This window comes from Electrona antarctica (assembly GCF_951216825.1).
Source record: "Electrona antarctica genome assembly, chromosome: 2".
Classification (NCBI taxonomy): domain Eukaryota; kingdom Metazoa; phylum Chordata; class Actinopteri; order Myctophiformes; family Myctophidae; genus Electrona; species Electrona antarctica.
In genome coordinates, this window is record NC_136807.1 from 14,405,806 (window position 1) to 14,477,894 (window position 72,089).

The 72,089-nt window shown below is 40.9% G+C and overlaps 2 protein-coding genes across 5 annotated transcripts in view; one reads left to right on the forward strand and one right to left on the reverse strand.

Moving 5' to 3' along the window:
- Positions 1 to 9,796: 9,796 nt before the first annotated feature.
- ppp1r12b (protein phosphatase 1, regulatory subunit 12B) lies at positions 9,797 to 33,005 on the forward strand. Of its 4 annotated transcripts, none has more exons than XM_079524230.1 (8): positions 9,797 to 10,756; positions 16,404 to 16,420; positions 21,872 to 22,001; positions 22,492 to 22,596; positions 23,315 to 23,365; positions 23,562 to 23,612; positions 28,409 to 28,498; positions 31,305 to 31,412. In XM_079524230.1, the coding sequence occupies exons 1-7, from the start codon at positions 10,646 to 10,648 to the stop codon at positions 28,451 to 28,453; spliced, it is 510 nt and encodes a 169-aa protein (XP_079380356.1). In that variant the 5' UTR covers positions 9,797 to 10,645; the 3' UTR covers positions 28,454 to 28,498; positions 31,305 to 31,412. The 4 variants fall into 4 exon arrangements, with proteins under 4 accessions (XP_079380356.1, XP_079380355.1, XP_079380354.1 ...); XM_079524229.1 differs by lacking the exon at positions 31,305 to 31,412 and adding an exon at positions 29,418 to 29,543; XM_079524228.1 differs by lacking the exon at positions 28,409 to 28,498 and having other exon boundaries at positions 31,305 to 33,005.
- A 15,079-nt stretch (positions 33,006 to 48,084) lies between these two features.
- LOC306941921 (synaptotagmin-1-like) overlaps positions 48,085 to 72,089 on the reverse strand; it is a gene marked incomplete at its 3' end in the record, with an annotated part of 103,443 nt that continues 79,438 nt past the window's right edge. The window contains exons 4-11 of the mRNA XM_079527559.1: positions 67,736 to 67,966; positions 65,697 to 65,857; positions 57,193 to 57,330; positions 56,202 to 56,369; positions 53,985 to 54,152; positions 51,933 to 52,050; positions 48,884 to 49,017; positions 48,085 to 48,300 (exon numbers count right to left, since the gene is read on the reverse strand). Coding sequence (XP_079383685.1) covers positions 48,085 to 48,300; positions 48,884 to 49,017; positions 51,933 to 52,050; positions 53,985 to 54,152; positions 56,202 to 56,369; positions 57,193 to 57,330; positions 65,697 to 65,857; positions 67,736 to 67,943 — 1,311 coding nt within the window. The 5' untranslated portion in view covers positions 67,944 to 67,966. The remainder of the gene's footprint in view (positions 48,301 to 48,883; positions 49,018 to 51,932; positions 52,051 to 53,984; positions 54,153 to 56,201; positions 56,370 to 57,192; positions 57,331 to 65,696; positions 65,858 to 67,735; positions 67,967 to 72,089) is intronic.

Sequence of the window (72,089 nt, forward strand, 5' to 3'; positions counted from 1 at the left end):
TTAGCCTACCGAACCCCTTTTGTGACACATGCGGAAGTATGAAGCTAGATGGCTCGCCCGCACTGCTGGCCAATGGGGACGTCGCTACGTGGCAGCCATCTTGCTTCAGGTCGCTCGTCCGCTCATAACATTGTGTCTATGGGGCATGCATAACTTGCTCAATTTCCTCAAACTGTTTGGTTTGTTATAAACACCAGAGACGTCCGCATAATTATATGCTTTTATATGATATATATAAAAAGATCACACCCATGTCAATGGCGTTTTTAAAACAAACATTAAACCTGCATATAAAAAAAATCATAGCCACGTTGATAACGTGTAATAAATCAAACCGTTTGTAAATACGTCAAGATTTGAGCGAGTATTTTTGTTTGAGCTGCCATAGAACATATATATACATATTTCTTTATAATTATGAATGTTTTGAGCCATAACCGTACATTTACGGTCTATATAACACAGCACTTTAATGACAATCCTGTGTATTTACAGTTTACGGTCTTTATAGTAGTATAGGCTATAACTCATGTTATATTTACCACATAGTATCGTGCCTCATCGCTATGTGCAATGGTCCACTCGTTTATTGTTTTGCTCCCATAGACTCCTGTAATGGCGGTGATTGTTCGCAGTGTTTATCTCCGAATTAAGGCTAAGATGAGGTGATATGAGGTGAGGCACGATGTTAGGAGCTCAATTAAAAATTAATGCGAGGAGGCCCAGGCGGCTGGCGTAGCCGTCTGGGCACCTTGGCTGGTTATCCAGTCCGGCAGTGTGCCGCGGGCTCGACTCCCGATCCCGACGGCCCTTAATGTCACCCCCCATCTCTCCCCATTTCCATGTCAGCCTACTGTATACCTATCCCTCCATAAAAAAATAAAAAATAAAGGCAAAAGCCACAAAAAAATATCTTAAAAAATAATACTTCTGGTTCACGAGCCGTTTCACAGGGTCCTCTCTGGGTCCTTTTTTGTAGATTTTGCCTGGCATGGGTTAAAGGGTGCCCGAAGAAATGCCTGGCATTCCATGCCACAGATCGCCTTTTGACGCCTTTCCCATAAAATGTTAATACAATCTCTTCGGACGGCCACTTGCAATACCCTCGCGGCCCACCAGTGGGCCCCCGGCCCACATGTTGAGAACTATAATGTTTTGCATCACACACTGTTGTGAGATGGGATTATAAATGGAGCTCAACATTCAACAGATCTGTTGTTTTAAAATACATTTACATAAAATGTCAACATAATTAACTGTCCAGTCATTCATTTGCTTCATTAACATAATTCATAGTCCAGTCGCTCGATGAATGGAGAGATGAAAACCACAATCCTATTGGTGGAGCCACTGCTCAGATGACCTTTGACACCGAGCTACAACATCAGAGCTACAAGACCACACAGGTATGTAGTCTATAGTTTGATCTATCAGACTGTCTATAATGTGCACATGACATGATTAAAATAGCGTTCCGCCAGTAAATAAATCACACAGTTGTGTGAAGTGAGGGGCGCTCGTATCATCATGCATCATCATAGATCAGCCAATCAAATCACCACATTCCGTGCTCATACACACAAACACACAAAGCTGTGCATAGAAAAGATCACCATTACACCCCTAGGTCAAGTCCTACTGACTATTACTGACCACACAGATATATCTAGACTATAATTAGAGCTAATGGACATAATACTAGCAGTAAGCTGGAACTCGCTACCCCTGAACATAAAGAGCATCAGCAGCCATCATCTTTTTAAGACAATTAAGGGTCAATGCATGGCTTTTAGGAAATGTTGCCGAATCGTATATGTTGAAATATATTAGTAATGTGTTTATGTATTGATGCTGTAGGTAGTGTAGATCTTGATTGTTTTATTTAATTTCTGTACATGTCTGCCTGTATGTAGTTTCTGTTGTTTGTCTTGGACTTTGTCTTGGACTGCAATGAAAATAAGTCGAAAGACTTTCTTGTGTTTGTATCCTTGACGCTTCTTCAATGAACATGACATTAATTGTTTTTCCTGCATGACGTCAAATCTATCTAATTTAATCTAGACCACACAGATATGTAAATATAATTAGAGTTACAAGACCATACAGGCATGTAGATATAATTAGAGTTACAAGACCACACAGATATGATCATCAAGCTATAGTCTCGCATGGCCAGACTGTAGCCTCTCACAAATTTCAAATGTTTCCGGTCCATTTAGTCTTTAGAGTCGCGCAAATATATCTTAATATCAATCAAAATAACTGAAGCATATAGCTTGCTTACAGAATGGAAAGGAAAAATCACACCCGTGTGAAGTGAGGGGCGCTCTTATCATCTTACAACATCGAGGAGGGAATTCTATGATTAGGTGATGTAATGATGATGTAAAACAAACTGTGTCAAAACAATTAAACATTACATTCTCTGTATTGTTAATGGCATTTAATGTTTGTGTTAGGGACAAGATAACGTACATTTTCCCTCATTGTCAATGGCATTTTTAAAACAAACATTGAACTAAAACAAACATTAATTTCTCTTCATTGTCAGTGGTGTTTTTAAAACAAACATTGAACTAAAAACAAACATTAAACCTGTATATAGGAGAGGCTAGCGCCCCTCAAAAATAAGGTCTAATTTTTAAATATATTTTCGTGAAAGGAAATGACAAACAGATTACTCAGGTTTCGGGAGGTGTAGTTCCAGACTCTACAAACATTTGGAGATCTGGCTACGCAAGACGACATGATCAAGCAGAACTATTATAGTACAGCGGATTACCAAAAAATTGTGCACTTTTTCAAAAAAGCATGAAACTTTTACCATAGTTAGATGATACCATGAGGTGTATTTTCAGATGTGGAGTCAAGTCTGATTTGACCTCTGAGGCCCGGGAGAGGTCAAATTCTAAATGGCTGCTTAGCTCCAATATATAAAGGAATCGTTGAGTTTGTGATAAAAGCATGAAATCTGGTACACATATAGCCAAGGGCATCCCAAACATAATTGGATGTGGAGGCATCCTGAATTTTCAACATGGCACCCATGGCAGCCATTTTTCATAATGCCACCATTGACATCCTATTATAAGGCAATATTTTCTAAATTTCCTTATGCTTTAAGTAGCATGTGACATATCAAACTAGGGGGTTTTCATGATGCTAAATCCATTCCAAGCATTAGTTCGGGCTAATTGGCCAAATTGGGCTAAATTTGGCCATAGCAACTTGCCCAAATGTGCTGACATCAGCACAGTTGGGCAAGTTGCTATCGCCAAATTTAGCCCAATGAGTGTTTTTATGCAAAACTAATGCTTGGAATAGATTCAGCATCATGAAAACCCCCTAGTTTGATATGTCACATGCTACTTAAAGCATAAGGAAATTTAGAAAATATTGCCTTATAATAGGATGTCAATGGTGGCATTATGAAAAATGGCTGCCATGGGTGCCATGTTGAAAATTCAGGATGCCTCCACATCCAATTATGTTTGGGATGCCCTTGGCTATATGTGTACCAGATTTCATGCTTTTATCACAAACTGAACGATTCCTTTATATATTGGAGCTAAGCAGCTGGACTATTAGGCCTATTCATCATGAAAGCCATTCTGGTGTTTCTCTTTAATTACCACTAGATGGTGCTAAAGGATTGTAGAATGTGCTTTCCTTGTTGTGGGAAAGAAAACTACAAGATATGAAATAGTTGATGTTTACTTGATGCAGTTCACCCTTAATAATAACAATAGTGATAGTAATAGTAATGAAAATAAAGTAAAAGTACTATAGCAATGACACAGTATAAGAAAAACAAAGATATTTTATTAGAAGTTCAAGGTATACAAAATAAAGAAAGAATCTAAATACTAATGTAAAGTAAATGTACCCCCAAATTGTGTAGTACGTACTACAGTAAATTCTCCCCCCATAAGGCCATCGCATGACTCAGAGGTATATAGGCTACATTCCATACCATATTGGGATAAAGTGTGTGAGTGTGATCTGCTTCACTATAGCCTCTAAGACATTAGGCGGCATGCAGTGGATCAGGGGTAGAGTGGCCGGTAGAGCAGCCAGATGGCACACCGTGAGGTTCCCAGTTCGATCCCGGGCTCCCCTAGAGAAAGTGTCCTTGAGCAAGACGCTGAACCCCTACTTGCTCCCGATGAGCAGGGTGCTGCCTTGCATGGTTTCCTCCGCCATCGGTGTGTGAATGTGTGAATGTAATGCACAATCTAATAAAGCGCTTCCGATAAAGTCACTAGATCTATATAAATGCCCCATTTACCTTTACAGTGGTTTTCAAAAAGTCAAAAGTCAATGACAGTGTTTTACCCCTTCAGGCCGGGAACCAATTTTTTGGGTTCTGTACAGTAGGCCTATATGTACAGCACTCATTCTTGAGATGAGGGACAAAAGTGGAAAAAACATGTCCCACACATAAGAGCCTTATTTATGTTAAAAATAAATTAATTCATAAAAATAAAAGCACTTGCAAAGTTAAATGTAATACAGTTGTGTATTATTATGCCATTAATTTCATTATATATTTTTTCATATGCCATCTAAATTAGTTAAAAGCAGGCACTGTACCCAAAAAGGGCTGTATTTAGCCTGTCCCCAGCAAGTTGTCACAATTTCAAACTGCCAAAAAAGTGTCTAATACTGTCACAATCACATAAATATACATACTAAATGAAAGTAGATTGTCAACAACATAGCAAACAATATACACAGTTAATTTTAATTTATATTTTAAATTAAATATCTCATATCAAATGTGTGTCCCACGTCTCCGTCAACTCCGTCAGGTTTTTTTAAAGTCTTAAATTAATCAGAAAATATTGTCGACAGATTTAGCCTGAAGACTCCTTTTCCAAGTCCTGTTTATATTTGTTGCAACAGTGGAGCACCTGGTCTGACAAGCATTCAATTGTTTGATATTTTAAACAAACAATGTTGATATCAATGTGGTCACAGCTTTTACATGTCAACTCCGTCAGGACATTATTATGATCTTTGTTAAGAATTCCAAAATAATGTTTAGTATTTTAGTTTAGGGTTAGGTTTAGCTAACAACTGAAGAAAAACGAAATGTATAAATTGTACTACAGAGGGTTAAGATGAAAACAAAGAGTTGACAAAAGTGTTCCCAAAACAATAAAATTATAGTTTTTGAATAATGGGAAGTATTCTAATTTGGCAGACAGTTAGAGCATGCCTTAAGGAACATTTTTGGCTATAGGGCCATCACAGATTTGTCTCGTGGTGACCATGGCAGCCATTTTTCAAAATGGCCGCCACCTGCTGTTATTTTACAATAACTCAAGTTTTAGACCACCTACGATCTTGATTCTGGTGACTAATCATACATTTTAAAAGATGAGGAATACAGTGGTACTATTTAGATTGGTCCTGTGACCATGCCAGCCATTGTTTTTCAAAATGGCCACCAACCTGCTGTTATTTTACCAATAATTCAAGTTATAGACCACGTAGGATCTTGATTCTGGTGACTAATCAATGTAATCATACATTTTAAAAGATGAGGAATACAGTGGTACTATTTAGATTTGTCCTGTGACCATGGCAGCCATTGTTTTTCAAAATGGCCACCAACCTGTTGTTATTTTACCAATAACTCAAGTTTTAGACCACCAAGGATCTTGGATCTGGCGACTAATCATTACATTTTCAAGGATGAACTTTCTCTGGGAGGGGTCAGGGCTTATTTCAGGTGCAGGTTGAGTTGCTACTGACAGGACATTACAGTAGGTGGGCTTTATGGCCTTTGACTTGTCCATGCTTGGAATGGATTCAGAATCATGAAAACCCCCTCGTTTGACATGCCACATGCTACTTAAAGCATAATGAAAATTAGAACATTTAGCCTTATATTGGTTGTTGATGGTACCCAACTTTCAGCAGCTGTAAAAAATTCCCCTAGGGTGGTTCAATTGAAACCAATGTGGGATATGTTAGTAGACACCTTTACAAACAAGAAAAGTCTTGGTAAGAAATGTATTCCCAGATTTGACATTCTGATAATATTCCCTGACTAATTGGTAAAATAATAGCAGGTCCGCCATTTTTGAAAATGGCTGCCATTGTCACAGGATAAATCTAAATAGTAGGCCTACTACTGTATTCCTCATCCTTGACAATGTAGTATTAGTCACCAGAATCAAGATCCTAGGTGGTGTAGAACTTGAGTTATTGGGAAATAACAGAAAGTTGGCGGCCATTTTGAAAAATGTCTACCATGGTCACAGGACAAATCTAAATAGTACCAATGTATCCCACATCCTTGAAAATGTATGATTAGTCACCAGAATCAAGATCCTAGGTGGTGTAGAACTTGAGTTATTGTAAAGTAACAGCAGGTGGCGGCCATTTTGAAAAATGGCTGCCATGGTCACAGGGCAAATCTAAATAGTACCACTGTATTCCTCATCCTTGAAAATGTGGGATTAGTTACCAGAATCAAGATCCTAGGTGGTCTAGAACCTAAATCAGTTCAACTTGTCAACTCCGTCAGATGTCCGTCAACTCCGTCAGACGTTGGTCACATGATGTTTTTGTTAATTTCCAAAGAAATAGATGATTCAATGTCAAATATTTTGTGCTTATGTATTGAAACACCAACTGAAATACTACTTAATGATGCTTTTTATTTTTTTTAACATGGTTTTTATGTTATAATATTGAAAGTAAAGGTTGAAAATGAAGGATTTGAGAAATGGGATATTTCATAATAGTGTGATATTGGAATAAAACAATATTAAATTAATTGTATTACTTAACTTGACTACTAAAAGCCATTATAAGATAACTGAGGACTTTATAGTATTGTTGAAATTATCAAATTAAAATAAAAGGGATTTTAGTGTGTCTGACGGAGTTGACATAAATCAGTTATAAAGTGCATAAATGTCCCATTTTAGAAATAAATGTTGTGCGAAAAACCTGTTCCTTCTCAAGATTGGTAGTTGAGACCTGTGTCTACAAATACATCCATTTCATTTGAATGGTTCTTAAAATAAAATAAAATCTGATTTGAAAAAGGTTTTGTCCCTTATCTCAAGAATGAGTGACAGTATTCAAAAATAAAAAAAAATATGATGCTGCTATATAAATATTAGAAGTTTTTCAGAAGAGTTAGGTCAGGATTTAGAGAAGGCGTTTTTAGAAGCGGCCTCAGGCCTATTTGTGCCAGTCAGGGACCCCCAGAGGCAAAGAAAGCTAGAGGAGAGCCCTCCTCCTCCCAGATTTACAGAGACCAACTCATACTGTTGCATTCCTTTCATTGTGTGTGTGTGTGTGTGTGTGTGTGTGTGTGTGTGTGTGTGTGTGTGTGTGTGTGTGTGTGTGTGTGTGTGTGTGTGTGTGTGTGTGTGTGTGTGTGTGTGTGTGTGTGTGTGTGTGTGTGTGTGTGTGTGTGTGTGTGTGTGTGTGTGTGTGTGTGTGTGTGTGTGTGTGTGTGTGTGTGTGTGTGTGTGAGAGAGAGACACATTCCCCTGCTAGCTTCCTTTTATAGTTATAGGTTCACAGCACTGAGCTGAGCTGTGTGATCAAACACAGTCACATAGAAACTGACCACACACACACACACACACACACACACACACTTCTCGGCCTAAAGACCATGACCCACCTGATTCTAACACACTTTGAAAGTCTGGTATGGCTCAGGGTAGAAGACAGGGTTTAGTTTAGTTTAGTTTAGTTTAGTTTAGTTTAGTTTAGTTTAGTTTAGTTTAGTTTAGTTTAGTTTAGTTTAGTTTAGTTTAGTTTAGTTTAGTTTAGTTTAGTTTAGTTTAGTTTAGTTTAGGATGGCTCAGGTTAGAAGACAGGGTTTAGTTTAGTTTAGTTTAGTTTAGTTTAGTTTAGTTTAGTTTAGTTTAGTTTAGTTTAGTTTAGTTTAGTTTAGGATGGCTCAGGTTAGAAGACAGGGTTTAGTTTAGTTTAGTTTAGTTTAGTTTAGTTTAGTTTAGTTTAGTTTAGTTTAGTTTAGTTTAGTTTAGTTTAGTTTAGTTTAGTTTAGGATGGCTCAGGTTAGAAGACAGTGTTTAGTTTAGTTTAGTTTAGTTTAGTTTAGTTTAGTTTAGTTTAGTTTAGTTTAGTTTAGTTTAGGATGGCTCAGGTTAGAAGACAGGGTTTAGTTTAGTTTAGTTTAGTTTAGTTTAGTTTAGTTTAGTTTAGTTTAGTTTAGTTTAGTTTAGGATGGCTCAGAGTAGAAGACAGGGTTTAGTTTAGTTTAGTTTAGTTTAGTTTAGTTTAGTTTAGTTTAGTTTAGTTTAGTTTAGTTTAGTTTAGGATGGCTCAGAGTAGAAGACAGGGTTTAGTTTAGTTTAGGATGGCTCAGGGTAGAAGACAGGGTTTAGTTGAGTTTAGTTTAGTTTAGTTTAGTTTAGTTTAGGATGGCTCAGGGTAGAAGACAGGGTTTAGTTTAGTTTAGTTTAGTTTAGGATGGCTCAGGGTAGAAGACAGGGTTTAGTTTAGTTTAGTTTAGTTTAGGATGGCTCAGGGTAGAAGACAGGGTTTAGTTTAGTTTAGTTTAGGATGGCTCAGAGTAGACGACAGGGTTTAGTTTAGTTTAGGATGGCTCAGATATTTGAACATAGCAGATCTACAAGCTCACAATGCATCACGACGCAACACGTTGTGAGCTTGTATATCTGCTATTTTCAGATGATTTCTCTACATTTTATACATTTGAAAACTTGTGAAATGGGACCCTCTGAATAATGAGTAGGCTACTTTCTACTTTTGGCAGTTTAAGTACATTTTGATGCCAATACTTTTGCACTTTTACTCAAGTAAAAATGTAATTACAGACTTTAAATTAACGATTGATACTTTTATACTTGAGTAAAATAAAAAAGTGAATACTTTTCCCCACCACTGTAAGATTGGAACTGATTGTTTTCCATATAAAGTCAAAACGGATCAAAGCATAAAGTTCACAGTATTTTCTCGCCATCAATCACACTGACATATTATTGAAGATAAGCTCCAGAAAAGCTCCAGTTCTCATTGGCTCAAGTATGAGATTAAACTGTTGGCCTGCGCGTGTGTGTGCGCGTGTTTGCGTGTTTGCGTGTGTGTGTGCGCGTGCGTGCACTGTGGAAAGACAGACAGGGGGATACATACACACCCACAGGCCAGACTACAGGGGCTGTGACACTAATAACACAGTCATCTCACAAAGACTGAAATCCAGTTTCCCTAATAGGGGAGTCTGTGACAGCTGCTGAAAGTTGGGGTACCATTAATCTATATGCAGGCAAGATTTACTAAATGTCAGGTCAAACTATAGGGGCTTTTCATGATTCTACATCCATTGCAAGCATTTGTTTTGCATGAAAAACGGGCTAAAACGGCAATTTAACCTCTCTCTCTCTCTCTCTCTTTATCTCTTTCTCTCTCTCTCTCTCTCTCTCTCTCTCTCTCTCTCTCTCTCTCTGAATGCATGTCATTTAGTTTGTAAACTTCATGGTTCTAGTGCATACTTTAAGTTCCATTCGTTCAGATGATGGAACCCCCCCCCCCCCACACACACACACACACACACACACACACACAGAGCCCACCCTCTCTCTTATCATCACCGGACCAGTTTAGAACTCCGTGCTGTTGAGTCTGTCTGCCAGAGAGAGAGAGAGAGAGAAAGAGAGAGAGAAAGAGAGAGAGAGCGAGAGCGAGCAGGAGGGAGGAGATGTAAAAAGCGCGTGTATCTCTGGGTGAAAACAGAACTCTCGTTTGGGAGAGCGTCATAAACTTCTCTCCCTCTGGACTGTAAGCAGCTCAGTTGCTCTCTGGAGAAAAAAAAGTTACAAACTCTTTTCACGTCATGTTAAAAAACCTCAGCACCGACAGGCTGGGAAGTGGAAAGGATAAAACCTTGATATCCAAAGAGCTTTTTTAAGTCTCTGTTCTTCTCGTTTTGACCCGCTCATCATTCCCGTACGATTCTGGAGAGGAGGAGAGTCTGGAACTCCTCTGCACCTTTTCCTCTGGACTTTACACCTGCTGTTGGTGAGGAGATCCAACATCGTCTGCATGCTCTCCGTCTGATCTACGTAATTTCTCGTCTGGTGGAATTTTAGATCTATATGTGTATAGATCTGGTGTGGAGGAGGCAAAGCCCAGGAGGACCTTCTTGAGATGATGAAGCATTCAATCTGATGTAGAGCCACGAGGCTTTGAGCTTTGGATCGCATCTGATCTTCACTCTGGTGGATCCCTGGAGCTCAGCGGCTCTTGTCTGACGCTGCATGGACCTGTTCTGATCTGTTATCGGGTGTATGCTGGAGATGAACCATCTAAAAGAGGCTCTTGAGGAATGTTCTGCACCTCAGCTGGTCTGCTCTGATGAGACTCTCTGAAGGTCCTGTCGGATGCTCTGAACCTTCTAGCACATATTCCTCTGCTCTCCCAGCATTCTGGACCTGATCTGGTGGACGTATATGAGCCTCTGTGAACGTTCTAGTGGAACGTTCTTCTGCTGTCAAATCTGATCCACTCTGGTGGTGGAGGATCTGTCAGCGTACGTACGCAGTGTTGGATTCCCAGGTGATCTGCTGACCAAGTGGTTGGAGGTATAAGGATCTCTGAGCTGTTGTATAGGCAGACAGACGGAGTCATGTCCACCTACTACGGACGGAGCTCCAAGGATCTGCAGCCTCGAAGCAGCAGGAAAACTCTGTCTGAGTCGCCTCCGTCTTCACCCTCCCCTACCGCCAAGACCTTCAGAGTAAGAGTATAAAGTCCATATTATAACCCTAGCCCTATACCGCCAAGAACTTCAGAGTAAGAGTATTATAAAGTCCCTATTATAAACCTAGCCCTACCGCCAAGACCTTCAGAGTAAGAGTATTATAAAGTCCCTATTATAACCCTAGCCCTACCGCCAAGAACTTCAGAGTATATAAAGTCCATATTGTAAACAAGAACTTCAGAATAAGAGTATAAAGTACATAGTATAACCAAGAACTTCAGAATAAGAGTATATAAAGTACATATAGTATAACCAAGAACTTCACAATAAGGCCAGTTGCTAAGGTCTAGGTTGCTAGGGCCTAACCTGTGGTTGCTGGGGTGGTTGCTAGGGTCTAACAGGTGGTTGCTATAGGGCCTGGGTGTAGTATGTGGTTGCTGAGGTAAAACGATGCCACATCTTGGTCGTATGTTCAGGAGATTGTTTGAGCGGTGCTAAGCGCTCACAATAAAGGGCTTTGTGTGTAGGTTTGTCTGAGCATGGAATGGTTTGTATCACCTATTGACCCCTGCAGATCATTGGGGCCATTCACATTGAGCAGTCAGCTAATTGGGGTCGCATTGGACACGCACACACGCACGCACGCACGCACGCACGCACGCACGCACAGCACCGCTCAGTTCACACAAGTTTGTCTCAATATTTGCCATTGACAATGAAAAGAAAGAAATTAAGTCAAATGTCCACCAAATATGACGTAAATTTAACCAACCAATCACATACATTCAGTTGTTCATGAGATGATGTCTGATGATGCATCATGACAAGAGCGCCCCTCACTTCACACGGTGGTGATTTTTTGAGGGGCGCCTGCCCCTCCTATATACAGCTTTTCTCCTCACACGTCTCAAGATTTGCCATTGACAATGAGAAATTAGGTAAAATTCCGGAAAAATGTACGTCATATGTAGACGAGCAAATCAGCCAACCAATCACAGGCAACAGGCATTCTGATTGGCCAGTATGATATGATGCATGATGATGTACGATGATAAGAGCGCCCCTCACTTCACACAGGTGTGATTTTTTTAATAAAAGCAGGACGGGAAGAAGGGGGACAGCCTGGGACAGTCTGCATGGGAATGCAGAGATATTTTAAAGATAAGTACTTTTTATTGATAGGTACGGTAGACTGACAGGAAATAGGGAGAGAGAGAGAGAGTGAGAGATGGGGGAGTGACGCGCAGCAAAGGTCGTCGGGATCGGGAGTCAAACCCGCAACACGCTGTCAGGCGGGTGGCATCAGCAGCCGAGATGCCCGGACGGCTATGCCAGCCGTCCGGGCATCTCGGCTGCTGATGCCAGATGCAGAGCACGATGAGCACTAAAGTCCTCCAGCGCTATGGCGCTTGAGTGCCAGCGGATGCAGGGAGCTTTTACTCCGAAGCACTTTTACTTTTCCGTTTCCCAAAAAGCAGGAAGCACAATTCCAATTTCTAAATCCCGCTAATATACTTTATTTATCTTAAGTTCAGAGGCGTTAATATTGTAACCGCAATGCAGCGAAAAAACTGAAATGAGCCCAGAACGTCCCCATTCTGTTCAATCACCCCGGATGCAGCCTAGATTCAGAGAAAAAAGGGTTTAGAGATTGCTTTTAAACAGGAAGTGGACCGCGCGGACATCTGGAAAAGGCATTTTATTTTGATATGAACGTCTTAAAATGTGTATACAAGTCTTAGGCACCCCGCGGTTTAATTTGCTTTATACACGTTTTAGGCATCCAATGTGTTGAGCACCGGTCCGGGGCATGGGAGGGTTGCCATGGCTATACCGAGCCTACAAGCAGGCCCGCCTGGAGTGAAGTGGTTGCTATAGGGCAGGGGTTCCCATAGTGCGTGCACCCCTTGTGGTGCGGATGCCCTCTAGGGGGTGCGTGACATGAAAAGGGTAATGGCGGTTTTATGGTGTTAAACACAAACGGCAACATTTGGTAAAACACTGTTGTAAGGAGATGCATAGAGATGCAATTTTTACCGTTTTTCGGCCAAATACAACGAGTGTTGGGGGGTGCGTCAGCTAGGTCAGGAGGTAACAGGGGGTGCACGGCCAAAAACGTTTGAGTGCCAGCGGATGCAGGGAGATTGTACTCTGAAGCACTTTCACTTTTTCTGAAGATAAACTGCAGAAGCGTTAATATTGTAACCGCAAAGCAGCGAAAAAACTATTGCTACTGCTATAGGGTATACCAGGAGGTTTCCATGGTAACATACATAGGTGGTTGCTAGGGTAAAACATGGTGGTTGTAAAGCATGTAGATGGGTTGTTTGCACTACACCAAGTAAGAGGTTAAGTGTCATTTTCCTTCTGACGACACATTTCTGCTAGAATCAGGCAGTAACTTTCCATGATGTCAGAGAAGCTGGAAACACTTCCCTGGCAGATATGCTTGGAAGAGAGAGAAAGTCACTGTTTAGCAATATGTAAGACTAGTCTCAAGTCTTTGCTTGCGAGTGGAGAGTTCCCAAGTCCAAGTCATAAACTTTTTTGTTTGTTTGTTTGTCCCAAACCAGTCCTGGGCTTGTTGGAAGGTATCACGTGACTTAAAATAGACTTAGGGCCCTATTTTTGCCGGTGTCTTACCTCTTATCCCAAAACTTCTTTGCCTTTTTTTACTATTTTGAAAGAAAAAAAAAACATTTTAAGATACTTCAAATAGCCAATTAAATAACCAATCGACACGTTGTGAGCTTGCAGATCGGCTTTTTGAACTATTTAAGAAAGTTAATAGTCTAGGGCTCTGAATCTCAAGTCAAGAGAGGGGGCTCAAGTCAAGTCACAAGTCATTGGCGTTGAAGTCCAAATGTGTGACTCAAGTCCAAGTCGAGTCTCAAGTGTAAGTGTTGAGACACAGCTTTATTGTAATGATAGAGCATGAATCAGTAAAGTGTTGCGATTTAGAGGTTAAGCGTTTGTTGGTGTGATATTATTAGCTTCTCTGTGATGAATGACAACCTGAGAGTTATTTAAATAACCATAAGGTGTTCGACAGCTGTAGAAGAGCTCTAGGCTAACACATTGAGACTATAACCACACGCACTTTTAATCCCTACAATGAAGTGGTTTAATCCTCGTTAAACCACACATAATGTGGACTTATTTATCCTTGTTAACGAGATGCTGAAGAGTTTGAATCATTCTAGTGGGTTTAATGTTTGCTCTTACAAATCACAACAGATTGCTCTCTTGAGATATGGTGGCTGACATATGAGAGAGAGAGAGAGGGGGAGAGAGAGAGAGGGAGAGAGAGAGAGAGAGAGAGAGAGAGAGAGAGAGAGAGAGAGATTGATAGTTCTATCACTCTTTCTACATTGGATCGATGCCATCAAGATAATTACATTTTAGTTGTGCACTTGTGTTCAATGACAGAATAAGACAATCCATCAAACATGGAGTAACTTTTTGTTAACCTAGCATTCCTTTTCTGAGCGGAACATTATCCGAAAACAGATCTACAAGCTCACAATACCTCACGCTGCTAGGCGAGAGAGAGAGAGAGAGAGAGAGAGAGAGAGAGAGAGAGAGAGAGAGAGAGAGAGAGAGAGAGAGAGAGAGAGAGAGAGAGAGAGAGAGAGAGAGCGAGCTTTGGCAATGTAAACGTATGTTTTCTCATGCCTAGAGCTCCTTTGAATTTAATTGAGAGAGAGAGAGAGAGAGAGAGAGAGAGAGACTGCCTGGATGCTTTCTGTTAATCGTTCCAAATCCAAACACAGTGGTGCATCCTCGCTCTTCAGCACTGCTGTTCTCGTCTGTTCTGTTGACTTCATAGTACAAGTATTTGGACCGGTCCATGTAGCACCTGTGTTGTTTCCACGGCAACACGTCAACAAAGCCACAATGAACATCAACAACACAACACAAGCAGAGCCCATATGTTCATATGTCAGATAGACACCGACCTTGAAAGTACAAAACTCCTAGTTCAGATTTTTTGGACTTAAAGTTGCATGTAGGAAATACTTGCCATTAATATAGTGGTTGCAAAGGTATTCATTCATTGAATGAATACCTTTGGTGGGAGTTCTGCTCTGGTTTTGGTGAAAGTAGTTCCGGTCATTGATGGGGGTCTGGGGGGCACATTGAAAATAATGTAATCCACAAAACTAGCATATTTTGTATTGTTGATTTATTTCTACATATTCATTCAACTTTGACCCCTCTTTCACATGGAACTATTTTTTGTGTCCAGTATCACTATACGCCAGCAGCAGCACAAAACCATAGTTCCATGTGACAGAGGGGTCAAAGTTGAATGAAAGCTGCTCTATATGGTAGAAATAAATCAACAATACAAAATATGCTAGTTTTGTGGATTACATTATTTTCAATGTGTGGAAAATCGAAACTAAATAAGCAATAATCTGTGTTCCAGCGGCCATATATCATATACAGGTCTTAATGGGTTAAGTGATGCGTTGTTGCATTCAGACAGTTTGGGAACCTCCTGCAATGTTGTTTATGTGAGCTCATCTGTCTTCTGTTTGAGAGACACTGTGTGTGTGTGTGTGTGTGTGTGTGTGTGTGTGTGTGTGTGTGTGTGTGTGTGTGTGTGTGTGTGTGTGTGTGTGTGTGTGTGTGTGTGTGTGTGTGTGTGTGTGTGTGTGTGTGTGTGTGTGTGTGTGTGTGTGTCTTTTAAGCACATGCTTGCCCACATAAGGACACACAGCTCTGTCTCAGTTATATAAACATTCACTGAGGAATGACTCTGTGTGCGTGCGTGCGTGCGTGCGTGCGTGCGTGCGTGCGTGCGTGCGTGCGTGCGTGCGGTGCAGATAATATCTCCTTACCAAATATGAATGTAGACTTAATGGTGGATTCCTCTCATTTTTAGCATAATGCGTTTAATCCTGTCAGATCAAATCCACTTTATTTATAGAGCACACTCGTACACACAGTACGATACTGTATTAATAATACCATTTATTCCTGGGTATTTCGTACACTAATATATCACTGGGTAGATATCAGTCTGGAATCTCTGTGTGGAACCTACGTACATTACCGAAGGGCCTCTGGTGATGAATGGTTCCTCGTGACTTTGGAGGGAGTGAAAAACAATAACCACTGAGCGGTGGTTAATACATTATAAATATTAAATGAATGTATGTATGTATGTATGTATGTATGTATGTATGTATGTATGTATGTATGTATGTATGTATGTATGTATGTATGTATGTATGTATGTATTTTTTTTTTATTGCAATGGTTAAGACATGGTTAAGACAGACGTGGCTCTGACATGCGCTGCTGGTTAAGACACATGCGTGGCCGGTTAAGACTCACTGTGGCCTCCGCGTGCAGTTATAGGATTAGGTTAGGTTAGGGTTTGGGATAATGCGTGTAGGACTGTGTTATTACGTCGGACCAAAGATATGCAACCCCCCTCCCCTCCCCCAGGCTCATTTGACATCAGAACATCATGTATTAACTCACTGAAAACATTTAGTTTTGTTGTGTTTGTTGTCTCCCTCATGGAAACTATTTCAGCCTCAAACCCTTTGATCCTCTCAGTAAAAATACAATACTAAAAATGTCTGGCAGAACAGAATGCTTTCATACAACAATGTGTTTATGATTTGTGTGTTGTCTCTTGCTAACTGGATTTATTTCTGTGTTTCAGCATGACAGAGTTACACGGTACGTACTGTATCCTGATGATGTCCTTATGTCTATGGAACGTTTGTGCATGTTGCTGTCTGTCTGTTGGGAAGCAAACTTGTATCTCCAGGGGCCCGTTCCACGAAACTTGGATTAGAGATTAAACCGGGATTTAACAGATATCCTGGCTTAATATATCCTGGATCAGCGATTAACCGGTTTCATGAAAACTGGTTAATCTTGCCAGATTAATTTAACCAGTTAACCTGGATATGTTGAGGCTTGATTCGGTTTCATGAAAGTGATGCTACATTAGTTACCATGGAAACTAATGCTTTGGATTTAGCCTGCTCCGGACCAGGCTAACAGCCAGGTTTAACCTAATCCTGATGTCTTTACTGTTCATTAAGCAGTCAAACTGATCACAAACCACACTTATTCAATTATTATAGGTTTATGTTGCCTTATTTTTATCGGTCTGCATTAAAGGACTAATTTAAGCACTATATAAAATCAAAAAAACAAAATATATAGGCTGCACAACATCATGACAGCTTGTGAGCTTGTAGATCAGCTGCTTTTGGTGAATGTTCCCCAGAATAGGTTTGCTGTCGTGCAAGTGCACGGTTAAGAAGAATTATTATATTATATTATATTATATTATTATATTATATTATATTATATTATATTATATTATATTATATTATATTATATTATATTATATTATATTATATTATATTATATTATATTATATTATATTATATTATATTATATTATATTATATATCTTTTTTTTTGTAAAAGTGAAAACCACTAAATATTACCATTACTCATTGTTTTACAACATATTACCATTGTAACGTTTCACCCACTATTGAACCCATGACCCACAGTTCACCAGTCTGGCCCCTGTCTGGACAACAACCCCCTTCCCCAAAGGTATAGCTCCCTCAGAGGAGGGAGTTATGGCCAAATATCACAATGCGACAATATCATTATGCTTACAATATTAAGAATTCTGTTTTAAGTTAATAGTAGTGGTAAAATGTAAACTATATTTTTGGGGTAGTTAATCATTCAGTCTATCCACTGTTGAGAGTATGTTCTCTTAATTACAGCAGCAGTATTTATTTTAGAAGCTTAAGTCCTTGTATCAGTCTTGAATAGATTAGTAATGATACTGAGATATACAGAAGGGGGCAGTAATGCAACTATTAATGATGCAAACTGCCATAATACCCCATGAAGAAGAAGGATCAGTAAATCTGTGTTCCACCGAATGGGTCTAGAAACAAAAAGCCAGGCTCTGCATTCAGCCAGGCTTTATGATCCTGGCTCGATAAATCCGCCCATTCTAAGCCTCGCTTGGCTTTAGTGGAACAGAATAAACTAGAAAAAGTGCCCTTCTGGGCACAGGTCTCCACCAGGAGGATAGGATTGTGTGTGATGTTTGGCAAAATGTTTAGGAGTAATATAAACATGTTTATTTGTTTGTGTGTGTGTGTGTGTGTGTGTGTGTGTGTGTGTGTGTGTGTGTGTGTGTGTGTGTGTGTGTGTGTGTGTGTGTGTGTGTGTGTGTGTGTGTGTGTGTGTGTGTGTGTGTGTGTGTGTGTGTGACGCGACTTGGCCTGTTGTAGCGCCACCATGAGGCTGATTTGAAAACTGTCAAGTGGCATTTCTTCCTCAGCCTAGTAGTGGGAATAGGCATGCACAGTTTCACCGCAATCGGACGCTGCGTTGCGGAGTTGTGGCAATTTGTACAAAACGGGTACAAAACGGGCTACTCCTGAAAACTTTAGAAGCCAATCGTAGCCAATCAGGATGGATAATTATGAGAAATCAAACAAATCACATGATCACATGACTATGGAGAGCATGTGTACCGATTTGCGTGTAATTTGGATAAAATCTGAAGGAGTAATATTAGAAAATGTGTTTTACATATGTCGGCCTCCTGGTGGCGCTATAAAGAGCAGTGAAAAATTCCAGGCAAAGGTTTTTCCTTGGCCTCTAGGGAGTGTGCATACATGGTTTTACACAGATCGGTGCAGTTATAGGTAAAAACACAAATCAGCCAGTTATAGCGCCACCATGAGGCTGAGTTGAAAATATTCAAGTGGCATTTCTTCCTCAACCTAATGGGAATGTGCGTGCAAAATTTCACGGAAATCACACCATGTGTTCATGATTTGCAGCATTTTGTTTGAAACGGAGCACTCCTGCGAACTTTGGAAGCCAATCTTAGCCAATCAGGATGGAGTCTGATTGACCTGAAAGACCCATTTTGTTGAATGGCTCTAGAGAGACTGTGTACCAATTTGCGTAATGTTTGGACAAAATCTGTAGGTGTACTGTCAAAACATTTGTTTTGCACAAAGCGGCCTCCTGGTGGCGCTATAACAGGCCAATGTGAAAACTTTGGGGCAGAGGTTCAGCTCTGGCATTCAGGGAGTGTGTGTGCAGTGCAGAGTATGGCTGCGATCAAGCCAACGGTGCCAGAGATTAGCTGTTCACAGACGGACGGACGGACGGACACACGGACGGACACACGGACGGACGGACACACGGACGGACGGACGGAGTGCAAAACATACTCTCTCCCATGCCTTCGGCCTGGTGGAGACAACCAGGCTGTAAAGACCAGGATTTAAAAAGCCTGGTTTTGGCCTAAATCCTGGATTAGTTAATCCAAGTTTCGTGGAACAGGCCCCAGGTTTCTACTTTTAGTTTATTATTGTCTCCACCAGGCCGAAGGCATGGGGAGAGAGTATGTTTTGCACTCCGTCCGTGTGTGTGTGTGTTTGTGTGTCCGTCCGTCCGTCCGGCCGTCCTTCCTTCCGTCCGTCCGTTACCAGCTAATCTCCGGCACCGTTAACCCGGTCGATGCCAAACTTTGCACACACACTCCCTGGATGCCAACGATGAACCTCTGCCCCGCATTTTCCAAAACGGCCTGTTATAGCGCCACCATGAGGCAGCTTTTTACATTGTTTACCTAAAACTGCACCGATCTGCGTGAAACGTTGCATGCACACTCTCTAGAGGCCAAGGACAAACCTTTGACCTGCATTTTCCGCATCTGCCTTTTATAGCGCCACCAGGAGGCCGACTTTTGTAAAACACATTTTTTGATATTACTCCTCCAGATTCTGTCCAAAAATCTCAAAAGTCGTTACACAGTATCTCTATGGTCATGTGCTCAACTTGGATCTGTCCGATATTTCATATTCCATCCTAATTGGCTATAATTGGCTTTCACAGTTTGCAACATTGCCCCCTTTTGAACAAATCATGAACGCAGCATGCAATTTACGTGAAATTTTTCACACATTTTCTTACTAGGCTGAGGAATATATCCCACCCTTTTCACATTGGCCTGTTATAGCGCCACCAACAGGTTGATTTTTGCAAAACACATTTTTGGAACAAAATGCCTCAAATCATCCAATTGCCATCAAAGGCAAACATATTACTTATTTATATTACTCCTAAACATTTTGCCAAACATCTCACACAGTCCTATCCTCCTGGTGGAGACCTGTGCCCAGAAGGGCACTTTTTCTAGTTATTATTATTATTGTCTCCACCAGGCCGAAGGCATGGGGAGAGAGTATGTTTTGCACTCCGTCCGTGTGTGTGTGTGTGTGTCCGTCCTTCCGTCCGTCCGTTACCAGCTAATCTCCGGCACCGATAACCCGGTCGATGCCAAACTTTGCACACACACTCCCTGGATGCCAACGATGAACCTCTGCCCCACATTTTCCAGAACGGCCTGTTATAGCGCCACCATGAGGCAGCTTTTCACATTTCTTTACCTAAAACTGCACCGATCTGCGTGAAACGTTGCATGCACACTCCCTAGAGGCCAAGGACAAACCTTTGACCTGCATTTTCCGCATCTGCCTTTTATAGCGCCACCAGGAGGCCGACTTTTGTAAAACACATTTTTTGATATTACTCCTCCAGATTCTGTCCAAAAATCTCACAAATCGTTACACAGTATCTCTATGGCCATGTGCTCAACTTGGATCTGTCCGATATTTCATATTCCATCCTAATTGGCTATAATTGGCTTTCACAGTTTGCAACATTGCCCCCTTTTGAACAAATCATGAACGCAGCATGCAATTTACGTGAAATTTTTCACACATTTTCTTACTAGGCTGAGGAATATATCCCACCCTTTTCACATTGGCCTGTTATAGCGCCACCAACAGGTTGATTTTTGCAAAACACATTTTTGGAACAAAATGCCTCAAATCATCCAATTGCCATCAAAGGCAAACATATTACTTATTTATATTACTCCTAAACATTTTGCCAAACATCTCACACAGTCCTATCCTCCTGGTGGAGACCTGTGCCCAGAAGGGCACTTTTTCTAGTTATTATTATTATTGTCTCCACCAGGCCGAAGGCATGGGGAGAGAGTATGTTTTGCACTCCGTCCGTGTGTGTGTGTGTGTGTGTCCGTCCTTCCGTCCGTCCGTTACCAGCTAATCTCCGGCACCGATAACCCGGTCGATGCCAAACTTTGCACACACACTCCCTGGATGCCAACGATGAACCTCTGCCCCACATTTTCCAGAACGGCCTGTTATAGCGCCACCATGAGGCAGCTTTTCACATTTCTTTACCTAAAACTGCACCGATCTGCGTGAAACGTTGCATGCACACTCCCTAGAGGCCAAGGACAAACCTTTGACCTGCATTTTCCGCATCTGCCTTTTATAGCGCCACCAGGAGGCCGACTTTTGTAAAACACATTTTTTGATATTACTCCTCCAGATTCTGTCCAAAAATCTCACAAATCGTTACACAGTATCTCTATGGCCATGTGCTCGAGTCGGATCTGTCCGATATTTCATATTCCATCCTAATTGGCTATAATTGGCTTTCACAGTTTGCAAGATTGCCCCGTTTTCAACAAAAGCCTCAAATCATGAACGCAGCATGCAATTTACGTGAAATCTTTCACACATTTTCTTACTAGGCTGAGGAATATATCCCACCCTTTTCACATTGGCCTGTGCGCCACCAACAGGTTGTTTTTTGCAAAACACATTTTTTGGAACAAAATGCCTCAAATCATCCAATTGCCATCAAAGGCATATGAAGAAATGGCACCCTTTTCACATTGGCCTATTATAGCACCACCAGGAGGCCACAACCTGACCTGCCCTGGTGGAGACCTTATTATTATTATTATTATTATTATTATTCGTCTTGTAAACGAGGCAGCCATCTTGATTTTTCAGTGGCTATTGTGTTTTATCTCAAGAACAACCCCTAAGGAGTATACTTTCTATGTTTGTTTCCGCTTGGAAGTATTTTACTATAAAAAAGCATTTAGACTGCCCACTATATCTTGGACATTATGGATGGAGATCTCTCTCTCTCTCTCTCTCTCTCTCTCTCTCTCTCTCTCTCTCTCTCTCTCTCTCTCTCTCTCTCTCTCTCTCTCTCTCTCTCTCTCTCTCTCTCTCTATAGCACCTTGGACAGCAGCTCAGATAAAGTGTTGGGAAGGAGCAGCTCTTACACTCGTAGAGAAACCAGACTGACTGCTAGGAACAGGCAGGAGAATGAAGACCACGACCTTGGAGGCAAGGACTACAGGAAGGTATGAATATGATATATAGGCTATCTATATATATCTATGTATATATCTATATCTAACCAGAACGACTGCTAGTAGGAATAGACAGGAGAACCAAGACCAGGGAGCCAAGGACTACAGGAAGGTACCGGTATATGACATATATAATTTTTCATAAAAATCCACTGTAGACATGTTATGAGCTATACTTTCCATGCAGGTGATTCGAGTTTGGAGTTTGTGTTGGAGTGTGGAAGTGCTTGTTGGATATCACTCAACAGCCCTGTTTTGAATTTGCACATAATGCAGCCAGGTGGCAGCAGGACGTTGCTGTGCTGAAAGCGAGCGCTTCCATACTCTGATCTCAAGATGGCCACAGTCTGCATAAAGTCAATAGCCACACAAGGGACCGGTGTGGCACCCAGGGGCCCCGCTATAGTTTATCAGATGATTGATTGATTGATTGATTGATTGATTGACTGACTGACTGACAGACTGATCGACTGATTGACAGATGTATGAGGAGGCGCTCCAGGAGAACGGTCAGCTGAAGGTCAGACTTCAGGACAGCAAACATGAGCTGGTGAAGATACGCAGCCAGCTGGACAAGGTCACACAGGTCAGTGTGAGGTCATACTGTGACATCATCACATCATATTGCATCATCAGGCTCAGGGTTAGAGGACAAAGTACAGCAACTTGCAACATGCCTATAGTCTTAAAGATACTCAAGGGACCAGGGTCCATGAATCTGCATGTCTGACTACCTCATGATGAAAGAGCACCTTTTTACAACAGGACCTAAAGTCTTCTTGCCACCTTCTTGCTATTACTCCTGTGTCCAAAACATATTCACACATCGGTACACATTATCTCTGGATCATGTGATCAGGATGTACAAGTCAGATTCTTCAGATCCAGATTTAATTGCATGACTGCTAGAGGTGTGCATTGGCACTGCCCTCAATTCAATTCCATTACAATTCACCAGGTAACGATTCAATTCTACGATGCATTGACATGCATCACACTTTTCTATATTACTGCACAACTTGGCAATTTTTGTATCAGTCTATACAAGTAGTCAGACATGAACTGAACAGGCTTCGATTATCGATTATTGATTATGTCACATTGCTGCATGGCCCAATCACTACTACTGCCTTTGCGGGCCCTGTGTAGGCAACCCGGCCTGGTGGAGACCTGTGCTCAAATGAATGAACTGGGGCGAATTAATGGATGAAAAGAACAATGATAAAAAAAATAGCCTAAAACTAATTATTGCTTCACGTATTCTTTTGTAGTAATTTAGTAACGGCACCATTTTTAACTTGCAGAGACAAGACAGGATGTCAGAGAGATCCAGCAGCCACGAGGCAGAGAAGAGGGTAAGTTTTTTTTTTATGTCACGGAAATAATTCATATTTCACTTAATCTTCTCTTCATGCTCCAGCAGCCGAGTGACGCAGAGGAGAACAATTGCATGAATATGAAATATGAAATATGGAAAATGAATATGACAAATGCAGAATTGGACATTTTAATTGCTTTAGCGTTTTTTTTCTTTCTTTTTTTTCTTCTTAGGAAAAACTGTCTCTTGAAAAGAAAGTGTCGGACATGGAAGAGGATCTGAAGGTCAGTGAATGTCACACGGTGGATGTAGTGACAGTAATGACACTATAGTGACAGGCGTGACAGTAATGACACAATAGTGGCAGCAGTGACATTATTAATATTATACTATTATACTACTATTATACTATACTATACTATTAGTATTATACTACTATACTATACTATTGTATTAGTAGTAGTTTCCATAAGGACAGTATTAGTATTAGTAGTAGTTTCCATAAGGACAGTATTAGTATTAGTAGTAGTTTCCATGTAGTAGTTTCCATAAGGACAGTATTAGTAGTAGTAGTAGTTTCCATAAGGACAGTATTAGTATTAGTAGTAGTTTCCATAAGGACAGTATTAGTAGTAGTTTCCATAAGGACAGTATTAGTAGTAGTAGTAGTTTCCATAAGGACAGTATTAGTATTAGTAGTAGTTTCCATAAGGACAGTATTAGTAGTAGTTTCCATAAGGACAGTATTAGTAGTAGTAGTAGTTTCCATAAGGACAGTATTAGTATTAGTAGTAGTTTCCATGTAGTAGTTTCCAAAAGGACAGTATTAGTATTAGTAGTAGTTTTCATAAGGACAGTATTAGTATTAGTAGTAGTTTCCATGTAGTAGTTTCCATAAGGACAGTATTAGTATTAGTAGTAGTTTCCATGTAGTAGTTTCCATAAGGACAGTATTAGTAGTAGTAGTAGTTTCCATAAGGACAGTATTAGTATTAGTAGTAGTTTCCATAAGGACAGTATTAGTAGTAGTTTCCATAAGGACAGTATTAGTAGTAGTAGTAGTTTCCATAAGGACAGTATTAGTATTAGTAGTAGTTTCCATAAGGACAGTATTAGTAGTAGTTTCCATAAGGACAGTATTAGTAGTAGTAGTAGTTTCCATAAGGACAGTATTAGTATTAGTAGTAGTTTCCATGTAGTAGTTTCCAAAAGGACAGTATTAGTATTAGTAGTAGTTTTCATAAGGACAGTATTAGTATTAGTAGTAGTTTCCATAAGGACAGTATTAGTAGTAGTTTCCATAAGGACAGTATTAGTATTAGTAGTAGTTTCCATAAGGACAGTATTAGTATTAGTAGTAGTTTCCATGTAGTAGTTTCCATAAGGACAGTATTAGTATTAGTAGTAGTTTCCATAAGGACAGTATTAGTATTAGTAGTAGTTTCCATGTAGTAGTTTCCAAAAGGACAGTATTAGTATTAGTAGTAGTTTTCATAAGGACAGTATTAGTATTAGTAGTAGTTTCCATAAGGACAGTATTAGTATTAGTAGTAGTTTCCATAAGGACAGTATTAGTAGTAGTTTCCATAAGGACAGTATTAGTATTAGTAGTAGTTTCCATAAGGACAGTATTAGTATTAGTAGTAGTTTCCATAAGGACAGTATTAGTAGTAGTTTCCATAAGGACAGTATTAGTATTAGTAGTAGTTTCCATAAGGACAGTATTAGTATTAGTAGTAGTTTCCATGTAGTAGTTTCCATAAGGACAGTATTAGTATTAGTAGTAGTTTCCATAAGGACAGTATTAGTATTAGTAGTAGTTTCCATAAGGACAGTATTAGTAGTAGTTTCCATAAGGACAGTATTAGTATTAGTAGTAGTTTCCATAAGGACAGTATTAGTATTAGTAGTAGGCTAGTTTCCATAAGGACAGTATTAGTAGTAGTAGTAGTTTCCATAAGGACAGTATTAGTATTAGTAGTAGTTTCCATAAGGACAGTATTAGTAGTAGTTTCCATAAGGACAGTATTAGTATTAGTAGTAGTTTCCATAAGGACAGTATTAGTATTAGTAGTAGTTTCCACAAGGACAGTATTAGTATTAGTAGTAGTTTCCATAAGGACAGTATTAGTATTAGTAGTAGTTTCCATAAGGAAAGTATTAGTATTAGTAGTAGTTTCCATAAGGACAGTATTAGTATTAGTAGTAGTTTCCATAAGGACAGTATTAGTATTAGTAGTAGTTTCCATAAGGACAGTATTAGTAGTAGTTTCCATAAGGACAGTATTAGTATTAGTAGTAGTTTCCATAAGGACAGTATTAGTATTAGTAGTAGTTTCCATAAGGACAGTATTAGTAGTAGTTTCCATAAGGACAGTATTAGTATTAGTAGTAGTTTCCATAAGGACAGTATTAGTATTAGTAGTAGTTTCCATAAGGACAGTATTAGTATTAGTAGTAGTTTACATAAGGACAGTATTAGTATTAGTAGTAGTTTCCATAAGGACAGTATTAGTATTAGTAGTAGTTTCCATAAGGACAGTATTAGTATTAGTAGTAGTTTCCATAAGGACAGTATTAGTATTAGTAGTAGTTTCCATAAGGACAGTATTAGTAGTAGTTTCCATAAGGACAGTATTAGTATTAGTAGTAGTTTCCATAAGGACAGTTTTAGTAGTAGTTTCCATAAGGACAGTATTAGTATTAGTAGTAGTTTCCATAAGGACAGTTTTAGTAGTAGTTTCCATAAGGACAGTATTAGTATTAGTAGTAGTTTCCATAAGGACAGTATTAGTAGTAGTTTCCATAAGGACAGTATTAATATTAGTAGTAGTTTCCATAAGGACAGTATTAGTATTAGTAGTAGTTTCCATAAGGACAGTATTAGTATTAGTAGTAGTTTCCATAAGGACAGTATTAGTAGTAGTTTCCATAAGGACAGTATTAGTAGTAGTTTCCATAAGGACAGTATTAGTATTAGTAGTAGTTTCCATAAGGACAGTATTAGTATTAGTAGTAGTTTCCATAAGGACAGTATTAGTAGTAGTTTCCATAAGGACAGTATTAGTATTAGTAGTAGTTTCCATAAGGACAGTATTAGTATTAGTAGTAGTTTCCATAAGGACAGTATTAGTAGTAGTTTCCATAAGGACAGTATTAGTATTAGTAGTAGTTTCCATAAGGACAGTTTTAGTAGTAGTTTCCATAAGGACAGTATTAGTATTAGTAGTAGTTTCCATAAGGACAGTTTTAGTAGTAGTTTCCATAAGGACAGTATTAGTATTAGTAGTAGTTTCCATAAGGACAGTATTAGTAGTAGTTTCCATAAGGACAGTATTAATATTAGTAGTAGTTTCCATAAGGACAGTATTAGTATTAGTAGTAGTTTCCATAAGGACAGTATTAGTATTAGTAGTAGTTTCCATAAGGACAGTATTAGTAGTAGTTTCCATAAGGACAGTATTAGTAGTAGTTTCCATAAGGACAGTATTAGTATTAGTAGTAGTTTCCATAAGGACAGTATTAGTATTAGTAGTAGTTTCCATAAGGACAGTATTAGTAGTAGTTTCCATAAGGACAGTATTAGTATTAGTAGTAGTTTCCATAAGGACAGTATTAGTATTAGTAGTAGTTTCCATAAGGACAGTATTAGTATTAGTAGTAGTTTCCATATAAGGACAGTGCAAATACAAATACCAACACAATACTGCAGGGGATTTTGGCCAACCACGTTTAGTTGCGTTGCTCATTCCACGAGTGCACGAGCCGAGTTATACCAATTGTTAAGGTCAACGATAAGGATATAAAATACAATATCAATTATTAGTATTATTGAAGGGTAGAAATAAATCGACCAAAATTAAAGGGGAGTTCCGCAATAGCCATTTTTTACTGAATTCTGATGATGATGTATGCATGAACCACTGTTAGTGGTGAAAACATTATATATAGGGCGCTATGGCTTTAAGATGGTAGGCGGGGTCAAACCGGTGAAACGGCGTGCTGCGTAAGCAGGAAGCGACAGAGTGACAACAATCTGTGGAGTTATTTAACGGCCGGCAGCAACTGCACTGAGGTTTCCTGACTGAACTTGCTCTGCGCATGTCTGTGACAGGCGCGATGACCATATTTTTGTGCGATTTAAAAAGAGATTTAGCGTTTCACTGGGTGTGCGGGTAAAACGCTGAGGAGCACTCGGCTACTTCCAATAGAGCACCGAAGTCCTGACGTCACTGTCAGTAGAGGGCGTCAGTCCCCAGGTTTGTGTACTTTTTATTTGCATTGTAATTTCCATAGGGGGATTTTAGATCGCCTCATATAAGAACTGTGTTAAATAAACCGATCTCTCCGGCCTTTTCACTCATATGGATATGAAGCATCGACTGAAGGTGGAACTGTACAAATATACCCAAAGAGTAACAAAATAAGCGTTAGAAACGATTCAAACAACCCAGAGACTACATTTCCGGGTAGGCAGGGTGGCTGCATCTGCCCGTCGCAACAGAAACCGAATGTTAATTACGTTTATTTTTATTTTTATTTTATTGATATTTAATGTTTAGTGGTTAGTACGAGTCGAGTCACCACCAGTTGAGCTTACGTCAACGAGGAATCTCAGGAACACAATGTGTTGACAGCTGGGCATGACGTATATTAGCAGCGACATTGCCTTCATATGTAGTTTCAAGGCTTTTGTGGCCACATTAATTCCATTTTCTCCAGAAACTGGCTGTATCAAATATGAATGGACATCATTAACGACGCACAGCCACTCCCCTGACAGAAAGGCCGGGGTGGTCGGTTCATTTTTCAAACACAGTTCTTATATAAAATCGCCCTATGGAGATTTCACTGCAAATAAAAAAATACATGAACCTGTGTATAGGCGCCCTCTACTGAAAGTGACGTCAGACTTCGGTGCTCTATGATCAATGCATATACCATCATCATATTCATATTGGAAAACGGCTGGTCCAAAACTCCCCTTTAAGTTTCCGAACAGTTTTTTGAGGAGTTTTAGATAGATCGATCAACAAACAGATCACATGACATTTGACTCCATATATGGTCATATCATCAGGAGGTTCCGCCCCAGCGGGGGTTCCGCTGTGGCTACCAGCCCTGAAGGCCACGCCCACCTCAGGGGTGGGAGGGGGAGGGGGGACGGACGGTGAGTGGCAACACAGAGGAGTGATTGACACCTGCCTGTCACCTCACGTCAAAAAACACAATGAGCATGTGTGCTGTACACAACACGTGTGAACACACACGCACGCACGCACGCACGCACGCACGCACGCACGCACGCACGCGCACACGCACACGCACACACACAGTCACATACACACACAGTCATACACACACACACACACAATCGTGCATGCGCGAGCTCACACACACACACACACACACACAATCGTGCATGCGCGAGCGCACACACACACACACACACACACACACACACACACACACACACACACAAACTAAGTATTTTTCTATATAGAAAATCCCATAGAGAAATCTTAGATTGCATCATACATACTGTAATATGTAATATGTGTTCCAAAATTAAAAATCTCACCTAAGCGATTCTGTCAGGTACAGCAGAGGTTCCCCACCACTGGTACCAGTACCACTAGTGGTACTTGAGCTCCCCTCTGGTGGTACACAGAGGAGTCGCCCAAAAAAGGAGGAAAAAGACAAAAGTGGAATAAAATTGAAATATGAAATATGACAGACAGACAGCTGTCTCACAACTCTGCTTGAAGCTTTCCACCTAAATGGCTGTTGTTGTATATCTTCTTCTTCTTTTGGCTAATTCCCGTCAGGTTGTCTTTCTATAATGTATGTGTTATTCTTCACAATTCCAGCTTAAAGTTAATTCCTGTTTTGGGCACACAGTGCAATCAATCCTCTGTAATAATATAACTCTCGTGTTATATTAAATAATCGGATTATATACTGTGTATAGCCTGCCAACATCGCATGCTTTCTGTCTGTCTGTCTGTCTGTCTGTCTGTCTGTCTGTCTGTCTGTCTGTCTGTCTGTCTGTCTGTCTGTCTGTCTGTCTGTCTGTTCTCCCCATGTAGGCGTGTCCCGCTCTGTCCCGCCTCCAGGCGTGTCGTCGCGGCATATTGGCCGAGAGCAACGCGTGCCTATTGGCTGAGAACCGGGCCATGACGCGCGTCCTCGCCAGGCTGGCACACATGGCGCCCGTGCCAGAGACAGTGGACCTGTGATGTCACATCCTGTTGCGTTGTGACATCGCAGCAAGCCGCCCGCCCCGCCCCCGCCCTCTGCACTCCCTTGCCCTGCCTTGACCTCTGACCTTTCTCGTGGTGCTTCCTCCTCCTCCTCCTCCACCTCTTCCTCTTCTGCTGTGTTCCGCTCAGGCAGGTCCACCCCCCCCCCCCCCACCACCACCGAAGTCCATACATCCAAACAGAAAAGTCATATTTGATTGCGTTAAATAACGTTTGCCTGCACTCACTGTGCCATGCACTCACTTGCATGTGCACTGCATACCCTCTATTATCTATTTTCTCTCTCTTCCTACACTGCATGTAAGGGAGCCCCACCGGGAGGACATACTGTTATACCCTACTGGTTCACCAGCCAGTGAGGAGCCCTTACCGGGAGGAAATAGGCAACTGTTGTACCCTACTGGCTCACCAGCCAGTGAGGAGCCCTCACTGAGAGGACATACTGTTGTACCCTACTGGCTCACCAGCCAGTAAGGAGCCCCCACCGGGAGGACATACTGTTGTTCCCTACTGGCTCACGCCCTAGCCTCGGTCCCTGGCTTACTTATCTGCAAAAAGAAAAGCCTGGTCACAACGTAAGGCAGAGAAGCTATCGGCGGATGTATCCTCCGGAACATCCGTCAGATGTATTTCCCCCGAATACGATATTTTCCTGACCAATCACAACACTTGTTTCATTCGCGGAGAATGTAAACTGATTTGTAAAGCATCAACGTAATTTCCTTGGGCGATACTTCCGCTAAAATCCCACAACTTCCGCCCAAACAATTTTTTAGCTTAGGTCTTGCCCAGGGTGCTCATGCCTAGTCAGGAGCCCTCACCGGGAGGGCTCGTCACCACGTCTTTAAAAAGCAGCTCAGGAATGCAAAGTTGTGCCGCGATTGGTGTTAAATAAACAGCGCGCGCACACATGTAATCAGACTATAGACTGAAGTACAGTAAGCTACCGTTCCACTGTTTGCATTGAGACCAAGGTTTATATAAAGCCTCATCATGTTCATCATAAATGTAAATGTACTTTACACCACTTCTTACATGGTGAGGAGAGACACACACATAGCTTAAATTCTTTAACAAACAAAAATAATAATAATTTTAATGTAAAAAATATATAATTATACAGAATGACTTCCAGCTCCTTTCAGCATGAAGTAGATGTCATGTAGAGAGGTGCTCTGGCGCCCTCATCAGGTGACAGTGGTCTGATTTGAACTGAACTATCATTGTTATGGTGCGTTCACATGGGCAGATGAAGCGATGCAAAGACACAGCGTTGTGAGTTGATTTGGAGTAGCTACATGTATCCTTGCGCCTTTCAACGTCATCAAGATATCAGATAATCATCAAGAGGTGGCAAGAAAACACCTAGTCCAGACGTCTCTTCCTGGTTTTTAAACAGCTGGTAATGGAAATGACGCCCACGCGTGGCAGCGTGGGCAAAGCGTTTCCAGTTGTGTTTGCCGACGCTACAAGTTGATGCCGTGCACTAGCGTCATTTCCATCCACCAGCTGTTTAAAAACCCGGAAGAGATGCCTGCATGGGCTATAGGCGTTTCTTGATGCTTAAGTGTGCTTACACCCTGAGTGTGTACCACAGAAATGTTTTGATTGGCTGAGCACGGAATGTGATGCATGATGATAAGAGTGTGATTTTTCTGTATTGCCATGAAAGGTGCTATACAAATAAAGTGCATCATCTCTGTGTGTTCTCAGGTATTAACTGACCTCAGATCAGAGAACCAGAGACTGAAGGATGAGAACGGAGCTTTGATCAGAGTCATCAGTAAACTGTCCAATCAGACGCCTCAGTGAACGACGGTCCAATCAAAGCCCTCGATAAACTGACCAATCAAAGCCCTCGCTGGACGGTCCAATCAGAGTCATCAGTAAACTGTCCAATTAAGTGACAGACGACGAAAACTGGCGAAAAAGACTTGCGACGGCCCTTTGCACTCTGATTGGTGAAGAAAATACAAGGTTTACTCCCACTCGGCCACATTTTTGAGGGGCGCTAGTCCCTCCAATGTCTGGCTTTTGTAATTACATCATATGGCGGCCAAGTCTATGGAAAATGTAGGCTGATATGTTTGATAAATCACAATTCAACTGAATTCTGAACCACACGTGGTGTCCTTATTTTGAACAAAGGATAAAAAATGGGTCAAAATAAGACTGAAACATTTATCTCCTTTCAAATGTATTTTTGAGCGGTGCTAGCCGCGCCAATTTTGACCGTGTGTGTCTGGGTGTCTATTTCAATGTGTGTTTGGGTGTCCATTTTAGCATGGTTACTGTGGTTTAACCACAGTAACCATGCTAAAACTAATAGTGGTTACTGTGTCTATCAGTCTATTTCAGTAATCCAAAGGCTTACTGGGTGTGATTACTTTATATTCCAAAATAGTGAAAACTACCAATATGCATTGCATCAAAATGTGTTGTGAGCTTGTAGATCAACTGTTTCCACTATTTGTATTTGATAAAGTATAATATTATTATAGGGCTTCTATAGGTCTCAGAAGTGTAAACTTCACGTGGACGACATGGACGACTTGAGTGACTTCCATTTCCACTCCATTCAATTCAATTCCATTTGTATGAAATGTAGTATTATAGTATAGTAATATAATTATTATTTAGTATTATAAACACACATCACACATATTTGTTTGTTTGATTGATTGGGTGATGCTGCGATCAGGTTTTTTGGGACTGATCCCGATCACCGATTGTTTTTCTCCTGATCGGCCGATACCGATCTTGTGCGCAAGGGGAACATTTTTTCCAAAACTATTATGTAAAAACCCACACCAAAAATGTGTGTGGGGGAGGAAGGGCAGAATGTTTAGGCCTGTCACAAAGATGCAAAATGATATTATACTATATATCTGACTGACTTTTATACCACTTAAATGGTATAAGACGATTTATCCAGATATGGTAAATTGCCAATCACACGTAAATTGTCGATCACCAATGGAGTCATTTGGAGTGGATATCGGGCATCGGCCGATCACTGATCGGTGGCCGATTATCGGAGCATCTCTAGTTTTATCATAAATCATAATCACTCTAGGTGATCAGGTCGTATATCCGGATTACAGCAGCGCAACAAAAAAAATGTTGAGCTACGCAATGCACGTATAGCGTATCAGGCTACCATACAGCAATGTGAGCCATGCAGCCTGCCAGGCTGATTTCTGAACACCCGGCGTGTCATTAAAATCTCTAAACTCATTGGATCTTAGACCAAATTGTCATCCGGGTTTGGTTTTCTGATTTGAAAATCTTTTCAGAACGGTTTGGAATCAGATAGAATTCACAGATCCATTTTGGGGGTTTTTTAGACTTGCAAAGAGCTCTAACAGTCACACAGCCAACCAAACTGAGGGCTTCTCATACCTTTCAATTTCAAGGATCCGACCCCCATAACTCAGAGTGTACAAATGGAACCAAATGGACCTGTAAGGGTCCATTTGGTTCCATTTGTTACACACTCAGAGTTACAGACCTGCAAGGGTCCATTTGGTTCCATTTGTTACACTCTCAGAGTTAGACCTGTAAGGGTCCATTTGGTTCCATTTGTTTCACTCAGAGTTACAGACCTGATCCATTTGGTTCCATGTGTACACTCTCAAATGGAACATAGTGGACTCTTACAGGTCTGTAATTTTGAGAGTCATAAAAAGGTTTGGAATAGTAGTGGAATATCAAAAGAAAACATTGTTTCATATTGACATTATTGTTTCATGTTTAACTCTGTATCTATGTTCATTATGAGATGGACATTGTTTGATTATTTTTCATAACAACGCAAATAATATTCTGCCCACTAGCCTTTCAACTTCCAAGTATTAGCACAGCTAAGCGTGTGCGTGCGTGCGTGCATGCGTGCGTGAGTGGTAGAGTGAATATTACACTCCGGGTCCATCGCCATATGCTGGCTTGTGGTGGACATTTTTGGCAAAATATATATATTTTTGACACAGACATACAAAATGAGTCGACAATATATGACCAGAAACACATACAGAGTTAGCCCTGAATGACCATAACAGGTCTGTAACTCTGCGAGTGTACAAATGGAAACAAATGGACCCACCACATTTGGTACACTCAGAGTTAAGGGGGTCGTTGCAAATAAAACATTTGAGAACAACCTACTAGTTGGACTCCTATTATGCCATAGTGTCATAGTCAATATTAGTCCTATGTATATTGTATTCTGAAGACTTGGTATTCAGTAATTGGGCATTATGATCAAACAAATAACATTATAATGGTGTGTAAAAACAAATCTAACAATTGCAACAGTCAAAACCAAGCCTTTGCCACAGACACATTAATTTGTCCGTGGACAGACATATTGATAACCCCTGATTATACTGTATATGAAATATGTATTGATTAACACACAGTGGTTTTATTCACCTAAATAAATTGTTTGTGGTGTAAAATATTCCACATGTCTTCTGAGTGTGTAGCCATGGATGTATGGAAACATTGTAAAACAATACCCACTGGGCAATAGTCGTCTATTAGACGTCTCAAAATGATTTTTTTTAAACGTCTATATATCTGAGCCATAGACCGCTAAATAACTTAGCCCATTTTAGAGTGCCATTTAGATGTATATTAGACATCTATTAGACTAAAAAATGCTCAGTGGGTATATACAAATCAAACTAGTATAGGAACCAGATTGCTTCAACATTTCTAAGTGGAGTCTAAATCAATAACATTGTCACACATGTTATTTAATAAAGTAAAAAAGCAACGTGGGAACTTCTTCCAACTTCTCTCCCTACAAAGGGAAATGCAAAGGTGGTCTCAGGTTACCCCACCCCCCTGTACCAAATGGTCAAACATGCCTAAATAAGGTGATGGTCACCAGGAAGGACAGAGCTAGGAGGCACAATAGGTGTTCTGGCCTGCTATCAGCAAACCCCCGACCATTTGTTTTGGTCAAGCCCTATTCTGAAATTCCTAGCCTCTGTGTCCTGACATGTTTGCACTATACCAAACAGTTGTTTAAGCTATATTAATGTGAATTGTGGTTTCCCATATACATCAATTGTTAATGGTGTTTAATGTTTGTGTTGGCACCATTAGTTTTATATCACCATTACATCACCTAATCAACATGAGTTAGACTTTAATATATTAGCGCCCATCACTTCACACGGGTGTGATTTTTTAGACATGAATGACTTTTGAGGACCAATCACTCAAACTGCTGCTGACAGACACATGTCACACACGCGCCGCACACACACTTAAGGCTCCAAAATCTTCGCCGCCTTTACCCGCAATTCAGCCGCTGCCTGAAAATTACGAATATACAGTAGGAGCTTCCTCAGTCCCTTAACGGTATTTTGGTCCAGTGTCACACGCTATCCCTTTTGCAGACACTGGTATATGCGCCCAGAGGTGTGGTCATGGGCGTTCCCCTAAATTGCTATTTTGGTCACACACATTTGGGAAAGCGATAGTGGCGTTTCAAAGCACCCGTAATGCCAAATTAGTTTGGTAAAGAGCGGCGCGCACGGGGCACCGCTCGCCTGCATGGAGATGTCCGCTAGTGCTGGCTGCTTCATCTCTCCTTATTCTCCTATAATCAGCAGAAGCGAGTGCCTGCCACTTAAGTTCCTTGTGTCCATTGTGTTTATATAATTGTATAGTCAAAGAAGTTATCACCCGGTGTAGCCCGGCCGTCAGTTCATCAGCAGCAAATGGGGTTTAAAACGATGTATTTACCGAACTTTCCTTTTCGCTTCATACCATTCCGTAGAGACAGCCTACATGCACGGTCTATATACCAAATGAAAGCGAGTTGTGACTCAATGAAAAGACGAGTGTTCTTGGCTATGTGGGGTGGGAGAAGAAAAAAAAGAACGGCACGAGGGGGGCGGGGGGGTGCAGCACAAGTGAGACTTCAAGGCAGCAACGCAACACTCTTCTATGGGCTATAGACCGTAAGGCTATGAAGCAATATAGCACTAACGGGCAACGGATAAGGGATCTCTTAAAGGCAATGGCATGTGGACTGGTGATTGGTTTAATTATTGTAACGCCCAAACCACACCTATGCATAATATAACGGGTAACGGAGGTGTTTTAGGGATTTAGACATTTAACCAAAATACCAACTTTAGTGGGGGAACTGAAAGATCAGACGAAAATGGAGCCCATAGTAGCATGCCAAAGTTTGTGGTATTGCCATTGAGAATGCATTGGGCGTTTAAGTTAAATAACTCAGAAACTACAAAACATTTCAAAGTAAATTCCAGCATGTGTGCTCACAGTTAGCTGAATTTTAAAATGTGTGAATGGAGTTTCTAGGTGAAAGTGATTTTTTGACGTGCCACTATCTGCCATTATACATTTCTCAAATTTAAATCACTATATTTCTAAAACTATGAAACATTTCAAAGATTCCTTTTCAGGCAAACATGTCCACCGTAAGATGAACCGAAATAGGTTTGAATGGGGATTCTAGGTGTAAGTATGTAAGACTAGTAGCATGCCAAAGTTATATATTTTTTCGGACAGCATACTATAGCATGTCTTTTTTCGTGATTTTGGAGGATTTGAAAAAAAGATGAAAATCATGAAAAAACGACATACTATAGTCCATGGTTTGGGACGGCATAATATATAATGTCATTTTCATGATTTTGGGACACTATGTCAGAGCCAGGACTTGAACCTGCACCCTCCTGATTCCCAGGCAGGCTAGTCTGTACCCAGTGAGCCACTGTGCATGCTGTTCTTAAAAGGCCGAATAGATAATGACAGAAGAGCCAGAGACTTGTTTCCATTGTGGTTCATAAACATTCGAACGTCTAGAGATAAACAACAGCAAAAGAAACAATAGACAAATCTCCTGTTATTTAATCTTTTGTATTTTATTTTTGTATCAATGTTGTACTCAAAGGGAACAGCAGACTGCATTGTGGCAGGTAGCAAGTAGATCAGTGACTTAGCACACTGGCTGCATGATCTGGAGATTGTGGGTTCAAACCCTACTCAAATCTTTACTTGCCAAAATCTGCCATTGACCCCCATTCTGAATTTCTCAAATTTAAAAGCACTATATTTCTAAAACGGTGAAACATTTCAAAGATTCATTTTCAGGCAAACATGTCCACCGTAAGATGAACCTAAATAGGTTTGAATGGGGTTTCTAGGTGTAAGTATGTAGGACTAGTAGCATGCCAAAGTTTGTGCTATTGCCATTGGGAATGCATTGGGCGTTTAACTTAAATAACTCAGAAACTACAAAACATTTCAAAGTAAAAAGTTCCAGCATGTGTCTCCACAGAAAGCTGAATTATAAAAAGTGTGAATGGAGTTTCTAGGTGAATGATTTTTTGATGTGCCACTATCTGCCATTATAAATTTCTCAAATTTAAAGCACTATATTTCTAAAACTATGAAACATTTCAAAGATTCCTTTTCAGGCAAACATGTCCACCGTAAGATGAACCGAAATAGGTTTGAATGGGGATTCTAGGTGTAAGTATGTAGGACTAGTAGCATGCCAAAGTTATAATTTTTTTCCAGACGGCATACTATAGCATGTCGTTTTTCGTGATTTTGGACTATTTGAAAAAAAGATGAAAATCATGAAAAAACGACATACTATAGTTCATGGCTTCGGACGGCATACTATAGCATGTCGTTTTTCATGATTTTGGAGGATTTGAAAAAAAGATGAAAATCATGAAAAAACGACATACTATAGTCCATGGTTTGGGACGGCATAATATATTGTGTCATATTTTCATGATTTTGGGACACTATGTCAGAGCCAGGACTTGAACCTGCAGCCTCCTGATTCCCAGGCAGGCTCTGTAGCCTACCCAGTGAGCCACTGTGCATGCTGTTCTTAAAAGGCCGAATAGATAATGACAGAAGAGCCAGAGACTTGTTTCCATTGTGGTTCATAAACATTCGAACGTCTAGAGATAAACAACAGCAAAAGAAACAATAGACAAATCTCCTGTTATTTTATTTTTTGTATTTTATTTTTGTATCAATGTTGTACTCAAAGGGAACAGAAGACTGTGTTGTGGCAGGTAGCAAGTAGATCAGTGACTTAGCACACTGGCTGCATGATCTGGAGATTGTGGGTTCAAACCCCACTCAAATCTTTACTTGCCAAAATCTGCCATTGACCCCCATTCTGAATTTCTCAAATGTAAAAGCACTATATTTCTAAAACGATGAAACATTTCAAAGATTCCTTTTCAGGCAAACATGTCCACCGTAAGATGAACCTAAATAGGTTTGAATGGGGTTTCTAGGTGTAAGTAATGCACAGCACCATTCAAATGCTCTGTACATGATCCCAAGGCCCCATTTGAAAAGTGACACCAAGAAGAACAAATTACAACCTAAAAATCACTGAGAGCACTGAGAGCTCAGTGGCACCCTTGTTAAGATGACGTCCATGTGAGCCAGAGGTTTTGAGTTCAAATACAGCTGAGTTCCTCCTACTTTCACTCTGCAGCATGTTTTGGAGAATAACATCCAGAAGAGAACTGGAAAGAGATGGAAAGCTGAGGAGATTCTCAGAGAGCATGGTGGCACTCTGTGATAAGCTGCTGTCTATGTGAGCCACAGGTCGTGGGTTCAAGTTCAGCCCATGGCCTCAGACGGCATACTATAGCATGCCATTTGTCATCATTTTTGAGGATTTTAAAAAAAGACGAAAATCACTCCGAGACCATGGGCTATATATAGCCCATGGCCTCGGACGGCATACTATAGCATGCCGTTTGATGGAATGATGGAATGATGGAAAACGAGGATTTGAAAAAAAGACGAAAATCACTCCGAGACCATGGGCTATAGTCCATGGTCTCGGAGTGATTTTCGTCTTTTTTTCAAATCCTCAAAAATGATGAAAAACGGCATGCTATAGTATGCCGTCCGAGGCCATGGGCTATAAATTATGCAAAAGTGTGACGCAAAAGTGTGACGCAAAAGCGTGACGAAAAAGCGTTTGCCACTAGCAAGGCTGGAAATTACCTTGCATTTAATGGCATGGGCATTTCAAGGTTCAAGGTTCAAGGTTGTCTTTATTGCTAAAACTATGAAACATTTCAAAGATTCCTTTTCAGGCAAACATAACTCTGTGATAAGCTGCTGTCTATGTGAGCCACAGGTCTTGGGTTCAAGTTCAGCCCATGACCTCGGACGGCATACTATAGCATGCCGTTTTTCATCATTTTTGAAGATTTGAAAAAAAGACGAAAATCACTCCGAGACCATGGGCTATAGCCCATGGCCTCGGACTGCATACTATAGCATGCCGTTTTTCATCATTTTTGAGGATTTGAAAAAAAGACGAAAATCACTCAGAAACTACAAAACATTTCAAAGTAAAAAGTTCCAGCATGTGTCTCCACAGTAAGCTGAATTATAAAAAGTGTGAATGGAGTTTCTAGGTGAAAGTGATTTTTTGACGTGCCAATAGCTGCCATTGAGCCCCATTATGAATTTCTCAAATTTGAAAGCACTATTTCAAGGTTCAAGGTTCAAGGTTGTCTTTATTGCTAAAACTATGAAACATTTCAAAGATTCCTTTTCAGGCAAACATGTCCACCATAAGATGAACCTAAGTAGGTTTGAATGGGGTTTCTAGGTGTAAGTATGTAGGACTAGTAGCATGCCAAAGTTTGTGCTATTGCCATTGAGAATGCATTGGGTGTTTAAGTTAAATAACTCAGAAACTACAAAACATTTCAAAGTAAAAAGTTCCAGCATGTGTCTCCATATAAAAAGTGTGAATGGAGTTTCTAGGTGAAAGTGATTTTTTGACGTGCCAATAGCTGCCATTGAGCCCCATTGTACATTTCTCAAATTTGAAAGCACCATATTTCTAAAACTATGAAACATTTCAAAGATTCCTTTTCAGGCAAACATGTCCACCGTAAGATTAACCTAAATAGGTTTGAATGGGGTTTCTATGTGTAAGTATGTAGGACTAGTAGCATGCCAAGGTTTGTGCTATTGCCATTGAGAATGCATGGGCGTTTAAGTTAAATAACTCAGAAACTACAAAACATTTCAAAGTAAAAAGCTCCAGCATGGTTCCATTTGTTCACTCTCAGAGTTACAGACCTCTTATGGACATTCAGGGCTACCTCTTGTGTTTCTGGTAATATTATTGTTCACTCATGTCCGTGGCACAAATGGAATTTTGACAAAAATGTCCACCACAAGCTAGCATGGCGATGACCCCGCCTGGTCCTGACCATGGTCTAATTAGGTGTGTGATATATTCATGTGATTAGGCCAAGGGTTATAGGTACTGTTTTAATCAATGCGTGAACACTGACTTCTATTATAGCCCACTGAGTTTCCAAAAATAGAAAGCCTGCCGTTGGTTTTCCCATCGATGATGTCACTGGTAGGCAGGGTGAGACACACTCTTGCACGCACGCACGCACGCACGCGCGCACGCACGCACACACACACACACACACACACACACACACACACACACACACACACACACACACACAGAGTCAGGGATAATTAAAAGGCCTTTATTTCCTATCAGTTTCTTACAGAACTTGGTAACACATTATGATAAATTGGTATTAAGTTATTTGGTTCCCTTGATCGTTGTTTTTGCCCCCCCTCCCCGCCTGTAGCGGTGGTTCGGCCCACATGGGGGCGGTAGAGAGAGAGAGGAAGTGTCCGGGTTCAAGGGCTAAAAGCATGCGATCCACATCAGAGGCACAACGAACGGACATGAAGTTTCTACACACGCCAAAAACCACGACACGAAGACACACGTTTAAAAACACGGCTTTTTTAAGAGGACGCGGCGGCGTCCAAATGTCCCCTGGATGCTTTTTAGAGGACGCGGCGTCCGAAAAATATCCCAAAGAAAATAAGAAGTCTTTACAGAGATTTATGCTTCGTCATTCGGCGACCGAGCATAAATGTAGCCTTATTTAAACCTCGTCGCACGACGGCATCACGGGCCCGGAAATAGTCCGATCTAATAAGCCCGTCGTGAGCTTATAGGTCGGCAGTTTTTATTTTCCGGCTCGCGAAGACAGTGGCGTGACGGCGCAGAAATGTGGCTTTTTATAGGCATTAGAATACAATTGCGTGGAAGATGGGATTAGGAGAAGTGTAGCTGAGTACAGTTAAACAAAATGATAAACATCATGATAAACATGTAAACATGAAGGCGTGCATTCTACCGAGAGCACATTGACAGAGTTTTGCACATCGTGGAAACAAAACAAAAGAAACCAAAACAAATCTAAAAGACAAGACCGAGAAAACAAAAGAAAGCTGTAAAACTGTAAAATTCTCATTGTTTATTTGACCCTGCGGCCAAACGAAATGGACCCTTGGCAGGCTCTTAGTTAAACAGTCTATTTGACAGGTGTCTGTCCATGGGCCTGTATTCCACCCCCCCCCCCCCCTTCCTTTAGTGTACACTGAGAATTGTACAGTACAAAAACAAATTCATCATCATCATCAATTCATTTGTTCTGGAAAAAAAGTGATTATTACACACGTCCCAGAATAGAGTAATATATTGACAAATAGAACAGAGAAGACATTTCAAAGAGGCTTTGAACACATTAGACATGGTGGTAACTGTACTGTACTGTACTGTACTGTACTGTACTGTACTGTATGATCGAATTGACGTTGGATGTTTTCCCTTTTTAAATCCTGTTATTGGTTAGAAAACTAAAGTAACGCCTAATATGTTGTTTTGTGTCAATGGAGGGCGCTTTCTGCATGCACCAAAGGTGTTATTCCTGAAGGAAACCACAGGGTGGCAGCAAAAACATGTCCACTTCATGAGATAAAAAAAGACAAAAGTAACCACTTTAACACTATAACCCTCTAAGAGATTTAAGATTTAAAAATATAAAGTGACCCTTTTAAGCCTTTAATAGATTTAGGATTAAAAATGAAAAAAATACAAATAAAAAAAGAATAAGCAGAAGAAGAAGAAGAAGAAGAAGAAGAAGAAGAAGAAGAAGAAGAAGAAGGAGAAGAAGAAGGAGAAGAAGAAGAAGAAGAAAGAAGTGGACGAAAGAACTGAATTTGAGGTTATAAATGCAAACACTAGGGGGTGACAAACTGCCATCACCTGGCTGGAACATCCCACAACAAAATGACACCACTGGGTGGCTGGGTGGACTCAGGGTGCTCTGTGCACCCTAAAGGGTGAGAGTAGGGTTATCTGTGCACCCTGACTCCAAATAGCCTCAGATGACGTTTGTTTGGGGAGAATAAGGTTATTACATCTACAGTATACATATAGCTATTAAAAAATATAGATATAGATATAATCTCCACTTAAAATTACAGTTATTACTTTGACTGATAATTCCACATAGATGTACATTTATAGATGGAGTAAGGAGTCCATACATGCACATAGATGCACATTTATAGATCCATACATGCAGAATGATACTGTATCAGCTCTAACAGTTGTAGATCTGGGGTTGTTGATGGCGCGTTAAGGTATGCTCCGTCGCGCGCCTTAAACAGTCGATCTACAAGCCCACAACACCAGGCGGATGCAACGTGTTGTGAGCTTGTAGATCGGCCGAGGTATAAAATTGGGCTTTTATTATTGCACCGTGTGTCTGATAAAGGGCCAACGCTTTGATCTGTGCACATGCACACACACTGCACACATGCACGCACGCGCACACACACACACACACACACACACACACACACACACAAACACACACACACACACACACACACACACACACACACACACACACACACACACACACACACACACACACACACACACACACAGTTGTCAGTCTCTGTCCCCTCATAGAACTGGGCCGTCCAGTGGTCAGTGTGTGATTGTGGTGACTGACCTCTGAGCGGGGCAGTGATAACGCATTTAAGAAAAACGAATAAATCTAATCTATGTGTTAATCATCATCTTTAGTCTTTTATTTTATTTGTATTTATTATTTGTTTCTGTTTGCTTCGGAAGCACAAATCAAGTTGTTTCTTGTGGATAGCCTACAGCTGGGACAGCACGGGCACAATATTGGGCTGCTTTAAAAAAAACTAAATAAAATGTAAAATAATCAAGAATAAATTGGAGTTGAAGTAGAGATGATTTAAACACCTTCAACTTCTTTGTCCCAAAATGACTGACTAGCATTCTGTAACAATGTAGAAATATTAGTCCTCAAATGTCATTAAAAATGTGTATGTGCTCGCCCCGACAATATAAATAAATACATATTGTCAGAGTTTTCAGGTGCCCACTCTTCCGATTATACCTTTTGGCTCCCACAGATTCAAACAGAAATGCTGATGGTTGGACTGTAATTGTGGCATTATGAATAGGCATATTGTAAGTATTATAAGTATTCATAATGCTGGAATGTAAAAAAAAAAAAAAAGTAGATTCATTTTCCAGTGTGTCTCTTGGTCACAGTCGACGAGGATTAACCATCGTCTTTGACTCAATTATAATATTGCATCAAACAGCTTGACTGTTGGCTGATAGAATCTACAGGTCTACTATAGCTGGAGTTGTGGCAGTTTAAAGTTGCTGTTTTTATTCTAATGTAGCTCGAGTTGTGGCACTTCAAAGTTTTTTTTATTTTTATTATTAGGCTATTATTGGTTTTATTGGCTTTCCCTCCCAGTAGTAAACCGAGGTCACTTTGATTTCTTTATCAACTTAATGTTTAACAACAGCTGTGTTAACATGACTTCATTATCATAGTGCTATGCATATAGTTCTATGGGAGGGATGTAGGTCTTTAGAACATGGGCTCCACACCTCTAGAATAGGTATGTCTCGATTGGTGCTAAAAAAATAAAAACAAGAACCAATAAAAGAGATCCCTTTTGATCAATATCGCCTATATTTTGAAGGTAAGCGTACAGATTGAATTAATACATTCTGCTCGTGGTACAGTAAGAGAGAAACTTGAAAGCAGACCCAGTTAGATTCAGTGATTGCACTCAGCCCAAGAATACACAGTAAAATCAGCAGGTGGCGCATGTTTACACTTCCACAGTTCTATCGACAACTCTGGATTTGTCTGTGCGGAAAACAAACTCTCGTATAATAATCATTAGTACTTTTTTTGAGAACTTTCTTGTGAGATTATATCTATTGATTCATATACTATAATATCAAAACGAGGCATAGACACGATACTACTCACAACAACACCGTTAAACTCGGCTACCTCTATGAAAAACAAGGACATCAACGGCTTTTGAAAGTAGAAAAAGACACATTCACCCAATTACTAAAAGTCACAATTTTTGTCCTCAAAAGCTCGCATATACAGTAGAATGCATTTCGCCCTCGTTAAGCTCAATTCATAACCCGCCGCGTGAGAACGTTGCTCGACAAAAACAACAGATCTACAAGCTATAGGATTAATGTAGCGTTAGCTTGTTGATTGTGGATTATCTAAACTAAGCTTGTTAGCTTAGTGTTAGCTTGTTGATCTGCTATTTTTCGGCGAGAGCCGTCGCCATACTACGGAATATAAATTTGGCTTTTTAATGAACAAAGACCTCTGAACGGAATGTTGAAGAGAAAAAACACTGGCCTAGGAAATGAACACGTGTTTTTTGATTTATTTTTTATATATCTATATATATATCTATATATTTATATTATCGACTCTAGCTACTCAGCTGAGCTCTAAAGAGTTAGTGCTTGAGTTTTATGGCTTTAAGTTGTATCGTATTCATCTATCTTGTAAATACACATACACATATCATAAAACACATTAAAATAGACAAGGTTGTGAAGAGGGTGATACATAAAATCACACCCACTCAGAATAAAACTCCAAGCAAAGCAAAGTAAATTAAATAATATGCGATTACAGACGGGGAATTCCAAGCCACTATGTGTCGACCACGTGAGACTGTTAATCTCTGGGTCGTTCTGCAACTGCGACATGAATTAAAGCTCAATGTTCTGGTGTCAGAAGTGGGATGCATTAAAGGTAAAGGTACAAGCTCCCATCTATCTCAGTGTATATAGCACACTGTACCTGTTATTTTCGTTTCTGTTTTTGGTGTAAATGCATGTCAAAACTGTTATTTGTGTTACATTGCTGTGGACTTGGAGACAATCCCATTCCCCAAAAACATAAAAAGAAATTAAATTAAAAATACACTAATAACATAATAAAAACAATTGAATTGACTAATCAATCAATCAACCAACCAATCAATCAATTATACTACAATAATAATAATAACCATAATAATTATAGTCACAATGATATAAAAATACAAATTCAAATAAATAAATGAAAAAATAACTAGAATATACTTTGGAAAGACACATTGAGCTTCAGATAAGCCAACTGAATGTTAAATATATTGCTCCATAAACATAAACAGTTCGGACCACAAGGAGTTTAGCTAGCTAGCATGCGGCTACATCTGCATCCTACATGGACTCAACACACGGTTACTTAACGTGACGACAAATCTTTGCTTTAAGAAGTTTTCAGGCGTGGAGAAAGGTTGTTGTTATTAGTAATAGAATATTCTAATATAGCAGGACATTCTCTCCAAATGACGCGCATGGAAAATCATCACACTTTTTGATTCATTTAGAAAATATACAGTGCATCTTTTTTTCCCCGTCGTTCGTTGTTATTAAAATGACAAATGACACCCATTTATACGTAGTCTCTAAAACATGCTCGTATGTACAGTATTGTTGTATAAACATGCAGTATTAACATGTATGAGCTATGTATGTATATATGTATACATACATATGTATTTACATATATATGTATATATGTATACATGTATTTACATATATATGTATAAATGTGAAACGACACACCAGTGGGTTTGCTTTGATTGCTTGCATTTTGTCTTTGCTTTAGTGTTGCTTTGTCAACAGAGAAGAACGAATTAAACAAATCACTGAACATGAATTCCATTGGACGGAAATAAATAAAAGGTTGACTGTTGTCCAATAGAAACAACTAAATGACTCAATACCCAACATTCATTAATTTCTCAAAGTTGTCTAAATGTTGTGAAAACTCCCAAATGTTTGACTACACAAGCATGTTTGTTTTCTGTGTTTTAATATTTTTAATATTAATCAAGTTGTGGTTTTGTTGTAAATTCTGTGTCTTAACAGACAGTAAAATGTTAATAAACACTTGCTCACTGTAAATTGTACTCTGAAATCTAGCAAATCAATTCTGGTATTAAAGATTTGGCCACAAGAACAAACACTTTTGATCATCTAATCACTGGCTAGTGTCGTCTAAAACGTGTCTCCACTCCAACAGTGAGTGAGCGTCAAGTTCTCGGATCTCAGCAAACAACTGAATGTCACGACGTTGCATCACAAAAAAACGACACGGTTCAAAGAACAGCCTCAATCACCACAGAACGGAGCGAGTAGTGCAATTAAGGGTGATTTGCACACAGCTGCGAGCCGACGTCATGCAACGCGGCCGCGCAACCAAGCGTACACATCAGGCATTTAGATTCAGCAGTTTGGTATCCGTGTATAAAATATACACATTGATTGATGCATCCTTCCACACCTCAATCATCCTTTCAATCATGTGAGAAAATCCTGAATTAAAACAATAACTTCAAATCAAATTACACAAGAAAACGTTTGAGGTAAAATGGATAACAAAAAAATTGAGCACACAAAAATGATTTCCTCTCTATGTTTTGTTGTTGTTCTTGTTTACCAGAAATATTTTTTAAACTAAACAATTAAAGCTCTGGCTTTGGAGAGTAGTTCAACATAACCTGTCAATTTAAAGTGCGTGAGGAATAAAAAAAACAAAACAACAAAACAACAAACAAAAAATGATGGAAGTGAAAGTTAAATGAAGTAAATGGAGACATCAACACTGCTAACCGGAAGGCGTCCCTGGTAAGTTGAAAATTGCTTATTATTTTGTAACGTCGGAAGGCTTGTCTCCTGTATGACTGATGACTGTGTAGATATAGATAGGGCTTGCTGTGAGTCCATGGCTGATGGCGGTGCAGCAGAACACTGCAGAGCTGACGGAGTGACATACGTGCGTATCGAGAGCTGCGGATAGCAGCCTCTACACACAACGCCGCATGGACGTCATGTCATTGGTCTCGTGTCACGGGTGACGTCACCCACCCACCGTAATGTCACGTCACAAAAGTCCCACCAAGAGTCTCCTTCAATGACAAGTGGCCCACCCACTTTCAGAACGACCGAAGCCAGGGTTATACTTAGCAGCGTGCCTGCCGTGTCACGCACCCAAAATAGCTGTGATAATGCAAGCCTTATTTCCGGTGCGTACCGGGGCCCCGAAAACCGCCGTTCGGCAAGCTCACAAATCGCTTTCTGAGCTCCCAGATCGGCTAGGTTCAGTTCGCGACGCCAATGCTGCAACAATGTATACCAAGCCCTTGACAGTTCAGGTATGCCTTCTCTTGGATACAAACTAAACGTGAACTAGTCACAAGCCTGCTGGAAACGTTGGAAGAAGCAACTGGTCGAGGTTTCAAATAAAACTTTTGTCTCTCTCTAATCAAGCGGAGCTTTGTTTGAATAAAAAAAGGGCGTTTAAAATGAAGTTAACTTTTCTTTTTTATCTCTCTCAGATCTCCTGAGAAATTATGGATAGAAGTTTTAACCGATTGGGGAAAAAGGCAGTGTGTCTGTGGTTAACTGGATACGCGCCTATCTCTAGTCACTACCCGACTTCTAGGAATGTACTTCAAACTAACTGGACCATCTAAAGCTGGTCTGTGCTTCGTCCTGCGACACGAGAATGGCAGACCTACAAGTGATCTTGTAGGCCGCTCTCGACTGTGCAACGGAGCATCAGATTGAGCATAAACGAGACAAATTGGCAGGTATTATGGAAAATGGTGCACCTGTATGTCGACGATACACCTACGGAATGGAACCTGCTTGTGTTTTTTCTCTATCGTACGGCAGTAGAAAGCATTTATTAAGTATTTAAGCGTTTTTTTTGTTTTTTTTTAACTCTAAGCAAACTGACTAATAAAGGGAAAAGGGTTTTAAAGGTAACAATTAATGACGTTTATGTTTTTTAATCCGCTCTTACTCCATAACTGAATAACTGTCCTATTATTTCATGGACTTTACTCTGTATTCTTATCATGGAACCACAACCCCGATACAAAAATATATCTAAAGAAAAAAATCAACGGAGTATATCTGTCCATTCTGCACTTTGTATTCCTTTTTTTGTCATGTTTTGTTTTTTTAATGACATGATTCAACGTACACCTCGGGAATGTCGAAGGTTTTAATCTATGGATCTATGTGTGTGTGTGTGTGTGTGTGTGTGTGTGTGTGTGTGTGTTTGTGTGTGTGTGTGTGTGTGTGTGTGTGTGTGTGTCATGTGAGTGTGCGTGTGTGCGTGTGCGGGTATGTGTGTGTGTCGGGGCCGGGGCCGGGCAGGCGGTACTGGATGTTTTACTTCTTGGCGTTCAGAGCAGCCAGCGCTTGGTCCACCTCCTCCTCGGGCTGTAGGGGGTGCCATTGAGCAATGGGGCGGCGCGGGTTGGCCAGCATGTCGGACCAGTGCTTAAGCCCCGCCCCTGTGGACCTGCTGCCCACCAAGATCTTGCCGATGGCGTCGTTCTTGCCGATCTTGTCGTAGTCCAGGACTGTGATCACCGCTAGGATTTTCTGTGGGAAGGACAAAAGTTTGTTTCTCTGCAAGGTGTTCTTTTTAAGTCAAGTTTTATTCATGTATTAACACTTATTATTCCCAGGACGTCTCCATACATCTTTATAATTACACCCGTAGCTATAACTGCTATATTATCTCTGAATATACGGCACTGTCCATGGTTTTGATCAGAACGTCGATGTTCTGTCCTAATTTCTGACTTAACCAAGCATCTCGTTTGGAATATTAACGCTTCCAAAGCGAGGTAGTGGAACATTATACCTCCCGGGTTTTGGGGAAAATGGAAGGCGGGCTTTTCAGGGTAAAATCTGCCTCATCTGCTGCATGGGCACTCTAGCGCCTTTATTTTGAAAAACTCCAGGGCATAAAAAGTGTTAAGTAGAACTGCAAAGCAAAGCTAATGCAAAGCATGACCAACAGAATGATGGAGGAGGAGGCAACCTTAGGCACTGGAGAGGATACTCACTGACTTGTTTATAAATTGAATGCCCTCACATTGGTCCAGAGGAATCTCCAAGCGTAAGGATTAATTAATAAGGGTTTATAATAAGGGTAACAAGGGTAAAAGGGTATAATAACCTGCATCTGCTCCAGAGGGATCTCAAAGCTGAAGGACTCGTTATAATAAGGGTTCAAGGTGTTCTTCTTCACCGTCGTCTTCTTTTTCTTCAGTTTCTTTCCGTTCTGCAGCAGGTTGATCTTTACGTATGGATCTGAGATATGAACACAATATATTTCATTTTATTTCATTTCATATTCATTTATTTTGTTTCATTTATGGTTTCACATGATTATAATAATTTGACTTTATACTTTTTTACATATTCCATAAAAGAAAAGAAAAGGAGCAGGAAGAAGATCAATCTTATTGATACCTGCCCCTCCCTATCTATCATTAAAAACAATCAACTAATTGATGCTCTGCTACCAGATTTCACCATGATTACATCAAATAAAAGGGAGAGAGAAAACAAACAAAAAGAGCACAACAACAATATTGTATAATATGTATGTTCTGTTGATCTTGTGTTCTAAGATATGAACACAATATATGTAATTATAAATATTATATGTTCTGCAGCAGGTTGATCTCTACGTATAGGGATCTGAGGTATGTATTCATTTATTTCCACGTATAGGGATCATTAAGGAAACAGCATCAGTGCTGATCTACAGTAGGATTCTGTTGTAATGCAGTGTTCCGCCAGCAGATGGAGCCAGTGATGTTACTGCATGAAGAGAATGGCTGTCGTGCATACCTGAGTGTGTGTGTGTGTGTGTGTGTGTGTGTGCGTGCGTGCGTGCGTGCGTGCGTGCGTGCGTGCGTGCGTGCGTGCGTGCGTGCGTGCGTGCGTGCGTGCGTGCGTGCGTGAGTGTGTGCGTGCGTGCGCGAGTGCGTGCGTGCGTCGGGGGAGGGAGGGGAGACATGGGTGAACCGCGCACCTGTGCACGTTAGGGGCAAATATCGGCCTGGGAGCAGAGAAGTAACTCAAAATGAAGGACAAGGATTTTCAATCGAGTCCAGTGAGGCGACTCATGACTCGTCTCTACGTTAAATAGTTATGGCAATATCAATATCAAATATTGACCAATCAGAAGAGGGGGCGAGGCTAAGTTACACCAATGAAGTACAAGGACTCTGAACCAAGTCCAATGACACCAACCCCAAGTCTGTACGACAATCAGTTCAATACTTGCATAAAACATTTAACCTTGATCTTGTAGATCTGTTATTTTCACTTCCTTCGCCACGGTCACACCATTTTAGGAAAACTCACGCTTTTGATAACTTTTCATTGTTCCTTTTGTGTACGCTGAGCGAGTTTGATTTGGAACTGACCATCCTGCTATGAGGAGTTTGTTAAAGTGCGACTCATGAAAATGGCATAAATTGTGCCAAAACGCCAAAATAAATTCAAAATGGCTGACTTCCTGTTTGGTTTAGGTCATGGCGCCAAGTCGGGACATGATCATGTGTACACATGTACCAATTTGCATACATTTAGGTGAAACCGTATGGTGGCATTGGTGGGGCTTGAAGCACAAACTTTTGTAGGGGGCGCAATTGAGCCATTATGCCACGCCCATTTTTGAGACGATTAAAATACATAATTTCTCATCACTTGTGATGTGTGTGCACAACGTTTGGAGTAGGCCTACATTGGGGCGGCGGTTGCTCAGGGGTAGAGTGGCTGGATGGTAACCGCAAGGTTGCCTGTTCGAACCTGGGCTCCCCCAGAGTTAATGTTGAAGTGTCCATGTCTCCATGAGCAAGACACTGAACCCCAAATTGCTCCTTGTGCTGGTTGGTGCCTTGCATGGTTTCCGCCGCCATCGGTGTATGAATGGGTGAATTGATGCACAATCTATGTAAAGCGCCTTGGATAAAGGCAAATGGTAAAAAATGGTAAATGGTGCATTTATATAGCGCCTTTATCCAAGGCGCTTTACATAGATTGTGCATTACATTCACCCATTCACACACACATTCATACACCGATTGCGGCGGAAGCCATGCAAGGTACCAACCAGCATATCGGGAGCAATTTGGGGTTCAGTGTCTTGCCCAAGGACACTTCGACATGTAGCCAGGAGGAGCCGGGATTCGAACCGCCGACCCATGGATCATTGGACGACCTGCTCTACCTCTTGAGCCACAGTCGCCCCAGTCGCCACAGTCGCTATATAAATGCACCATTTACCATTTTACCATTTACATTAACGCCTCAGAAACGCGATTCATTCGGGAGAATAATAATAATAGTCATTGCGATTTCAATAGGGCTTGCACTACTGTGCAGTTTTCGGATCCTAATAATATATAGAAGTCGAATACCACGAAAACATTATTTAAAAAAGTGTAACGCAGAAACCTGTGGCCTGTAGAATGATGTTACCATAGGTTTGATGACGCTGCGTAGAGTGGTCGTAATGGGAAAAAGAGGTGGCTGAAATGTGTCTGAATAATGTGTTTTATATTAACTGTACATGTGAATACATTGAGGGCGGGATAATAAGCCTAGAACCTTGGGAGAGACAGAGTACTATAGTCTGTGGAAGTGTGGAGGCAAGTGGAGTGCTGATAAGCTTGGCCCTAGCAACCAGACACCACGTCAAACCACCCGCTTAATCAAGAGAATGTTCGTGATCAGAAGCTTAGAATACAGCCAGAATGTGATAATCGCACATACAGGGAAACGTGGAAGTGAAACTATGGGAGCGTTTGCTTTTTGTGACCATGACGGAGGCGTGCCGTCTCTGGTGGCCTTGAGCCACGTGAGGCACGCCCGAGCTAGGCGCTAGCCGAGCGAGTCGCCGTTTGAGTTGCGTCCCGATAGGCAGAGAATAGTAAATATTAGTAACCCCTAGCTTCCATCCCCCGACGATAGAGTTGGCCCCCGACACGTCCAGCAGGGGGAGTCGTTTACCAGGCTATGTCTGCACCAACCTGCATGCGTGCAGTCCGTGAACACAGCCAAACACCACAACGTCTAGTATGCCAGTATGGTCATATTGGCCATATTCCAACGTCCTGATAACGGTTGATTTTGTGTAATTAATGCAGTGATAACATATGAATCAGTTGTTCAAACCCTATTCTGATTCTGGTAGTGGGATGCAACTGTACCTGACAGTCCTCCTACATCCATCTTCTTCAGGTTCTTGGCCTCCAGGATACAGATGGTCAGTTTACCAGCGGTAGGAACATAACGTAGGGAGATGCAGATGTCTCCTAGCTTCTCTGGCTGTGTGTGTGGGGGTGGGTGTGACAGAGACAGATGATCAGTTTAAAGTAACGTAACGTAGAGAGATGCAGATGTCTCCTAGCTTCTATGGCTGCAACAATGATAATATAAAACATTTATACTGAGTTTACAGATGATATTCATAACATTTCAATGTGCTAGTGTGGGAGGGACAGAACAATGATAAACCACAGTCCCAAACAAACAAACAAACAGCATTTCTACTGAAACTTAAATATATTAATTCAATCCAAGAGTTGTCTGACTGAAATAAAACATAAAAAGGTCAAACCGAAAGAACTTCTGGAACTACTTTCCTAGACAAGGAAACAGTTTCGTTTAATAAACGGTGTTAAAAAATCAAGACAGCATTTATTTAGTTTCAGGTTGAAGTGCAACGTAATCCTGAAAACAGCCCTAAATGTTCTTTAAAGGACAGTGTGTGCAGGACAGACAGAGACAGTGTTGATTAGGATTAGAGGACAGACAGAGACAGAGACGGTGTTTTGTCCTTTATGTCATTACAGTTTGTTCCCGGAACAAACTGGATAACTGACAATGAGATCAGGTCCATTTGTCATTGAGCATAATATTGCACCTTAAAGAGTTTTAAGACATTAAAGGACAACTTTAGTTTTTTTCAACCAAGGTTCATGTTTTAGGTTGTTATTAGAGAAAGTAAAAGATGAGTGTTAATTTTTTTTCATTTGTTGCTTTCTTTCGTTTTAGGGATTTTAGCTGTTTTTGACAGGGGGGCGGGGGCATTCGAACATGGGGCTAAATATGTATTTCTTTACAAATTTTTATAGCGATTTATTTTTGTATTATTTACTATAGTCCTAATAAACTCCAGGAAATTACATCTGGCCACAAAAGATCACAGGATCTACTGAATGTGCTACCTTAATATTCAGTAGATCCTGTGAACCTTTTAAATTATGTAAAAAAAGACATATTTAGCCCCATGCTCGAATGCCCCTGCCCCCCTGTCAAAAACAGCTAAAATCCCTAAAACGAAAGAAAGCAGCAAATGAAACAAATTTAACACTCATATTTTACTTTCTCTAATAACAACCTAAAACATGAACCTTGGTGAAAAAAACTAAAGTTGTCCTTTAAGAATTGTGTCTTCATTAAAAAGTCTATATTTTGTATGTTGTATCATGACTACAGTACATGGCCAGTACATGAGTACTACGACGTGAAGAAGTAATTAATGTCAAAACGAGGTTGACCTTTCACAGCTAATAAACTCATCAGCCTGTAAGCATGAGGCTCCAAATGGGAAATATCCGTGACACATTTGTCTGTTCTTTGTGGCTAATAAATGTCAATTATGTCAGCCATAACAATAAACAATAAAGCCATTTTAATTGTTCAACAGGCGAGCCTTGTTCGCGATCTATTTGTTTTCATCAACTTTATCAAACATATTATATCAAAGAGCACCTTGTTTGGATGCTATTCAGATACCAAATAAAGACAAACTCTGTTTTCTGTCTTTAGTTAAAATGTGAATCTCGTAATTCAATACATTTGATTCAATACAACCCAATACAGTGGGTTTTAATTAAACTAAAAGGATCCTCAAAGGACTCTGGGGGTCCCTGGACCACACTTTGGAGAACCACTGAAGTACATTGTGTAACAGGATAAACAATCGCATTTAGACATGTTGTGCATCGTCTCGCGCACCGTAAATAGCCCATAGAGAGATCGATAGACAGTGCATTTAAGTAAGTGCATTTACATTTAAGTACTGTACTTTTGTACAATTTTGAGGTATTTGTACTTTACTTTATTTCCAATTTCCAATACTTTTACTTCTACTCCACTACATCTTGCATCCAAATATTGTACTTACTTACTCCACTACATTTATTTGAAAACTTTAGTTACTATGGACTTTAGATCTGATTGACTCTTCACTCTACCTCTTCCTGGTCGGCGCTGTCCAGGTCGCGCCACTCTTCGATTGGGTTGGACAGGTTGAGCGTGTGCATCGGAAACTTCAGCTCGCCAATCACATCGTGTTTGGAGAAGCGGTCAAAATCGTAGACGGACATCACCAGAGTCTTCCCGCCCATCTCTTGGAACGGAATCTGAAAATGACCACAAACATCTATTTTAGGACCCTTTCTTTGCAGTGCCTTACTCATTGGCCTTATCCGCTATACCCGTGAATTATGCATGAATGTGTTTGTTCCGAAGTACAGTCCGACAGGCATTAGTCCGACAGTACCCTACCCAAAACCCAAACCCTAAACCTAAACTCACAGGAAGCCACGGTTTCGTTTTAATCTGCCACAGGTTAGTTTTAACCTGCCACGCTTGTCGAGAGCGACGGTGTTGTCGGACTAATGCCTGTCAGTCGTGTCGGACTGTTAGTATGTCTAACTGAATGTCTAACGTATGCACCCCGTGAATTACGGACACGCTGTCCCTAAATGGTATCTTATAGGGAGTGGAACGCACCACACACTGTACATTATGCCGACTCCTCTATTTGTGGCCGTGGTCGTGTTGTTGCACTTTCCCTAAAATTGCCATCTTGCCTACATGTTTGTCAAAGCGCATAGCGGATTCTAAGGCCACCCGCTATGCCAATTTTGTGTGGTAGAGCACGCGCCTGCAATGGACATGTCAGGAGTCGAGGTGCCATTGTGGATGAACTGTGACATTGTTTGTGATTGGTGGATGGGCTGTGACATTGTCTGTGATTTCGGGACCGTGAACAGGAACAGGAGGGACAGTGCTGTCCTTCACAAGACAAGCGTTTGATGTGTCTACAGAGAGACAGACAGGCTGCGGGCTGGACAGACCGACAGACAGCCAGGCAGATAGACAGGCTAAACCTTATCATCAGACTGCAGTGCTGTCATTATAGTGGCATGATGAAAAATGGACTCAATCCATGCCGCATGCACGCACACACGCGCGCACACACACGCACACGTGTGCGTACACACGTACACACACACACACACACACACACACACACACACACACACACACACACACACACACACACACACACACACACACACACACCTGTCAGTTTGAATTCACTGCCACTGGAACAAAGCACTTTCATTTTTTTTCTTTTCTTTTTTCTAGGTTCTGACAGTGACTGAGAAATGGTAACAACAGCAACTGATTACAGGATGTCTATTGAATGTAGATGCAATAGAAATACTAAAATGTTACCTGGTATTGTGTCATTAAGACATGAGTGTCATTGGAGTTTTTTTTTCATTGCATTCGCTACACATTTAAACAATATGAGCGTAGTCTGTCAATCATCTGTCTCCAAGAGATAGTAGTTATATTCCATTTATGACATACTGTAGCATACAGTGACACCAGATCAATGATGTGCGTGCGTGCGTGCCTGCGTGCACATACTGTGTATGTGTTCACGTGTCTTTGTGCATGTGCATGTTTTCATGTCAATTGTATGTATTTACTTTCATTGAAGTGCTTTGCACCTCAAGTCAGTAAAGTGATATTATGTATGAAGCCTAGAAGGTATTTGGAGATAGAAGCATGCAGGCTTCATGTCTTTCATCTGAACTGAATAACAGGACTGATCACATCTGTGTTTACTTTGTGAAAGTGAAATCCACCTTCATACCCTGGAGAAAGATCCTGACAGATCTCCAGAGATCCTGGTATAGAGCCTTCAGAGATCCTGACAGATCTCCAGAGATCCTGATAGATCCTTCAGAGCAGTACCGTCTCCAGGCATACGCACTGTGCGTAGGGCAACACGCCGAGGGGGAGCAACAAAATGTGCCATGCCGATCCTCAGAATAATACCTTTCTCCACGGCTCCGCCACTTAATAACAGCGAGTTGCATGCGCACGTGCCCATGTGGATCTGCCCAGAGCTGAAGCACTGAAGCAGCCCCACTTCTCCACCCGGTCTATTAGTGAGTTGCACCAACATTAGGACTTGTGAAATGGCGAGAGTATAGCCAATCTGCATGAAGAAAAGCAGCGTTCTCGTCGGGGACAAACATATCACAAACATATCATGCGTAGGGTACTAGGGTCCTTCAGAGATCCTAACAGATCCTCCAGAGATCGTAGTAGAGCCTTCAGAGATCCTTCAAAGACTAAATATTTGCGTTCAGAAGGAACAGGCTCACCTTGAAGACGAAGGTCTCGTTGAAGACGGGGTTAAGGGTCTTCTTGTGCACCTTGGTGTCAAACTTCTTCTTCTTGTCGGGCAGGACGAACACCTTGACGTACGGGTCGGACGTTCCTCCGCTGTCCATGGAGAGCAGGTCGGCCGCCTGCAGGATGCCCACGGTCAGCTGGAGAACAGGGAGGGGGCAAAACGGTCAGTTTAGCATGCAGTAATTTATCAGGCACTCTTTATCCCCAGTGACTCAAGTGAATAAGCAAGCTAAACACATAAGGGTGGACAAAAAAAATCTACTCAAATATTGTGATCACATCTGTGTTTACTTTGTGAAAGTTAACACTTTTTTTAATACATTTTAGTTCAGAATCTATTTTTTTGTCAGTTTGTTATGGCACACTCAACTTTTCATGCATTGTATTGTTTATAACATAACATCTGTCTAAACAATGTACTATTAAAATAATAATCTGTGCATTGAAACTATATGATACCAGCTAAACAATGAGACAGACAGCATCTGTCTAAACAACATGGTCTCTAAATGTCTTCATAAGACTGCATGGTGGTCATAACTAGATCAAGGGCTGCAGCCTAGGGGTTAAGGTGGAGTCTGACGATGAGTCTGCAGTTCCGTTCTGACTGTAATGGCCTCTGTGAGGTAGGAACCTTGTATGTCCAAAACTTTCAGAAACAAGAATTGACTCAAGGCATTATATGTCAGCTTGCATTCCATTCTCTTGCATATTGTACCTTAGTGGGGCTTTCTGTAGTCACGTTTTCAGTTTCTAGTCATTGTGTGGTGGGGGAGAGGATAGCGGGCTTATAGTGTTTTTTTATTGGCCATGGGGCTTAGTGTCCCTTTGGGGGTATAGAGCTAGTCTCCCATTGGCTTAGAGAACATCTCGCCACTAGACCACGTGACTAGACTAGAAAGTCTGATCATTGATCAGTAGCAAGCTACTAAAAAAAAAGTAATTATTTCATTAACAAACCTTGTTTTCTCCGAAGTCGTAATCGATGGAGTACTGCAGCTTCCCCAGCTTCTCCTTCTCCTTCACTTCCTCTTCCTTCTCGTCTCCCGTCAGGCCCGTCTCGGCGTCGTCTTCATCGTCGTCGTCATCCTGTTGTTTCTGTAAACATAAACCAAGATGGCGGACCGCGCGGCAAGTTAGCCAAAAACCATGCTGTGGGACCGGTTAACACCAAACCAACAGCAGCGCCAACAACCTACCTACCTACCTGACCACCGGTGTTATCACGCCAAACCACACCACCAAACCTGGCTCAGCAGCAGCAGTCAGGGTTAGTAACAGCGCCACCTACCTGGCCCCCTGGTGTTACTACAACAGTAGTGCAAATCTGTTCATCGATGACCACAAGTTGCAACCTGACTTGATTTCACTACATTCCTCCTGGATCACACCACGCTGCCGTTTGTTCACTTCTGATAAGATTACTGGTTGTATTGTTCACTTCTGATAACGGTACGGTTTTCATTTTGTGTACTGGATGTTCTAGAGCACTGGTTCCCAAACACTGGGTCGGGGCCCCAAGGTTGGGTCGCGGACCAATTTGTATGGGCCCCTTTATTTTTTTGTTTCCTACATTTTAAATTTTCGAAAAAACATTCAAACAAGATGTTCATGAATTATAAACAGAATTCAATGATTTATTTTCCTCCAGTAATTTCATGAAGAAATCAACAGAAAATCTAAGAAATTCCACAAATTAGAAAACAAATGTTTAAGAAGTATAGTGAAAATAGCCGATCTACAATCTCACAACGCGGTGCGAAGCGACACGTTCTGAGCTTGTAGATCTGCTATTTTCATTATGTAGTCTGGGTCCCGTGGAGACATCAAGTTTCTGTTTTGGGTTACGGGCTAAAAGGTCTGACTGACTGCTCTAGAGGTACTGTAGAACCAAACCCCTGGAAGTTTCCTTATGAAACGATACAGTTCTAGAGATACTGCAGATATATAGTTTTCTGGTTTCTTTATGAAACGACTGCAGAGAGAAAAAGAGGAAGAAAGGGAAGAAACCTTTCTTTAAATATGGTTCTGCTCTTGGCGGAACAAATACTTCAGGATACCAATTTAATTCAATCAATAGAGAGAACCCATAACCCATTCATCATTTTCAATGTTAGGCGCCGCTAAAGTGGACCGTTCCCATTCAGTTTGTTCATTTCTTTTGATTAATCACTTCCAATTTCACACACACACACACACACACACACACACACACACACACACACACACACACACACACACACACACACACACACACACACACACACACACACACACACACACACACACACACACACACACACACACACACACACAGATATCTCTCTCTCCTGATTGGACCAAATTGGTATCCTGACCTGAGTGGAAAAGTGTGTTGATAAAGAACAGTTTAAGTTTCCCAGTTATAAGGCCTTACAAAACGTTCTCCTTCTGTTTTAACAAGATTTATCTCGTGACCAACAATTTAGTCTAATGGTCAAACATCAAAGGATTCATGATGTTGATAAAAGTCTCTTCTTACAAAACACTGATGTCCTCATAAGACCTGGCGAGCTGCAAGAGGAACACACGCGTGCACACACACACACTCGCAAAATTGCGCGCACACACACACCCACACGCACGCGTAAACGCACACGCACACACGCGCACACACGCGCACGCACGCACGCACGCGCGCACGCACGCACGCACGCACGCACGCACGCACGCACGCACGCACGCACGCACACACACACACACACAGACCCACAGTGTATCACACACACGCCAACTCTCCCTTACAGCTCTTACACACGCAGTCACGCATACACGCACACGCACGCACACACACACACACACACACACACACACACACACACACACACACACACACACACACAAATCACACACGCACGCACGCACGCAAGCACGCACGCACGCATGCACGCACGCACGCACGCACGCATCACACACACACACACAGCTCCTTATTGGTGCATTCACTATCATGGAGGTGATAAATGCTTTTCATTCAAGCATGCCAAGCCTCACAATGCAAGAAGTCGTTTCTGACAGAAAGATATCAAATGTAAATGAAGTTACCTTTGAAGTGCAATGTGTGGATGTGTATAACCTTTTCCTTTACTTTTACCAGTTCTTAAATAACTGCACATGAAATATGTATTTGATTGTTTTTGTTCTTGCTGATTAAGAGCGTCTGCTAAATGCCTAAATTGAAAATTGTAATTTGGGCTGTAATGTTTGGAGGTAATCATGTTAATATGTATCATCATATTATGTACAGTCATGTAATAAATATGAGCTGTCATGTTTGGAGGTAATCATGCTAGATTGAAAAATCCCAGTTTTTCTCAAACTCTCGATGGAGTTCACAGACAAAGACATGGTGTGTTTGAAAGCACGCCCTTCACGACAAGATTAAGTTACAAAATAACAAATAAAAGCCAAATGATAAAAACATCTGTAAATTTGGTTTTGTTTGGTTGTTGGTTTTTATCTTACTTCAGGGCCAACCAGTTCAAAACGTTTCATACGTATATCTGAGTGGATGACCGTTGGATTTGGGATCATTCATCAAAATAAACTAAAAACTTATATATCTAATCTGTGGTCATAGAATAATCTAAGCAACAATGATGCCAATAAGAAATACGTACGTTTGATTCATCAAATAATATCTTTAACAAACAAAATCCAAATGTGATACGTTCAGATAGGGATGAGAGGTTTTGAACAGTTGGGTGTTGTAAACCGTCTGCTATTAAAGCTTTTGAACGGTTTGTAAACCTTCTGCCATTAACGTGACATAAAAAAAGGTTTTTGTACTTTTTCTTATTTCTTTTAGGTTTTCTGAGCTCAATTGCACCCAAAAAAAAACATTCAGTAGATTTTCTGTGGTCTGGGGTTTTCTGGCTCAAACAAGTGTTCTGATTGGCCTGTGGGCTGTGATGTAAGAGTCCACAAATGCCATATATATGACATATGAATTTGCCAGCAGATTTTGCCTGTTTTCATTGCAGCTCAAAAGGCTTCAGAACACACAGAGATATTCAAGGTTGTTCAGTTGTGTGGGTGTAATTGAGGTCATAAAACTAAAAACCTAAAATACAAAATAAAAATAAATGAAAATTAATGTTGTGAAACCTTTAAAACTTTTGTCTGCCATTAAAGGTTTTGAACGGTTTGACCGTGCAGGGCGTTGTGAACCTTCTAGCACACATGTCTCCTCTGTGACGCCCCGGGGTGCCATGGTGGGTGCTCTACAGGGTGGATATCTCTGCAGGATATCTCCTAATATGGTCAGCAGCGTTATGTGTTCATCCAGGAAGTACATGTTACTCTCAAGTCAAGTTTGTGGCCATTCAATGTTTGTTCAGCAAGAGAAGAGCCTGCTGGGATGTTTGTCAACAAACAACCACCTTTACACATCGTGGAGCGACCAGCATGTATATACAATAGTAGGCCTATATGATTAACATTAACAATTAGCATAGAATGTACCATTACAAACAGTAAGAATAGCATACAAGCTCAACACATGTTGCATTGCGATGCGTTTTGAGCTTGTAAGAATGCCTACATTCAAAATGCCAAAGTAATAATTATGGCTTGTGTTTGTTGTGAATTTGAATACATTCAAAGCAGAGGTTCTTAAAGGGTTCTAAATGGTCTGTAGTGTACAAATGGAACCAAGTGGACCTTTTAGTTATAGGGTCCACCTCCATTTGAACACTGTCAGAGTTAAGGGGGGTCCCTGGAATTTAAACAGTTGAGAGCCACTTATTTAAAGAATATTTAGAATTTAGAATTATTTCTTTATTTTGTTCAGCCTAGAGCAGCGGGAACATGCTGATTGGTCCACATGTGGATAAAGTGTCTCCTCCTCCTCCTCCTCCTCCTCCTCCTCCTCAGGTCTGATAGTTGACAAACTCCCAACGTGCGCGCCCCTGTGCTCATGCATGTTAGTGAAGTCTAGTGAGGTGCACGAGGCTCAGCTGTAACACGGGGCGCCATCTTAAACCTTATTAAACGGCCTCTCCAGGCCTCCATGTCGGGGCCCAAACCTCCGGGGTAGAGTCAAGACATTTGCAGTCGGTGTGGCATATCATAACATCATATCATACATCATATCATATTAGGGCTGCACGTCGTCAGGAAAACATGCGATAACGCCATGACATTGTTGAATATTGCGATGGCGATATGCGACTGGCGACACTGTATGACATTTTTATCTTTTTTTATTTATTTTTTGCGGAGCCGTCACCTTTTTTACGCCTTGGGTTTGAAAATGGCTCTACCAAATTTCTATAACAAAAACATCCATTTAAACCTGATTGTTGAAATGAACCCGAAAACCAGTTGAATAATTTGTAGGAATCTGAGTGATCGTATCAAATGTATTGCTAGGCAGTGTGTGAATGCATAGTACTTAAATATACCATTCAGTGTAGTGCAAGCTGTCTTTTGCGATATGTATATTACTCATGATATTGCGATGACAATAGCTTTCCGATACATTGTGCAGCCCCATATCATATCATACTCATGTCATTTCAAGTCATTTCAGTGATTTGCGAAGCTCCCATCAACCGTCAAGCAAACCCTGCAATCAACGCAGCAGCGCAAACCTTGCAAGACTAAAACAGAAAAGCCATCGCACTCGTCATCATCGTCATCATCACTATGCAAATCAGTCCCTCCAAGCTCCACCCCGCCCATCATACACCCACCCACCACCACCATCACCCGCACCCGGCCCTGGGTCTGCGCTTACACAGAGCAGCCAGAGGGGGGCGCAGTGGCACCATCATGTCAGTCAGACCTACCGTCAGGTACAGAGAGAGAAGAAGAGTCCACCACAGTGACGACACACGGAGCACAAAGACAACAAGACAGAGCAGGAGGGAAGAGAGAGTCACAACAAGAACAACAACAACAACAACACCGTCAAACTGGACTTGGAGATCAGTGGTTCTCAAAGGACGGGGCCCCAAATTTATATGTAGGGTAACCCCCCCATAAAAAGAAAAAACTGAAAAGGTGTTGTGTCGGGGACCCTCACCAGAACATATTGTTGTTGTTTTTTTAGCTATCCCCTCCAATGTCTGGCTTTTGAAATTACGTCATATGGCAGCCACGTTTAAACAGAGAAGTCTATGGACTTTTAATGTTTGTTCAGAGCACTTTTAACAAACAGAGAAGCAGCCAAGTCTATGGATGTTCAATGTTTGTTCAGAGCACTAAACATGATGTCATGTGGCAGCCAAATCTATGGACTTTTAATGTTTGTTTAGAGCACTTTAAACAAACATTACCAGGCAGTGCAGGCACCATCTTTTGTTTTAATTATTCCACATTTTTCTAGACTTTTCTATCCCCAATATGAATAGATAAACAAATAGTCGATTTACAAGGTCACTATGTGCCGCGATGCAGTGTGTTACTGAGCTTGTAGGCCTATAGCCACATTTTGATGCTGGGGACCCCCTGGAACACTTTCAAGGACCCCTGGGGGTCCCCGGACCCCACTTTGAGAACCACTGCTAAAGGGCATGAAGGGAAATGATGTGTCTAAAAGCCTGTACATGGATGAAACATAATTACATTCTGAAGTATAATCAGGGCATAATTCTGCTCCACTCCTGTTGTAATTGTTTTACACTGAAACGTTAACACTGGCCCAAATACATCATTTACTATTCATAATTCATCTATTTAGCAGATCCTCTGATGCAGATACAATTACAAAATGCAACATCCAAAATAAAATAAGTGACAGGGTCACTGCACGTAAATAGAATGCAACAATTTATGGAAATATATTGAATTAATGATCGGATAAATGTTGAATAAGCAGGAGTTTATGTCATTTTCCTTTCAAGACCAAAAGCAAAGGAGAGAGAGAGAAGCAACAGCAGTCATGACAAATACATGTAATAGCCTACTTAAAGGGTAAGACCACTTTTGTAGAGGTTTGGGTTGTGTAGTTACCTTGCCATGATGTAACTCCAAATGTGGACAAGAAATCAAAAATAATTTCTCCAGTGATTAGAAATTGATAATTCAAAATATGCTCCTCATTGACTTACATTGTACGCTGAAACAGCTCTCAAAGTCACTCTTTTAGTACGTAAACAAACACAAACAAAGTTGTTTCAGACAATATAGAGCAACACCAAAACTCATGTGGTTTTATTTCTTCATAAAAATGGTAACTTCCTGTTGATTTTACTATATGAAGATCTGGATCCGGATCCATGGATCCAGTCCGGGTTTTCTTCTGAATAAAAATGGACAAATCAACAGGAAGTTAACATTTTTATGAAAAAATAAAACCACATGAGTTTTGGTGTTGCTCCATATTGTCTGAAACAACTTTGTTTGTGTTTGTTTACGTACTAAAAGAGTGACTTTGAGAGCTGTTTCAGCGTACAATGTAAGTCAATGAGGAGCATATTTTGAATTATCAATTTCTAATCACTGGAGAAATTATTTTTGATTTCTTGTCCACATTTGGAGTTACATCATGGCAAGGTAACTACACAACCCAAACCTCTACAAAAGTGGTCTTACCCTTTAAAGGACAACTTCACCACTTTTCAACCTACCTTCATATACAATTGGTCGTCACTAACGATCATGATAAAATTTGTTTCCACTCTGTGTCCAGTCTGTGTCTTTATAACCTCACGTCACCAAGCTTTCCACCTCGGAGGAAAGCCTGGTCTGTGTTACAAAGTTGCCGTGCGAACTGGTCTGGAGCGGATGATATCGCTACGTCATGTTGTAGTATTGTTTTGTAGTCATCAGACAGGAACAATCATCCGGAACTTCCTTTTTCCTCAAACCGGAAGAATAACAATAAAAGCTCTCGTAGCTCTTTTATAGAGAAAAATCGGAAGGGAAAAGGAAAAGGAAGTTCCGGATGATTGTTCCTGCCTGATGAAAACAATACTACAACATGACGTAACGATATCATCTGCTCCCGACCGGATCATAAACCCGAAAAGGAATTCTGCCCAGGCTAGTGTCTCATATACAGTAGGAGGGCTGTGGGCAGTTCAGAAACCCGTCCAACAGTGACATCATCGATGGGCAATCCAAGCTAATAGAAACTGCAGGCTTTCTATTCCTGAAAAGTTGCAATGCGATAATGGAAGCCGTCGTTCTCACGATAATAAACATCTAAATATATTTAAGAAAAATCTTGTTTAAAAAGACATCTGCCTAATGATGATGTCACTGGTGGACGGGTTTCTGAAGTGCCCACAGCCCTCCTATGAGACACAGACAGAGTAGAAAAAAATTGTGGTATTTTATCATGAACATTAGTGAGGATCAATTATATGAAGATAGGTTGAAAAGTGGTGAAGTGGTCCTATAATACATAAACATAAATAAATAATAATAATAACATAGATGGATTGTAAAGATTCATTTAGGGTTAGCAGAGTGGTGGACAGCCTGGAATACATAAATTAATGACATACTATCATAAAAAAAAAAGAAATCTTTCAGCATGAATTACTTTTCGTCACAACTTCAAGCCATTGGAGAAGTATGGTCTGTGGCCAAGTACAGAATAACTTTACCCATATGTATTGAAGTATTGTGAGTACTGAAGTACTTGCATAGCGATCCTCCCTTCATACTGTATCTCCCTTTGCGTCTTACTGGTAGATATTAATATGTCATACCTCTCCTCCCTTCATAGTATTCATCCCCACGTCTCCCTTGCCTTTCTTGCCCTTCTTGTTCTTCATATAAGGTATATAATGTTATAATGTGGTAAACAGATGTGTCATTCCAACTCTTCACGCTTTCCTGATCTTTTCCTGAAGGTTTTCTTTTCCCTGCAGGTTTTATTCATTGATTAGCCTTGCTATAATTGTGTCCAGCAGAGAAACTCTATCTATTCAGGGAATTCACTGACAATGTTCTGTTTCTGACAATGCACTGACAAGCTACTGAATTGTTCTGTTTCTGACAATGCACTGACAATCTACTGAACTGCCAATGGCAGGACATGTGAAGTTCTCAAACGCCACATATGCAGTATAGCAGGGGTTCTCAACGTTTTTGGCCGGGGACCCCCGAAAATGCTTTGGCAACGTCTCGGGACCCCCGCCCCGCCCCGCCCCCTCCCGACCCCCAATATAAATTGACTGCTACAATAACCTTAATAATAGAGACAATACACCATAAATAAATACTGAAACCAGATATAATCATTAGGGAAGGTGTATGCATGTACTATGTGTACTATATGTAAACTCTTAATTTCCATTTTCCATAAAAAAAAAGAAAAAGTTTTTTTTTAAAATTATTTGGGGACCCCCCAAAATAATTTGGTGACCCCCCCGAGGGGTCGCGACCCACGGGTTGAGAACCCCTGCAGTATAGGGTTAGTGTATAGGGTTATGTACAGTATATACAGTATAGATATTCATATTTCCTACCTCTCCTCCCTTCATATTCTTCATCCCCACGTCTCCCTTGCCTTTCTTGCCCTTCTTGTTCTTCTTCTTCTTGCAGCAACATTTCTTGACGATGCAGAAGCAGCAGGTGAGGATGAGCAGCGCCGCGACCACCGCGATGGCGATGACCGCCCAGGAGGGCACTGAGAACACACACGCACAACCACACGCACACGCACACGCACACACACACACAGACACAGACACACACAGTGTTTTCAGTGGTTTACAATAGAGGGCGCTCTACCGCAGCCTGTGAATAGTCCCAGGATCAATGAAGAAGAGTACACACAGAAATCACATTTATCAGCTGGTTTAGGATAATGCTAGCCTGGCCCAGCCAGCTTGCTTTCTGGTATAGAAGGGTGGGTAGCAAGCGTTGGATAATATTGGTACACCGATCAGAGCCCGTCCCCGCCCGCTCCTCCCCTCCCTGGTAGAAAACTGACATCACCATTATTTCGAGCGACGCACCTCTACACTGTAGTTCACTCCCACTCCTAGACCAGGAAATGTGTCTCATTCCCCCAGGTTTTCATTTTTGAGCCGAATATGAACGAAAATAAAGGCCTGGGTACCTTTTTTTTCTCTGCTTTCTGGTGGTTTGGGGCAAAAACAAGCCACATTCAACTGCCCATAACTATGAAATGGATTATCGCGACTCTCTACTGCGTCTTTCAAAGCGATCGGTGATTCTGTGATTTTTCAAAGGTTAGTGAAAACGCCCGGAAGCTATAGATGATGTTTTAACTCTGGCAGTCAATGAGTTAAGGAGGAGCGGCCTGTCATTCAATAGAAAATAAACACATTAGCAGCTTGACCGACGCTCGCACACACGCTCGCGCACACACGCACGCACGCACGCACGCTCGCGCACACACGCACGCACGCACGCACGCACGCTCGCGCACACACACACACACACACACACACACACACACACACACACACACACACACACACACACACACACACACACACACACACACACACACACACACACACACACACACACACACACACACACACACCCTGCAGCAACGGACCAGATCCAATTCTAACACAATGTCAGTCCAATCAGGATGGCTGTCTGACTCACTGGAGCTTCACAGATCATGACATTTTAGATTAGAAACACTCAATAAGTGATATTTGTTTGTTACAATAATGTGTTAAATATCTCTATTGTGATAGTAATCATTGCTATAGCTATAGGGCATAGCAGTGGGCGTGGTTTTCTGGTTCCACTGACTTATTTTAGAGATAATAGAGATTTACAAAAATATTTGTATAAATTATTTTAAGCCTAGAATCAACCCATGAAAATATAATTTAATATTGAATTATATGATATACTATATTTAATAAAATAATACCCTTAGTTTAGTGGTTTTCTTTATTATATATATATTTTGTTGTATTATTATTATTTTGTGTTTGTTCAGTAACAGGGGTCTTTAATAAACAGAAAATAACAGTTTCAGGTTGGGATACCAAATTCACCCAATCACGAGAGAGAAGTCGTACAGGATACAGGGTGAACAAGTGAAGTAATGAGCAGACAAATATTGGAAATGCAACACTATGTAACAGACGCTCTATTCTGATTGGATGAAACTGACAACCCGCTAACTAACCCATTATCTCAAATAATGATATGATGATACTAGGGTTGTCCCGATCCAATCACGTGATTTTTGAGGGCGACTCGGGCGAGCACATCATTTTCAAATGATCGGTTTCGGACTGTGAGCTAAAAAAACGTGATCATCCATAGTATCAATATTATATCCATATCATGATATTAGACTGGATATTGTCTGTGATTTTGGATATTGTACTATTGTGAGAAGGCATAAAACGTGTTCTATAAAAATATAGATATCAGATCGGGAAAAATCGTTATCGGCAGATACTCAAAATCAAATGATCGTAATCGGATCGAGTGTAAAAAAGAAAGTGATCGGGACATCCCTAGATGATACGATGCTGTAATAACAGTGACTGTCCCTCGTACTCACGTGGGATCTTGTCGATCTCGTTCAGGAACTTGTTCTTGATATCGTCGAAGGCGTCGTTCTTGCTGACGGCCTCGGTGGAGTTGTCGGCGGCGGTGGATGCGACGGGCTGGGGGACGCCGGTCAGCGCTTCGCTGCCCGGAACCCCGGTGGGCTCCGGACCCACCATGGCCTCCGGCTTCTTCTTGAACAGGTTCATCTTCCCCGGCATGATGACGGCGGATCAGAGTATACCTGGAAGACATACGACAAACCACAAACACGTTAAACGTCATGAAACATCACCAAACATCTTAAACACCATGAAACATCACCAAACACCTTAAACATCATGAAACATCACCAAACACCTTAAACACCATGAAACATCACCAAACATCTTAAACACCATGAAACATCACCAAACACCTAAACATCATGAAACATCACCAAACATCTTAAACACCATGAAACATCACCAAACATCTTAAACATCATGAAACATCACCAAACACCTAAACATCATGAAACATCACCAAACACCTAAACATCATGAAACATCACCAAACATCTTAAACACCATGAAACATCACCAAACATCTTAAACATCATGAAACATCACCAAACACCTAAACATCATGAAACATCACCAAACACCTAAACATCATGAAACATCACCAAACACCTTAAACACCATGAAACATCACCAAACACCTTAAACACCATGAAACATCACCAAACACCTTAAACACCATGAAACATCACCAAACACCTTAAACACCATGAAACATCACCAAACATCTTAATCATATAGCGGCTGCTCAATGTCCCTGGAAGATACAACAGAACACACACAGGGCTAAATGGTGTATTTATAAAGCGCTTTTATCCAAAGCCCTTTACATAGATGTGCATCACATACTCCAATTTACACACATATTCATACACCGATGATGGCGGAGGAAACCATGCAAGGCACCAAGCAATTAGCAGTTTAGAGTCTCTCAAGGACACTTCGACACAAACTCTGGGGGAGCCCGGGATCGAACTGGGAAACTTGCAGTTGCCATCCGGCCGTTCTACCCCTGAGCCACTGTCCTCCCCTACTTTATGGGCACATCATAGAGCACTGAAGTCCGCTGGGTCACAGAAGAATTTATGGAAATCCCATAGACGTCATATAAGAACTGTCTAATAATAAACAAATCCTCCCAGAGATTCTGTCAGTTTGTGACTCCTTTTTGATGTTGAGTTACATTTGATTTGTTTTTCTTACTCTTTGGGTGAATTAGTACATTATGTGAGTATTACATACTGTATGCAAACCTTAAGGATGACCATTAAAAATAAAATGTCATTCAGAAAATTATATTCTGGCCTATTTTTACCTCTCAAAACAATCTAAAAGAGGAGACAAAATCATGATGCAGTCCTTGTTAAAATCCATTCTGTGATGCTTAATTAAACGTATTAATTAAACTTAATTAGCTCAACAAGAGAAGGAGTGTCACCCGGAGTGCTCTGCAAGCCTCGGTCACATCAGGTAAAAACTAACTTCACTGTACTGTAGGTGTACGATCAGAATTACAATATTATGTTTATGAGAATATGTTTAGGACAATATGTTCAGGACAATAAACAATTAATACTTTATAATTGTATAATACGTTTTTTACATTATACTACCAGTGTAACCCTGTTGTCTCTATGTTGGGCCTGTCATTAAAGGCAAAGATATTTTACAACCAAACTAGGTTATATCGGCTATTTACTAAATGTTCCCGATACATGTTTGAAGAGCACTCCACCGGTTAAATCAGACAACATGCATCTGTTGAACCATCAGATTTGTATAAAGTCGTCCTTTCATCGGACCAGGAAGCCTGGTGTGACTGTGAACACTTCTCCTCATCCATTCACCATGCATGGTGATACTGTATGAACACTAGCTCCTTCTCCATTTTGTGGTATTAATAATTTACATCAAGGCACTGAAGGCAGGAGAGGCTTCTATTATTCAGAGGCCTAGCCTGATGAGGAATGTAGAGCTGTGATTAGCATAATGCACTGTGTGAAGACCTATAATAATATAGAATGTAGAGCTCTGATTATAATGTACTGTTCTGGTGACCTCAGTATGTAGCAGAACTGCTACCTGTACTGCATTGTGTCTGATAGAACATATTCTCTCTCTCTCTAGGTCATCCTCAGTCACTTCCAGTCATCCCGGTTCTCTATACATTTGGCCAGCTTGTTGGTGCGTTGCACTCTCTCTAGTACATCCATCACGTACGTTAGTGTGGGATGTCCTCATGACCGGTGCCTGTCTGTTGGTTCCCACATCAGCACTAATTTGCTGGCTGGCAGCTCTTGGTGACTTTGGCAGTGTCCTGCTATAGTCTCATCCTCCTGGCTGCTATTATTTCTGGCTCACCCTTGGCATTCCATCATACAGGATCTTGTTGGATACACATGCATACACTCATACACACATACACTCTTGCTGATGTTACAGTGTAGGCTACTGCACGCAGCATTCTGGCGTAGCACCCATCTAGAGACATCTGCAGGGTTGGCTTGTGGGTCCAGCATTCACTGCCGTATAGGAGAACAACGAAGCTGAGTTTGATTTGACGGGGGTGGTTGGAGTTCCATACACTGGCCATGCCATTCAGGGCCCTCCATGCAAGTGCCAACCTCACTTTAAGATATTACTCCGTTAATAGCACCACGCTGCATTGTGTCTGATAATAGGACATGTATGCTGATGCTCTAATGAGCAGTGTGTAGCACCACTACATCAGGCACATCCACACACAGACATCAAAGGGTTTGAGCCGCTGCTCTTTTACCCGTCTGTGCATAAACAGTCTCTCTCTGTTACTGTGGTGAAGGATGTCCTCCTTTCCTCTCCGCGCTGCACTTGAAGGCAGCGTTCAACAGAGGCGTCTTTTCCAAAAGATGCACTCTATAACAGCACCACTACACCGCATGGGCAGTATTAAGTACCAGGTCTTATTACTAAACTTAAGACCTGGAGGCGTAATCAATGCCATTTGGCTATTCTGAGTGGCCAATCAGCATTGACGCCTCCAGGTCTTAAGTCTTAAGTCATAAGACCTGGTACACTCAAAATACAGCCCATAGTGTCTCAACACAGGCTGCATCATTCAGTGGTGACCAACCTTGTTTCATGGAGCAACACCTTCTTACATCACACACACACACACACACACACACACACACACACACACACACACACACACACACACACACACACACACACACACACACACACACACACACACACACACACACATACACACACACATTTCTTTGGAGCCCCACCTTCTTGCATCAGACACAAAACTGCGGGGCCAGGGGGAGTAGCCTATACCGTGTGACTTTTAACGGTGAAGGTAATCAGGCTGGCGGTGAAGTGAAAACAAGTGGTGGAATGAGACAGGAGTTTCTGTGTTGTTTTATTATCTCCATTAGTGATGCTTCAACAGCTGCCACTTAACGAGCATCTTAACGAGCACTCTGCTAATTAATATATCAAACTGTTCCTCCTTTAAAATAATTCGTATATCAACTGGTTCTAACTTAGCAGAATTATAAGCTGCTATCTCTTGTTAAGATATGTGGTGTTGAAGGGGAGGGGCAGGGACCTCACTGACCATTTGGCTGCCCTATACGCCCTATAACTTTGCTTTGTCCTAATGTTGGTGCTAAACAACACTTAAACTCACTGCTAGACCGGGCGTGGAAGAGGGGCTGCTTCAGCTCTGAGCAGCACGCATGCAACTCGAGGACGCAACTCGAGGACTCCTATGAGACAGACTGAGTAGGGGGAAAAAAATCATTTCAAGTGGTCCTTTAAAGAAGAATAAAAAAAAACATTGACAAATGGGACAAGTGTTCTTTACGTGGTTAAAGGCGATCGTTTATAAACTTTATAGTGAAGACTAATTAATTTGTAATTTGCACATTTCATACGAGGCGGATAAAGGTACAAACACACTGCAGTGCATGGGGTAACTTTTAAAGTGGAGTAATTACTCAGTCATTGCATCATCATTTAATAAGTCTCACACCATTAACTAATGTGAGTGCTCTAAAAGTTAATCTCACGATAAGCCTCGAGGCTTGTTTAATTATAACTCTGATTCTCTCAAACCAGGAACAATGATCTGAGAGCTTGATCGGTGGAATGTATAGTGGTGTAAAGTAGCTAAGTACATTTACTCAAGTACTGTACTTTTTAGGTATTCGTACGTTACTTGAGTATTTCTAATTTCCAATACTTTTACTTCTACACCGCTATACCTTGCATCTATTTTTTTTAACTTTTACTCCACTACTATAGTTACTTTGT

Bases quoted from the DNA above. Each gene is read 5' to 3' on its own strand.
- ppp1r12b (XM_079524227.1), top strand. From the start codon at position 10,646: ATGTCCACCTACTACGGACGGAGCTCCAAGGATCTGCAGCCTCGAAGC. The intron at 22,597-23,314 runs GTCAGTGTGAGG...TTTAACTTGCAG, and splicing joins AGCTGGACAAGGTCACACAG to AGACAAGACAGGATGTCAGA. The intron at 23,613-29,417 runs GTCAGTGAATGT...CTCCCCATGTAG, and splicing joins ACATGGAAGAGGATCTGAAG to GCGTGTCCCGCTCTGTCCCG.